At 43.2% G+C, this 56,195-nt stretch overlaps 1 protein-coding gene across 2 annotated transcripts; it reads right to left on the bottom strand.

The window, feature by feature from the left end:
• Nucleotides 1–860: 860 nt before the first annotated feature.
• On the bottom strand, nucleotides 861–24,848 carry LOC138080087 (carboxypeptidase A4-like). 2 transcript variants are annotated; one of them, XM_068973013.1, is made up of 11 exons: nucleotides 24,781–24,848; nucleotides 19,534–19,615; nucleotides 18,992–19,126; nucleotides 17,639–17,737; nucleotides 13,798–13,899; nucleotides 11,872–11,976; nucleotides 10,985–11,095; nucleotides 9,741–9,831; nucleotides 5,709–5,908; nucleotides 4,536–4,620; nucleotides 861–1,045 (listed from the first exon to the last, which is right to left on the bottom strand). In XM_068973013.1, the coding sequence occupies exons 1-11, from the start codon at nucleotides 24,846–24,848 to the stop codon at nucleotides 861–863; spliced, it is 1,263 nt and encodes a 420-aa protein (XP_068829114.1). The 2 variants fall into 2 exon arrangements, with proteins under 2 accessions (XP_068829114.1, XP_068829115.1); XM_068973014.1 differs by lacking the exon at nucleotides 17,639–17,737.
• Between the last annotated feature and the right edge of the window lie 31,347 nt (nucleotides 24,849–56,195).

The raw sequence follows: 56,195 nt of genomic DNA, 5'->3' as shown, positions 1-56,195 counted from the left end.
AGCCAGAAGCGTGATTTAGGACCAACAGGGTGAGAGAAAGATCTCTGAAGTTCAAAAGGCAAAGTTGAGGTGAGCCCATCAGGACAGATGGGGATAATTTAGCTATCCTGCTATTATATTAGATCAGCACTTAATCCAGGCTTTCTGAGTGAGCAGTACCTATGAGGACACAGATCACCTTCTGGATCCCAGTTACACTGAATAATAAAGGGGAGAATGTGATCAGAATTGTAATATCTGGGAATTTTTGACCCAGTGATGAGATGTGAGTCTATATTTTATATTCAGACTAAGAGTGAACAAAAACAAAACAAAGGGATGACCTGTACTGATGACCCTATGGGATTTATTTTTCAAAGAAAAATGTGTTCAAGAAGGAGTGAGATCAGTTAAAGGAAGTTCTATGACATCTGTGAGACCAGTCTAAAAGACAAGCGTTACCTCCCAAAGCACTTCCCTTGGGGCCCCCACCAGAGCAAGGCCATGGGTGTGGCTAGATCAGATGAAACTAGAGAACCATTTCACACGCCTTTTGATCTAAACATGAGGTAGAGACATGCCACCCAGCAAGGGTTGATCCTAAGTGTGGCTTGCCCACCCAGCTACGTGGAAGGAAAGGCATACAGAGGGCTCAGTGAAACAGCGGAACCAAAACACAGCAGGCTGGCAGAAGTGCTTCTCTCAGCACACGGCCAGAATGCACAGACTACAAGGAAGGGGGCTGGCAGGTGGCTGACCTGTGTTCTCTACAAAGCCAGAAGACTCCGACTCACGTGTGAAGGAATAAGCTCTCTTTAATAATGGCCTCTGTGTCTGTGTGGACAAGAGACTATAAAATGCAGACAGAACAAGGCTCTCTTCTAGATGCTGTTCTCCACATGCTCCATGATGGTCTTCAGCCCCAGCCAGGTCTCCTGTGCAGTGGGGATAATCTGGTCGGCTGGCAGAACGAAGGCGTGGAAACCAGTATCTCTCAGCTCAAAAGTGAACGCATACTTGATGCCATTATCATATGCCCAGTCAATACTGTTCCCACTGGATGCATCTGTTAAGTCAAAAACAGAAAATACTTTGAAGCCTAGTTCCTTTCAGGGCTAGATGGGATGGGGCTAGGAGCTCTGCCAACCTGTGGTTCCTTAGTGATCTATAGTTCTTTCTGGAAGTCATCAGGCCTACAACACACAAATGTTGACCTGATCCCTATGTCTCAGACTGTCCTGCACCATGAAGGTCTTCACTAGTCTCAATCCAAGAGATTTTAAATCCTCATTTTCATTTGTCACCAATTCACTGTTTGGACTCCTTCAGGTCACTAGAAGCCAATCTCTGCAGAGTGTGGGAGGCAGCCTCCAACACAGCCACAATGATCCTTATCTCCTATACATATATATATATCTCCTAGTTATATATATAACATATGGTGGTGGTGGTTTAGTTGCTCAGTTGTGTGCAATTCTTGTGGCCCCATGGACTGTAGTCCACCAGGCTCCTCTGTCCATGGGATTTCTCAGGCAAGAATACTGGAGTGGGCTGCCATTTCCTTCTCCAAGCGACCTTCCTGACCCAGGGATTGAACCTGTGTCTCTTGTGTTGTGGCAGTCTCCTGCATTTCAGGCAAATTCTTTACCAACTAAGCTACCAGGGAAGCCCATAATATACACATGTCTGTTAAATGAAAATATGGGTCCCTTCATTCTTCCATTGTTTCTGAACGTTGTTTCTTATGATACCATTTGTGATTTTCTAGAGATGCTACTTCACGGAGAAGGCAATGGCATCCCACTCCAGTACTCCTGCCTGGAAAATCCCATGGATGGAGGAGCCTGGTAGGCTGCAGTCTGTGGGGTCGCTGAGTCGGACACAACTGAGCGACTTCACTTTCACTTTTCACTTTCATGCATTGGAGAAGGAAATGGCAACCCACTCCAGTGTTCTTGCCTGGAGAATCCCAGGGACAGGGGAGCCTGGTGGGCTGCCGTCTATGACGTCGCACAGAGTCGGACACGACTGACGCGACTTAGCAGCAGCAGCAGCAGAGATGCTGCTTCAGCTGAAATTACATGTTCCCTAAGGTTATGGAATAGGCTCTCCCAATCTCTCTGAAATTCCTGTATAATTCCTACAGATTTTCTCTACCTTGAGAAAAATGCTGAATAAGAAACAGACTATGGTACCAGCAAGTTACATAACAAGCTCAAGTATTTTAGAACAGGTTTTAAATTCAGGAAGAGGGCAAGAGGACCTCTGCTGAACAAAGTGATCAGATTCAAGAACGTCACTTTACTTGGGTCCTTGCTAAGTCTACCTACCTACTCTTTTTTAAATATAACTGGGAACATACTAATAACACTGGTGTGCACACGCTATTTTTCAATTAACAATTGAAGATTATTTCCCATTAGCACATACAGATCCACCTCATTCACTCAAGGGCTGCATAATGTTTCACTGTAAATGAGATGAAGTCGCTTAATCATATCCGACTCTTTCTGACCCCATAGACTGTAGCCTGCCAGGCTCCTCTGTCCATGGGATTTTCCAAGCAAAAATACTGGAGTGGATTGCCATTTCCTTTTCCATTTCGCTGCAGCAATGCACCAAATACATTTTTATTCAGTACTCTACTGATAAACATTTAGGTGCTTCCCAGTCTTCTATAACTAAACAATGCTGTCATGAACATCCTTAAAACTCACAATCTACCCATGAGCCAAACAAGCTCAAAGAATTTGTTTCTAAGCCCTTAGTAGATCAGAATCTCTGAAGAGGAGGGGAAAGGGTTGCTAGAGGAAGGTGGCCTAAGGAAGGAGACATGAAAATTCTAGAAAGCAGACACAAGAATTAAAGAAGCAAAATAAGTTCGGCTGTTTAGCAAAAGGATTGAACAGGCCAATATAGCACAGAAGGCTTTCAAGATACAACTGACATCCAGAAGGCCACTCAGTCATGAAGAAAGGAACTTAAATCTCTTCTACATGCTCAAAGAAGGCAGGAGAGTGTGAAAATCCATTTTAGAATTATTTATATTTATACAAATAATTTGTATAATTGAGTAATATACACAAATTTTATAATTCATCTAAAATGTATATTATAATTCATCTAAAAGGATTAATCTAAGGAAAGGGTCAGCACTTGAAGGAGCAAATGTCAAGTATTTATATCCTACACACCCTAACCCAGAGAGTTAGTGTTTTTATACAAAAATTGATTTCATTTAGGGGAAGAAAGGAGGGCAGGCAAAGCCTATTAAAAATACAGAAGATGGACTCTTGAAAGAGGTAGAAAATGTTATGTCTCTTGATAACACTCACTCAGGAGAGCCTTTCTCCTATTCTGTTGGAGCAATCTGATGAGTATCTCTTACTTTGGGCACAGCTGGGAAGAAGAATGTTTTTTGATATGGGAGGAAAAGGCTATTCTTTAAACTGGCATTTAGACCCAAAGACCAGGACTCTGGTGACCTGCAGAGATCTTTGGAGAGGACCTCCTCAAAAGGCTCCTGCCAAGTTCCTTTAGCTCTCTTTGGCGTAGGGCTCAGTTCTGACTAATTAAATAGAGGGTGGTGAACCTCTCCTGATATGTTTGTTCTCAGAGGTGTTCCCATTCAACAACTAGTAATGATAAACCATGAGTAATTACTAGCTTGTTGATGCAATTAGCAACACAAACATCAACATCCTGCTAAGTGCTTTATGCAGCTTGGTGGCATGTGAAATACAGACAAGAGCGCTGAGCTCAGAGTACAGATGAGGACCTAGGAGGTGGGATGGAGAATCTTCGCAGAAGAGGAAGACTGAGAACAGCAGTTGAGGGCAAAGTAAGTAGGACGGGAGAGCAAGGTACAGTATGGAAAAGGAAAGCAATATCGGCAAGTTTTCAGGGGCTTTGAGGGCAGACCAACTGTTGGAAAACTGTTTACAGGGGAGGCACCAGATGGGGAGAAGGGCACTTGTTTGAAAGGAGCTTAGCTCCCCATGTTCTGTGTTTCTATTTCCCATTTATAGCTAGGGCCTTGGAAAACAATCATATCCTTCAATCTGATCTAAAAATTTAAAGATCAGATCACAGAATAACGGAACTAGAAGGATCTCAGCAGGAACAGAGTGAAATGCTCAGATGAAACACTTCAGCGAGAAACCAAAACAAGGGTATTTCCTGACCCTGAGGTTGAGTTGTAGGTGATAGGTCTCAAGACCCTTGTCAGGTCTGGAATCTTCACAGTTTTTTTGTTTTTTCAGCTCAATGCTAATGACTGTTGGGAGGACCTCCTAAACCAAGCCTGCTATGCATGTGTTCATTACAGACAGGAAGATGAGGGGGTCCCCTCCATGCCCTGGTACCACCACCCCAGTTTGATGAAGATGGTTGCCTGCAACAACTACCACCACATGGACTTGACATAAATTCAGCCTATCACTAGCAACAAAAACAGGTTACAACATTTAAAAAAAGGCTGTCTTGCGGCTCTTCTCCAGCTTCAAGTATCCTCTCCAAGTGTTCCCTAGTAACCAGTAAACTCAGGGAGTACTTACAGATAGTGGAGCCGACAGAACCCACTCGGTACTGAGTGCCCGACAAGGAAGCCATAGCTCTGGCTGCATTCTGCGCCACCATATCCTAGGAGCAGGGAGATCATTAGAGTGAGAAAGAATGGACTCTGAAGCCAGACATTCCTCAGCTGTTCTGTACTGCAGTGGACTGGAAGATTCCCAAACCCCCACCCCCAACCCCTCCCCACCACCCAAAGTTCCCTTCTGGCCTCCTTCTTTCCCATCTGACCAGAGCCAAGGCCTAACTATAAAGTGAGAAAAACGTAATGGTTCCTCCAACTCCTTCTATCACATCCTCAGTTCTTTACTTCCAGTTTGGGACCAGGGTAAGGAGAGAGGTGGAAGAAGGCCAGATAAGTGCTCTGAAAACAGGTGTATTATAAACTCAAGTTGGGGTGCTGTACTGCAGCTCTTTACAGGTCTGGAGGGCTGCTCACCAGCCCATTAGAAATCTAGGAAAGGCATCACCATGTTCACCTAACCTGAGGGAAGGGACTGTCATGTTCATGAAGACAAGGGAAGGGCAAGTGTGTTCAAGAGAAAACCTTTTAAGAGTTTGGGTGTTCTCAGAGTGGAGGTGGAGACAGGGCCACCATATATGGATGTGCCCTACACAGAGGACCTGCTTGAGACCAGAATCTAGCCCACACCTAGTCATAAGCCCTGTAGCTGTGACCCCTGGCAGAGGGGCACACTCCAGCACACCAGCAGAGAGAGAGAGGCCTGCAGTCACTCTGCAGGTGTCAGGCCCACTCCAGGGAGTCCACCCCAAGCGTCTGCTCACATCCTGGGGTGAAGCACTGCATGCAGCACAGAGCACCCCCGGGACCACACCCCGAGTGAGGAGCACCTCCCCCCTGCCCACCACAATGCCGCCCACAGTTCCTGACGAGCAGTGGGTCTGCAATACATTTTGGTCAGAAAGACAAGTGAGAAGGAAAAACAGCATCCAGTGTGGATCCTGGAACTCACAGCAAACACAGAAATAAGGAGGATCATCTTCTTCCTGTTCCCAGTAGGCCTGATGGCACATTGCAGAGAACAGAGAGAGAACACTGGGCCCTTCTGGAAACAAGCCCAGCTTCTGGACTTTCTCTACAAAGCCTGAGAACCACCACTGTAGCAGCACCCAGAGGAAACACATATACCACTTACCAGTTCATCAGCATCCCCGACTCTCATAGTCGTGTAGCCATATGGATACATCACCAGCTGCGAGTAGCTGTGCAGGTCGATGAAGCATTTGAAGTTCCCATGATCTGCAATGAAATCTGCCACCAATTTCACCTCCACTTCTGAATGGGGATGGGGTCCATGATATATGTCAGAGCAAGGGTCCCTACTGGTTCCCGTTCCTGTGGAGAGTGACCCAAGCAGAAACGTTAACCCATGGGCTAAGGAAATAGAAATGCAGGATTCTCCACCCAGAGGAGAGGCAGAAAGCGTGCACAGGCCACTGCTGGCTACCCTGATAATCTAGTCTGCAATGTGTATATATTGTGGGGAGGGTGTGGAAGTGGGGTGCTGAATCTGCCAGTGTTGAGCAGGAAAATTGATAAGACTCATTTAAATAGATAGAGTTGACCTTGTACTGTATCACCAACAATTAATGTCATATTTTACAATGAGTAATTAATATGTATTCTTGATAATTAATATGAATACTAATTAATAATGAAAATGACTCCATTTATTCTCCAACTAATTCTCTTGGTTCAGATCCTAATGGCCAAGTGCTGCCAAAAATAATCTATTGTTGTGGCTAAAATCTCTTGATTATTTGACAGATATTTAAAATTATTGCCTTCTGTATTACTTCACAATATAGCCCCCAAAGGTATCTGACATGTATGTGAAAGCATCCCTGTTGTGACTTAGCTTTGATGCCCTCAGTTGCCACATTTTTATCAGCTCCTTTCCCACAATCACATTATTTTTCCCCCAGTGGTTTGTGTGGTATGTCTATGCAAGTAAGAAAATTAAAACCATTACATTAAAACATCACATCAAAAGCAAAACATCAGTACAGCTGTAGAACAGTGAAAGAGAACCACCAGAATTTGGAATGGAAAAGTGAGTTTAGTTCCTAAATCTCATCAACCGTATGCTCTTGAGATTGTCACTGAGCTTCCATTGTCCCATTTCCAATAAGAAAACTCACTCTCTAGGTCAGAAGAATAAATAAGATAATATATGGGAAGCTATATAGCATATAGTTGGCACTACTGTGGGGGTGATTTTTACATAGCTAGAACTCAGAACCCACATCTCCTAATTCTCATTCTCTTTCCATAACATCAAAGGGCAGAGGTTCATATTTATACATCTAACAGTAAACTAACACCTAAAAAAGATGTCCTTTTCATTATAGGGGACTGGAATGCAAAAGTAGGAAGTCAAGAAATACCTGGAGTAACAGGCAAATTTGGACTTGGAATGCGGAATGAAGCAGGGCAAAGGCTAATAGAGTCTTGCCAAGAAAATGCACTGGTCATAGCAAACACCCTCTTCCAACAACACAAGAGAAGACTCTACACATGGACATCACCAGATGGTCAATACCAAAATCAGATTGATTATATTCTTTGCAGCCAAAGATGGAGAAGCTCTATACAGTCAACAAAAACAAGACCAGGAGCTGACTGTGGCTCAGATCATGAACTTCTTATTGCCAAAGTCAGACTTAAATTGAAGAAAGTAGGGAAAACCGCTAGACCATTCAGGCATGACCTAAATCAAATCCCTTATGATTATACAGTAGAAGTGAGAAATAGATTTAAAGGCCCAGATCTGATAGATAGAGTGCCTGATGAACTATGGAATGAGGTTCATGACATTGTACAGGAGACAGGGATCAAGACCATCCCCATGGAAAAGAAATGCAAAAAAGCAAAATGGCTGTCTGGGGAGGCCTTACAAATAGCTGTGAAAAGAAGAGAAGCAAAAAGCAAAGGAGAAAAGGAAAGATATAAGCATCTGAATGCAGAATTCCGAAGAATAGCAAGAAGAGATAAGAAAGCCTTCTTCAGCGATCAATGCAAAGAAATAAAGAACAGAATGGGAAAGACTAGAGATCTCTTCAAGAAAATTAGAGATACCAAGGGAACATTTCATGCATAGATGGGCTCGATAAAGGACAGAAATGGTATGGACCTAACAGAAGCAGAAGATATTAAGAAGAGGTGGCAAGAATACACAGAAGAACTGTACCAAAAAGATCTTCATGACCCGGATAATCATGATGGTGTGATCACTCATCTAGAGCCAGACATCCTGGAATGTGAAGTCAAATGGGCCTTAGAAAGCATCACTACAAACAAAGCTAGAGGAGGTGATGGCATTCCAGTTGAGCTATTTCAAATCCTGAAAGATGATGCTGTGAAAGTGCTGCACTCAATATGCCAGCAAATTTGGAAAACTCAGCAGTGGCCACAGGACTGGAAAAGGTCAGTTTTCATTCCAATTCCAAAGAAAGGCAATGCAAAAGAATGCTCAAACTACCACACAATTGCACTCATCTCACATGCTAGTAAAGTAATGCTCAAAATTCTCCAAGGCAGGCTTCAGCAATACATGAACTGTGAACTTCCAGATGTTCAAGCTGGTTTTAGAAAAGGCAGAGGAACCAGAGATCAAATTGCCAACAGCCACTGGATCATGGAAAAAAGCAAGAGAGTTCCAGAAAAACATCTATTTCTGCTTTATTGACTATGCCAAAGCCTTTGACTGTGTGGATCACAAGAAACTGTGGAAAATTCTGAAAGAAATGGGAATACCAGACCACCTGACCTGCCTCTTGAGAAATCTGTATGCAGGTCAGGAAGCAACAGTTAGAACTGGACGTGGAACAACAGACTGGTTCCAAATAGGAAAAGCAGTACATCAAGACTGTATATTGTCACCCTGCTTGTTTAACTTATATGAAGAGTACACCATGAGAAACACTGGGCTGGAAGAAACACAAGCTGGAATCAAGATTGCCAGGAGAAATATCAATAACCTCAGATATGCAGATGACACCACCCTTATGGCAGAAAGTGAAGAGGAACTAAAAAGCCTCTTGATGAAAGTGAAAAAGGAGAATGAAAAAGTTGGCTTAAAGCTCAACATTCAGAAAATGAAGATCATGGCATCTGGTCCCATCACTTCATGGGAAATAGATGGGGAAACAATGGAAACAGTGACTTTATTTTTGGGGGCTCCAAAATCACTGCAGATGGTGACTGCAGCCATGAAATTAAAAGATGCTTACACCTTGGAAGAAAAGTTATGACCAACCTAGGTAGCATATTCAAAAGCAGAGACATTACTTTGCCAACTAAGGTCCATCTAGTCAAGGCTGTGGTTTTTCCTGTGGTCATGTATGGATGTGAGAGTTGGACTGTGAAGAAAGCTGAGCACTGAAGAACTAATGCTTTTGAACTGTGGTGTTGGAGAAGACTCTTGAGAGTCTCCTGAACTGCAAGGAGATCCAACCAGTCCATTCTGAAGGAGATCAACCCTGGGATTTCTTTGGAAGGAATGATCCTAAAGCTGAAACTCCAGTACTTTGGCCACCTCATGCAAAGAGTTGACTCTTTGGAAAAGACTCTGATGCTGGGAGGGATTGGGGGCAGGAGGAGAAGGGGACGACAGAAGATGAGATAGCTGAATGGCATCACTGACTCGATGGACGTGAATCTGAGTGAACTCCGGGAGTTGGTGATGGACAGGGAGGCCTGGCGTGCTGTGATTCATGGGGTCGCAAAGAGTCAGACACGACTGAGCGACTGAACTGAACTGAAGGGTAAACTGCTATAGTTTAATCTTCACAACGTCATCCTGCCTGTTGGGGTAATAGTGCTAATTGCTCTCTTCTGTTACTACCAAGAGCCTTTCCACCATTCAGTAACTTGCCCAGGAACCAGGACAGCCAGGTAGAAAGTCAGCCCATGGATTTGTATAAGATAGAATAGTTTTAAAGATAATAGTGTTCTCTCAGGAGGACAGAAACTGCTCAGTCATTCCCTTTCAAAATTACAGTGAACAATAATATAGAGTGATACACAGAGTAAGGGATTTGCCCAGTTTCTCAGTGAACCAGCAATGGAGATAGCCTACAAACCAGTTCCCTCACTGCCAGCTCAGAGACCTGAGGACCAGGCTACCCAGAGGTATCAGGATTTAATAACTCTCTCCCCCACCTACCTCCAAAATGAGAATTCCAATTTCTATTTGGATCAGCACCAATGCAGGTGCTTCCAGGATTTACAGACCGTGTCTTCCTCCATAATCGGTTCTGAAAAATTCACCAAAGAAGAAACAGCATTCAGAGATGGGTCAGGGCACAGAAGAGGTGAAGATTTTCTTTGGGGGGCCTATTATAGAGATGGCACCATGGATGGGGCAAGCTGCCTGAAGTTCTGGAGGCAACTTCAGAGATCTGGAGGATCATCAGGGTTTCAGCCTTCTCTAACTGCACAGTCTCCTCTCCTTCCCCAGAAGGGAGAATTAGCCTCCTGATCGGGAGAAAAGGACTTCCCCAAAATGACCTGATGCCACCTGAATCCATTGAATAATTTAGGGCTTCAGTCAAAGTGGAACAAATGGACATTATCAGCCTCAGTGATAACTGATGTGATAGCAAGTGCACAGCAACTATTTAACCCTTGCCTAAAAAACTGACCTGACTCCAACTGAGCACCTAGATCTGACCACAAGTGAACAGGAAACACAGGGGATGAAGGAATAAATTAAATGGCACAGAACAAAGAAGTCATCAGGCAAATTCAGAATGCGACACATTCTACATGACAATTTACTTGGGTTTCTCCAACAAATGAATGTCGTTCTAAAAGACATGTGGGGGCAGGGCAGGGGTGGGGAAGACCTTGTATAATTAAAAAGCCTGCATAGTTGTAACAACCAAATACAGGTACAGACCTTATTTGGATCCTAATTTCAACAAATTGACTCAAAAGACATTTTAAAGATAATTAGGGATATCAGATGACATTGAAAAACTTCCATCCAATTTTTTTACTGTTGTAGTGGTAGTGTTTTAATTATCATCAACTAGAGATGAAGACTAAAGAAGTTTTGAATGAAGTAACCTGATGTCAGGGATTTGCTTTAAAACACGTTAGGAAAAAAAAAAATATGTGTGAGGGAAAGAAATGAAAAGAAGATTGGTAAAGTGTTGATAATTGTTCAAGATCCATAATAGGGAGTTCATTAGACGATTCTCTATAAGAAAAAACAACATTCCCTGGTAACCATCAGCCCAGAGAATGACTGGAAAATGAGACCCCCCCCCCAAGGAAGCTCCTAAAGTGCACATTTTATGGAATTTTTATCTAAAGTCATAGATAAAGGTCTATGCAGTCACAAAGCAAGGAAATCAACAAACAGGTCTTAACTCCAAGCCCAGCCCACCTGTCAGTATTACTCACGTGAGTATGAGTGTACACATATCCATCAGGATTGGCCACCGGCAACAAGAAAATATCCATTTTCTTCAAGATGGAGGTGATGACCAGATCTCTCCCATAATCACATGCAATCTAAGCAAAGACAAAATGCTTGTCAGCTATGTCTTTGCAGGCTGGGTTGCTAGATCTAAGTCAGAGTATCTTCCCCAGATGCCCAGCTCCTAGAACAGCATCTACCCTCTGGCAGTCTCCCTGCCACCCTTGTAGGTGCAGCTCTCTGCAAAGCCCACAGAGCACTTCAGAATCTGAGGGAACATGGCTACCTGATGACATCAACTTCAATGAGTCCTGGGCTGCCTGGTTTATTCTTCCTTCCAGGGGGTAGGAGCAAGGGAAGGGAGAATCACACATCATAATAGTTATTAGGAATATGAGCCCCTGTGCTAGGGTTGGGGAAGATGGATCCTCCACTCGCACCACCCCTCCTCCCTGGAACTGGCTTAAACTAGACTTTCCAGAGGGACAGAGCATGGCGATAGCATGAGGTCCCTGAGGGCCAGGGGAGCCTGAAAGGGACTGAAGGTAAAAATTATCTGAGCCTTGCTGCTGAGAAGGCCCTGGTCCCTTCCTGCAGGACTGACTATGTGTCAGTGATTCGGGGCCACTGCTACAGCTCATTATTAGTATGCTCACTGCTATGAGCGGACATTGCCATTTAGCTAAACTATGAGGCTGACTGTGGGGTTCTGATCTTTTGTTTCGCCAATTTGAAAAGACTCCCCCAGCCTACTGTTCCTGTGAGAGTACCCTCCTAACCTACCATACCCCCACCCCAGGTACAGCTGCATAGTACAGTACAGGGCACCCCTGGCCCTGCAGAATTTTTTGCTAATACTAGGCGACATGACCTTTCTCGCAGTCCAGATTGCCGTGGCCGGTGCGATCCACTCACGGGCATGGCTGCCTGCATTCAGCCAAATGGCCGGCCGCCGGGTGCCTTTTCCAGTGCTGAACTGGAACGAAAAAGAGGCCAGAAAATTACCATTCTGTCTGGCTGTGTGTCTACTCACCTCTCTTCTCTTCTTCCCAGCTCGCCCCTATTCATTTAAACCATTTAAGATCATTCAGAGGCCAAATGTTCCTCAGGGCACCATCCATTTATCAGGCTTCTCCAGGTCGAGGAGCTTAATTAGCTGACTGGCAGGGCCCAATTGCAGCACCACAGCTCCAGGCAGCTTGAACCACTCCAAGGTTGGAAGCAAATGGGAAGGGGAAACAATTGCTATTGTGAATTATAATGTCAGTGTGATTAGAGATAATATTATGTCTCTTAAATGGACTTCCCTGGTGGCTCAGATGGTAAACTGTCTGCCTACAATGCAGGAGACCTGGGTTCAATCCCTGGGTCAGGAAGATCTCCTGGAGAAGGAAATGGCAACCTACTCCAGTATTCTTGCCTGGAAAATCCCATGGATGGAGGAACTTGGTAGGCTACAGTCCATGGGGTCGCAAAGAGTCGGACACAACTGAGTGACTTCACTTTCGCTTTATGTCTCTTGAATGACCTCAAATGGTGTCTCAGCAGAGAGAGACACAAAAGTGCATGAACCAGCCTGTTCTACCTGATGCCATAAATGAAATCAGTTTTAAAATGAGGAAGGGAGGGTTCACTATTGCTCACTGCATGAAATGAATTCTGACTGCTCCCTTTTAGTGTTGGGTCCCCTTGGGTCAGAGTTTGGTGCTAATGAAGCAAAGTTCTCCATCAGTTGGCAAATAATCTAAATTTATGTAGATTATTTGACAGCAACCAGCTCAAAGGCAGGGCTTCTCCCACTGGTAATTTCACCACTGCTGTAAGCCTGGATCCCTCAGGACCTATATGGATCTAACGGTTTGACAAATTCTAGGCACCATCACTTGTTCCATGGTTTATATCTCCAAATTCCTTTTTATTCATTTTTCTGGATTATTTATGTAATTTATGTCACTGCCATAAATTCTTTGCCTCTTTTGCCAATATAGACCTAAAATCTGTTAGAAATATCTGGAAACTAGTCTTAATGCAGCCAAGGATCATAGACTGGGCTTAAAATTACACCAACCCCAAAATTACCCTCCTAGATTGCTTTTCCAATAAGTACCCCTAAAAAGCAGAATGGAACTTTTAGACCCATCCCAATTTGTCTTCATATTTACAGAAGATGGGAATGGAGGCAAAAGACTGTGGCCAATCTGAAAGCCTTCTGAAACACTAACCACCTCCCACTTCTTTCATTTTTCAAGTTTTGTAGATTTTCTTGGCTGCCCTGGGTCTTCATTGCTCTGCGTGGGCTTTCTCTAGTTGCGGTGACTTCTCTTGTTGCAGAGCAAGGCTCTAGGGCTCACAGGCTTCAGTAGCTGCAGGCTCAGTAGTTGTGGCACACAGGCTCTAGAGCATCGGCTCAGTAGCTGTGGTGCACGGGCTTAGTTGCCCCTCAGGTTGTGGAATCTTCTTAGACCAGGGATTGAACCCAGGTCCCCTGCATTGGCAGATGGATTCTTAACCACTGGACCACCAGGGAAGTCCACTCACCTCTTCTTGATCCTGCCTTTCAGTCAAAACTTGGAAAGGGATGTGCTCCTTCTAACTCCATTCACAACAAGCAGAAGCAGGGGACCCTGTGTCAGAACAACTTCTAACCTGAGCAGAGGTATCCCCACCTCACCCTCCTCCCTGAAGTCAAGGAGGTCCTTACAAGCTGCCTCTTTCAAAAGTGTGAGGGCTGAGTCCTAGACACAAGGAACCAGGAGCCTGAGTCCAGTCGGGCCCTTCAAGATGCATGGAACCTCACCTTCAGTACATACATCAACCGGTTCTCAAATGAATGCCCAAGCTTCACCGCGCTCACCAAGCGAGGATAAGATTTGACAATGAAGTCCATCTCTTTATGAATCTGAAGCGTGAAAAAGTAAACACGGGGCATTTAAAAAATTTGTTCAGCTCTAGATGGGTATCTGTGAACTTTATATATTTTTTTCCTTTATTTTAATTTACAATACTGTATTGGTTTTGCCATACATTGACATGAATCCACCACGGGTGTACATGCGTTCCCAAACATGAAGCCCCCACCCACCTCCCTCCCCATAATGTCTCTCTGGATCATCACCGTGCACCAGCCCCAAGCATGCTGTATTATCTGTGAACTTTATTTTGTTGATATTAATGATTTTTTTATAGTCCCCTAACCTTGGGGTTGACATTATGAAATGCTTATTATTAAGCAGACTGCCTAAGAATCCATCTCTATGATTTTCTAGAGAAAAACACATTTTATTTGTCCACAAAATTACAGTCCATTAAATAAGAGTAGAAACACTTATACAGATACTGCTCCAAAAGTGTGGCCCTTTGCACTATACTAGTCTAGGTCGTATATTATCATCCTGCTTATTTAAGTTATATGCAGAGTACATCATGCAAAATGCTGGGCTGGATGAAGCACAAGCTGGAATCAAGATTGCTGGGAGAAATATCAATAACCTCAAATATGCAGATGACACCACCCTTATGGCAGAAAGCAAAGAGGAACTGAAAAGCCTCTTAATGAAAGTAAAAGAGGAGACTGAAAAAGCTGGCTTAAAACTCAACATTCAAAAAAACTAAAATCAAGGCACCCAGTCCCAACACTTCATGGCAAATAGATAGGGAAACAATGAAAACAGCAACTGACTTTATTTTCTTGGGCTCCAAAATCACTGCAGATAGTGACTGCAGCCATGAAATTAAAAGATGCTTGCTCCTTGGAAGAAAAGCTATAACCGACCTAGAGAGCATATTAAAAACCAGAGACATTACTTTGCCAACAAAGGTCCATCTTGTCAAAGCTATGGTTTTTCCAGTAGTCATGTATGGATTGAGAGTTGGACCACAAAGAAAGCTTAGTGCCAAAGAATTGATGCTTTTGAACTATGGTATTGCAGAAGACTCTTGAGAGTCCCTTGGACTGCAAGAAGATCAAACCAGTCAATCCTAAAGGAAATCAGTCCTGAATATTCATTGGAAGGACTGATGCTAAACCTGAAGCCCTAATACTTTGGCCACATGATGAGAAGAACTGACTCATTTGAAAAGACCCTGATGCTGGGAAAGATTGAAGGCAGGAGGAGAAGGGGAGGACAGAGGACAAGATGGTTGGATGGCATCAAGGACTCAATGGACATGAATTTGAGCAAGCTCTGGAAGTTGGTGAAGGACAGGGAAGCCTGGCATGCTACAGTCCATGGGGTCACAAAGAGTCAGACAGGATTTAGCAACTGAACTGAATTGAGTCTAGATAACCAGCAAGGGCCCCATTTAGTCAAGATTCTTGAAAGAACCCTCCTCCTTTTTTTTTCATCACTTTTCCCATCAGTTAGAATGAAAATTCAGCATGTACTATAAATATATATAATACCACACAAGTATATTATGTACATTATAAAACAAAAAATAGAAACAAAAGTTGTTACATTAATAATAAAAAATATATGTAGAAATATAAATAGAAATTGCAACAGTTTATTCCTCCATTCCAGTGGACTATCTTGCTTACACCCCACTGTACAAGCACTCCACTTTGGAAGTGATTCTTCTAAAGACTTTGATCTCTCAATTGAAGAGCTGTAATAAAGCAAGGTTATGAATGCTTTCATTTGCTTTCAGAAAAAAGAAAAGGTTTGCTTTAAATGGAATTCATCCACCTTAGTTGTTCAAACTTTTTGAGGGCTGAAATAAGGAAATAAATGAATTTATATTTAGACCTTAAATTTGAAAGAAGGAGCTTTACAGAGAAGGAAAGTGTGCAATCAATACACAATAAAATCAAGTTTAAAGGGTTTATCAGACTTGCAGACATTATGGCAGACTGAGCAAGAAACTCGCTCTCAAATATACAGGCAAGCCAGATAAAATACTATGAAAATGAGTCCCAGCCAAATTTAAAAGCAAAAAAAAAAAAAAAAACAAAAAAGGAAAAATTGTGCCAGAAATGAAGAGAGAGCAAGCTAACAGAGTACAGGACAAAAGATGAAGCCCCACGGCTAGATATCTGTCTTAGGTTCTGAGGGTTTACAGCAACCAGGAAGAGGAGTAGAGGGCAAAGGACCCTGCTTGGAGCAAGGAGCAAGTTCCAACTTGGAGCTGGAAAGTGGTAATTATGGCCATGAAAAGAGCCTGGAAACTCTACCCACCAACCCTAGAAAGTGGAGCAAAAGCCAGATGCCTGCCTGGAGTCATGAGAGGAGAATTACTCAGGAAAAGTTAAAACAACAAGCTGTGTCCAGACATGGGGTTGCAAATTCACAGTGCCAACACAAGGGGAAAGCTTACCCACAACAATAACAAAAGTAACTGCCACCACAACAATATGCACAAAGGGTCTTAAATTAGAAACCCTGGCAGAGACAAACATGGAATTCCCTTTAGAGACCTAAGAAGGTTCAAGTGATTGTGGGATATGTGCTTCTAAAAGCTGTTTTTAGAAAGAACTGAATACGAGCAGCCTTCTGCTGCAAGCCAGATGACAATGATACCTCAAGTCAGAGAACAAAATTGAGTGGATAGGAATGTGAGGATCCTGCAACAGTCAGGTGAGGGGATGGTGTTTCCAGAATCTTGGGTGACATTTGCAACCTGTTAGCTCAGCTCAGGAGTGTCCCATGTTAATGAGGCTATCATCATGGGTTGGATCCCTGTGTGGGCCTCAGCTCCATTTTCATCCATGGCCCTGGACTGAACTCCTGACTTTATCCAGCTGTGTTGCAGATGTATGTCACTGGTCACAAGAGGGATCAAGAGGCAGTATGGCCAAGTGTACACAATAAACAAAGCTACTGACAATCCTGGGAAAGAAGTGGAAAAAAAGCTTGGGAAAAAAACCTCATCTGAAAGAAAAATAATTCAAAGTATATGCCTCATGAAAAGCATGCCAGGAACTCTATCTTTGGATATATATTCAGCTATAGGAAACAGAATACCAGTTTAGATTTGGGGTTTGTTCCTGAGTTAGCAGAGAATTTCCAGACTAAGGAAAAAACATTGAGCGGCCTAAGAAAACCATAGGCTACGTGATTCAGTTCCATTCCAGTCCTTCTTGGTTCTTCAAATTCCAATATTACATTAAATTATTCTGTTCCAAATTTCTTATTTGAAGGGTTGGCTTACCTTGAAAGCCATTTATATAAGTGATTTCAAATTAAACACAGCACCAACATGTATTATGGAACAAATATACATTATAAGTATTCATGATAAATGAGTGGAAATATTTGGTTAACCTTGGAAATAATCACTTGTCTATTTGCCTGGGATAAGTAACACTTTAATCTGGGTGAATAAAGTACAGGGATTCTGGTGGAATATAACAAGGTTGAATTACGAGGACTGAAAATGGTTGCAATTACTTCATGGTTTTCTTTGAGGGGTTGCTTAAGAAAAGAAGGATGCATGTGGGAGTAAATGTTCAGTTTGCATTTCACTCTGCTCTTAGGAGATAAACAACCCAAGAGTTAGAAAGAAATTGAAGTGTACACATTTTAACCCCTCATTGTAGGCATACTGTACTAGGGACTAACACCTCCTGGAAGTAAGGAGAGGGGTTACAAAACCCAGAAGGCCAATGATCTGATCTTCACCTGCTCTGAAATACTTACAGCTTCCAGGGTGTGATAGGCCCCATAGTTAAAGCAATTACTGCTCAATTCTTGGCGTACATTGCGTTGCAGTTTTCGGTCTTCACTATCTAAAACGGTCTGAAACAGACATGGCAACATTACAAAGTGATTCTCTGGGGACAGAGGTTCATGTTGTTTCCACTCTACCTTGGGATATGGGCTGGCCAAGATGGCAGCACCCTCAGCACACATATCAAGAAGCACAAATGTCAAGGTGTAAAAGGGGGTCAGATTTCTTCCCCGTATCTATAAAATCTTACTTCTTGGAGCCCAATGTACATCACCTCATTCAAAACTCACTTTCTCCCTGGAAGCAACATATGTGCCATTTGGTTATTCTATACTACGAATTCTCTAGACGTCAGCCTGCATCTGGTATCCAGTGCCTCTGAAATACCCAGCTTGGGAAACCATTCAGAAACAAAGAAATTCTTACAACCACTCCTACTTTGAAGGTTCCTGGCAGATGTCTGTGACATGTGAGGATGATTAATAAGCTCACAGCTGCTCACACCATCAGGAAACTCCCAGGCCAAATCACCAATTAGCCCACAACCCACCTCGGTGAAGGAGAGAACGTGAGCCAGACACTGTCCTGCTGTTCAAATACAGCTCGTGAGGCTGGTGTCTGATTTGGGCAGTGACGCTGACTCTGCTAGGGGCTGCTGGTAACATTCTCCCTTTCACCAACCATGCTTATTTATTATTTATTTATTTTTGCCCATGCCACATGGCATGTGGGATCTTAGTTCTCTGACCAGGGATTGAACTTCTCCCCCTTGCAATGAAAGTGTGAAGCCATTGGACCAAACATCCTTTGAAAGAATTCTCAAAGGATATTTTTTATGACTGGCCTTCAGCACCTTCCCACCAGCACACATTCTATTCTTCCCTCTTGATTTCAAAAAAGAAAAAACAGACTTAATACTTGTGAGAAAGCCATGACATACCATGCACTGTTAGACATTTTATGTACATTTAAGCACTTAATCTCAATTAATTGTATGAAGTAGGTATAACTGTTACCATTTTACTGATGAAGGAACAGAGTCTCAAGAGGGTAACAGTTTGTCCAAAATCACACAGCTAGTAGTTAGCAAAATCAGGATTTGGATCCAGATCTGACTGGTTTGCCATGTAAGCCCTTTTGCCATGTAAGCCCTTTCTAGCACAACATATTCCTCTAACAAGTCACTGCACTTTACTTCCATATACCTCAATGTCTTCATCTGTTCACTGGAGAAGAATGAGGCCAGAACTTGAAAATGTTCCAAGTCCACTCTGGCTGCTTGGTCCTATGCAAGACCAGTGGAGGGACCTTGGCCTACCCACCTGCAGGTCTTCAACAGTCACTGAGTACTCTAAGCCATGGTCCTCCAGGAAGGATTTGACTTCCCGCAGACTGAAAGAAGGGACGAGGACATCTGCAGGATGACCGAGGGTAGAGGGAGATTTCCACAAGTCGAGCTGAAGAGAAAAGAAGTGAAACCAGGTTAAAGGATAGTTCAGGTAAAAACCACAATGAACTCATTCTTCTAGAACAACTGCCAAAAGGCTGGGTGGTCCCTGAGAAGCTGAGTTCTGCACAAGGGCAAACTTCTGCTGTTCCACAGTTTTATCTGGTCAGGCCTGCCCAGCAGGCAACACACGGCAAAGCTCAAGGAGTAACAAGTCAATGGCAAAAAGATGAAGCCCTCTGCTGAGGACCCCATCTCCCTGGAGAGCACTTCCCCACCAACTCTCTCCATTGTATAAAGACATGTTGATTAATATAGGATTATACACAGAAACTCTTCAGGAATAACAATGCCAGTGCTACAAGAGTCTTCTCCCACCATGGTTAACTAATACTCAAGAGAAAGAGAACTAGGTACCTTAAGGTGGTCTGAATTCATTAGCTGATTGAGTTTGCTGATCTCATCTTCATTTCTGACGTTAATTCTGAAAACTTGGTGCCTGGAGAAAGTGGGGGAAAAAAGCAAAAGATAATGGTAAAGCTTTCAGTTGGCAAATAAACCCCAGGTCTACTATCCCAGACATAATGAAAGGAAATGGTCTAGTCTTTGGTTATAATATATAGCCACTAAAAACAAGGCTACGTGGCAAATATGAAAAAGTGCTTATGGTATATAACTTTCAGGGAAATATTAAGTGAAAGAGCAGGACACAAAATTGTATGTATGCCATGACTGTAAGTATGGAAAAAGCAGATGCATTGGAAGAAAAACAGACAACGGAAATATAGCAAATGCTGACAGTGCTTATGTTCGGGTCATGGGATTATGGATGACTTACTTTTTTCCCCTCGTATCTGTTTTCTGTAATGTGGTCATATTACTTTATAATGAAAAACATATATATTTTGCAGAAAGGAATGTTCCTGAGCTACACGCAAAGCTAACTCAAGACATAAAGAGGCACTTCTTCACTGTCAAGGTCTAGGACTGAAACTGGCTGAATGTCCACGCTGGAAAGAGCAAGGAAAGCGAACAGACCTTCCATCCTGGGAGGGTTAGTTATTTTTCCTCTTAGCAAAGAGGGGAGAGGCTGGGTGCTCTCCAGGCTCTTCCAGCTCCGGAGCCCTACACAAATGCATGGTGCTGGGGCTGAATTTGGGATTCATCCTCCCAATGGGGCTCTGACAGGGCCCAGAAGGAAGCTGGCCAGTCCCAAGTCCCCCTTTGTTGTTCGTCCTGCACTTGTTTCCTATACATCATTTAGCTCCCGCGGCAGCAGCAGGGGTAGAGGCCCCCGAAGTCCTGTGTGTGGGTGGGAGAAGGCCAAGCCTGAAAAGCTGCCTTTGTGCTCTCAGCCGGCTCAGAGAGCCAGGGGAGCCATTAGGCCGTTGCTAGGTGACGGCCCGAATGAATCGGCACTCAACACTGTCACATGCGTCATCCCTTTGACACAAATGAATGCGGGAAGAGCTGTTGGAGACGGCTGTGGGCTGAAGGACCTGTTGACAGAGAAAATGGTTCTGTCACAGGGAGCTAAACGTGCAGCCTCACGTGGCAGATCAGCATCTCCTCATCAGAAAACCGGTCTAATCCGGATGAACTCTCAGAGCTTAACTTTGTTCTGAGAACTTCTGGGGGGTCTCCAGGGGGTCTGGTCTAGCCTCTAAGGAGGTAAGGTCCGCTGCAGAGTTGCTTCTGTTGCAGGCAGCAAATTTGAAGGGAACGCCATTGCTGAAGCCTCACTTTCCCCCTGCTCATCTGGTCTCCACAGGGTCCTGAGAGGTGGGCAGCCAAGTGCATCCCATGGGAGTCTCTGAGGCCACAGTGGAGAAGCCACTGGCTGGCAGGTATCAGTCCGAACCTGACAGACTTGCTAGATGTTGGACTGCAGCCCTGGGAAGATGGGGAATCAAACCACCATTTCCCTGATACAGGCAAGCAGCCTTGCAAAAGTAACAGGTTTAAAACAAAAGGGAAACCCTTCCTCCTAGCTGCGTACCAGGACCTATCTGTAGAACTCATGCTCTGTCACAACCTGTCCTCAATACTCCAGAAAAAGAGGCATCTTAAAAATGGGTGTTCTGCCTATTTGCAGGGCAGCAGTGGAGATATAGACATAGAACAGACTTGTGGACACAGTGGGAGAAGGAGAGGGAAGAAAGAATGGAGAGCAGCATGGAAACATACATTACCAAATGTAAAACAGACAGCCAGTGGGAATTTGTTGTTTGACGCAGGGAGTTCAACAGGGACTGTGTGATAACCTAGAGGGGTGGGATGGGGAGGAGGAGGGGTGGAATGGGAGGGAGGTACAGAGGGAGGGGACATATTATATCTATGGCTGATTCATGTTGATGTATGGCAGAAACCAATACAATATTGTAAAGCAGTTATCCTCCGATCAAAAATAAATAAAAATTTTTAAATGGGTGTTCTGAAAAGTGCCTGTGCACTGGCATCTTTGTTAGCAAAATGAGGCATCGGTAAAATACAGCATTGACTAGAGTATCACAAAGAGAACAAGGAGGGAGAAGGAATAGGAAGAGAAAAAAAGAGGAACATAAGAATAATGGGCTCTTAAGAATATTAAAATCATGTTACACATTCATCCACACCATGTGCTTTAATTCTCCCGAAGTGATAACTTCACACCAGAACTTTCATACTCCTGGGCACAGTCCACAAGGGAGTACAGGGAATCTAATTGGCCCTGATGATGATTAAACTCACAGCTCATTTCATTACGTCCTAATTAGCCCAGCTCCAAAGGATAAAGACACATCTGTAACATGCAGACAGGCAGGGCGGAAGAGCTGATACAGAATAGAGTCTTTCCCCACATGTCTCTCCTCCGTCTCTCCCTCCTACACATTCTTGGCTCCAGCCTCACTCAAATCCCAAATTCACCATACATTTTGCCCTCCTATGCCTTTGCACATGCTGTTTCCTCTGCCTGGATATCCAGCCCTTTTCTTTATCTGCCTAGCCAATCTCTCACCCAGGCTTTAGGACCAACCTTCATCACCCATAAGGTTTTCCTCAACCAGAAAAGACAATGTTAAGGACAATCTTCAGATGGCACTAAAAACTGGCAGGAGGCAAGGAGGATCTAACATTATTCTCGTGGACATAAGTTCATCCATACCTAGAAGCACAAAAAACGTAAGTGGGTGCCAGGTGAAGGGCAGCCTTTCTCTTGCCCTCACTGTCTTTGTCTCTATTTGGAAAATGCACCCTGAGAGTGTGGGTGGTGGAACATAACCTATCTCCACCATCTGGAAATCTTTTTAAAGATGTAAGCTCTTTCTGAAGATGGAAAATTGGCCTGGGGAGGGGGACATGCTGGGGTTTGCAGGTTGCCATTTTTACCCTTCCTACTCCCCATAGGTAGGTGTTCCTACAGCTCTTCTTAACTCTGGTGCTCTCCAATACCTGGACTGGCAGCTGCTGCCAACACAATGGTTAGTGATCCACTCTGTCACTCTCACACTCATCCCATGTTCTGGACAGTCAGTAGTCATCTTGGTTCTGAGCTTCTATCCCTCCCCACTTTCACCATGTGGGTGGCCAAGCAGCATATTCTCTGTGCCTTTCTTACTTGCATCCCCAGCCAGTCTTAGAAGCCACCACATCTGAGATGATTTCATGGAACTCTTAAATGCTTACCAGTTACTGCCAATGCTACAAGTTCTGCAACTCTTTCCTGTTCTCTGCTTGCTGTACACCTTTAGGCATCCTGGCCACCATCCTATCCTTAAGATGAGCGGAGCCCAGGACAGAAGACACCAGCAGAGTGAGAGAGACTGGGGAGGTAGGTGAGATTGGCGGAAGGAGCAGAGAGTGAGGGTGTAGGGGGGATGAAACCATCACCTCCATCTCCATTAGCACTGTTCCCCCTATAACCCAACCTGCTTCCTGGCTATCCAACCACTCGAATGCTCAGAGAACAACTTCCCCTTGCTCTAAATGTTCACCAAGTTGGGTGTCTAGGCTATGTCTATGGACCTCAGGAAGAATTCCTCCACCTTTGCTGGGTTCCCTACTATAAGGCGAGAAAGATTTGGGGGTAAGGATAACACTATTAATTAAAACTGTCTGCAATTTGCTCAGGCACACAGAGCTTTCTGTGTAAGCTCCTATGGTGAGCACTCCAGACCCCAGGCAAGCAGTATCAACCCAGGTGTCCACTGCATTATATGAGAAGTCTGTATCTTGAGAAATAAAGATTTTTTTTCAGCCATGTGAATAGGTGCAGTGGGAGCCTGAGAGCTCTATGCGTCAGCCCACATAGCAGCAAATGTAGGTATTACACACTTACTGCTGAGCTGCCTGTGGAAAAACCTCCTTCCCTTACCACCTGTTATGCCTAAGTGCTCTGAGCTATTTGGCAGTAGAGACCAGGTGTGAACGGAAGTCATCAACATAAAAATTACTCAATCACACATAAGTAATTACTTCAATAAACAATCTCAAAGTCCCTTTAGCCAGATAGTATAATACAGAGTAAACTAACAGATATAGACAAATCAGTTAGATATAGGATTCTTTCTGGAGATTGTTGTTCAGTTGCTCAGTCATGTCTGACTTTTTGTGACCCCATGGACTGCACTTGGGTTTTGCATTCAGAGTTCCAACTCCCCTGCTTACCAGCTAAGTAGCCTTGGGCAGGTTCCTTAATCTTTCTAAGGCTGAATTTCTTTCCTGTTTAAATTGAGGAAAATAACACCCCTGCCTGGCAGAATTGTGTGATCCAAAAGATAATGTACGTGACAGCTCTTTGCAAACGGCAAAGCATTATGCAGTAATGAGTTATTAGAATTCAATCTTCCAGTAGGGTACCATGGCATCCTTTCATCTCTCCTACCTCCCAAATGTCCTCTCCTTTGTAAACCAAAAGGCATTCCACGTGGAGCACATGTGCATGTGCACGTGCACACACAGAATGAACAGGTGTACGGTTGCCTTTCATAGCTAAGGCTAAGCAAGACCCATCAAATCTCCATATGCCAGATGCTACCAAGAAGGGTCTGCCAAACCTTAACCGTTAACAGGAAGGTGAAGCCAAGAAGCCTGTGACCCAGGCTTTCCTCTAAGTATGGCAGAAACTGGGCTTCCCTGGTGGTTCAGCGGTAAAGAATCCACCTGGCAATGTAGGAGCTACGTGTTCAATCCCTAGGTCAGAAAGATCCCTGGAGAAGGAAAGAGCAACCGACTCCAGTATTCTTGCCTGGGAAATCCCACAGACAGAGGAGCCTGGCAAGCTACAATCCATAGGGTCATAAACGTTAGACACAACTCAGTGAATAATCAAGAACAAAACACAGCAGAAATTAGAAACAATTGGTAAATCTTAGTAGTTCATAGCACAGGAGTAACAAAGTAGGAGATGCCTGAAACTGACCTTAGGAATAAACCAGGAAGAAAGAACTGGCAGGAATTACTGGGCTGGGGAGGGACCAAAGACCATCTAGTTTTGACAAGACAGCTAAAACTGAGCCTGAGAAAGAAGTAATCGGTCCAAGATGATACAGGGGCACAGCTGGGACAGGAATCCAGGTCTTCCCTCCCAGCACCATACCACCTGAGGTACAATCAGCCATTCATGTCCAAATCTAGTAGGTTCCTGTATCTCTGAACTAAGTAATAAGTCCAAAAGGAACTTACCCAGAAAATGTTTCTTGGTCACAGATGCCAGACCCAATAAGGGCCCCAAAGATCAGTATCCACTTCATGTTCCAAGGATGCCAGTCATAGAGTGGTTGAGTCAAGCTGTGTTTATAAGGAGTCTGAGGCAGACTCATGTCCTCAAAAATGCTAATATGATTCCCAAGCACCCTTGCAACTCTGACAGTACATTAAGTGGGTCTTTGATGCCTCTTCCATTTCTTTTGAGTGATAAAGGCCAAGCCTCTTGACCTACAAAGTCAGGAATCTGCTCCTCAGGCTGGAAAAGTCTGTGACAAGGGTTCTGTATTGCTCAACACTTGGTTTTATAGTATCGTTTTTTAAGTGGAGAAGGCAATGGCACCCCACTCCAGTACTCTTGCCTGAAAAATCCCATGGATGGAGGAGCCTGGTAGGCTGCAGTCCATGGGGTCGCTGAGTCGGACACGACTGAGCGACTTCACTTTCACGTTTCACTTTCATGCATTGTAGAAGGAAATGGCAACCCACTCCAGTGTTTCTTGCCTGGAGAATCCCAGGGATGGGGGAGCCTGGTGGGCTGCTGTCTATGGGGTCACACAGAGTCGGACATGACTGAAGTGACTTAGCAGCAGCAGGGAAGTCCCACAGGGCTGGATAGAGCTTACACAGACAGAAGAGGCCAGATTATAAACCTGAGATGGTGTTAGCTCTAGAATAAAAATAAAGACTATCAAAGAAACCCCAAGTCAACCCCAAGATCACACACTTCACACACTTGACAAGCCCTTCTCTGGTGAGAGTAGATCATGATGGAAAGTTTGTGGCTTCTGTTTTGAATCTGACACCTAATTTTTCTGACTCCACTAAAAAGGCAAAAATATATGAGGTACATGGTATAGGAGAAATGTGTTAGTCTTAATAAATTATCAGTTTTCCTTGGAATCTAAAAAGATAAGGCTTAATGGTATTATTAATAATAAGACTTCTTACATTTACTAGAATCCGAGCCTGGCGTCCTTTCTACCAAGTCACAGAAAAGTGGAAGACACTCATGATCTCCACTTCTTAAGGACTCTGGAGACTTTCAGTCTGTCCAAGGTGCCCCAGATCGCACAAGCCTCCCACATTCTACCGTCCCCCATCCACATTCTTTCTGTAATTTCTCAAGGGAAGTGGACTCAACCAAGGGTCACGGTTGGGAGTGTTAAAGAAATGTTATTCTGACATTTGTTACAACAGTAAGGGAGACTTTATTCAAGATTATTGCAACAAGACTTCCCTGGTGGTCCAGTGTTAAGACTCCATGCTTCCAATGCAAGGCGCACAGGTTAGAGGCCTGGTTGGGGAACTAAGATCCCATGTGTTGTGCACTGTGGCCAAAAAGAAAGAAAAAAAAAGGTTATTGCAAGAGAGGTCATGCAACAGGAGAGATTGATTGTGTTCAACTTCAAATCTATTAAATACAGCAGAGCAAGGAGGTCAGTAGATGGAAAATTGCTGAGAGGAGACACAAAGTATAGGGAGAATTTTTGCTTAACTGACCTAACAGGATTTGTGCAACAGGCAGGCTACAGATTTAGACATCAATGGTGGAGAAAAATGAACCTAATCAGATACCAAGGACTGAGGGATGACTTATCAGTATTCTTTGCTAAGACTGACTTAGAGTCCAAGGATAAAGCTAAGTAGAAAAGAGGGCTCAGGGAAGCCTGTCTAAGGTTTGGTCAAGAAGAGTTCGTCAGGAGTTGTGGAGCTGGGGGGCCTCTATCGGGGCTCTTTTGTCCTTCCAACACTGAAAATGAATGCCTAGGCCCACCTTGATCTGTCAAAAAAGCTGGGCTCTACTTCACCAAGATAGAGTTCAGCTTGAGAAGCTGAGATCTAAATCTGCAAGAAATCTGAACTAAGTAATCAAGCACTCAGAATTCCAGGCAAGCTGAAATTCACTTCCCACCTATATCTCCCAAGGAAAGCCATTAACATGAAGAAAATCCAGATCTCTAATGGAAGTCAATGTCTAAAGAGAAATGATATGGAATCTGAGACTCAGATTGATGGAGCAGCCTGGAGGGAGGAATGTCATTGGTTTGCCATCACTAGCTTTTATCATGCAGCGTATCAGAAACAGAAACCCAAAAGTCAACAATGGATCCAGAGTATGCAGCACCTAGCATGATACTCAGCACAATCTAGTTGCTTAACTAGTATTTATTGAATTAATAAACTCAGAAGTCCCTTTCTAGCTCGAAAATGTTACTCTCTTAAGATGAAGGAGCTGACATATACCACAACATGGGTGAATCTCAAAAACATTATGCTAAGTGAAATAAGCCAGTCATGAGAGGACAAGTACCATATGATTCCATTTGTATGTGGTGCCTAGAATAGGTAAATTCATAGAGACAGAAATAGAATAGAATTACCACAGGCTGGAGGGAGAAAAAACAGGAAGTTGTTGCTTAATGGGTACAGAGTTTCAGTTTGGGATGATGGAAAATTTCTGGAGATCGATGATGGTGATGATTGTACAACACTGTGAATGCACCTAATGCCACTGAACTGCACACTCAAAATGGTTAAAATCATTTTATGATATGTATATTTCACCACAATTTCTTTTAATTTTTAAAGGATGTTGGTAGCAATTGCTTTAAGTGGGATTTTAAAAGATAAAGGTTTTTTTAAAATAGCAATTCGCTGTGTTTCAGGGCAACATAAATCAAAGATATAATGTTCCTATATCAGGATTAGAAAAAGAAATAATCATAACCCAATTTTGCTTCCAATCAAAGAGCTTTTAATGGTATTTAGTCCCCAGAGTCCTAATGGGGGGTCTCACACACGCTCCATGACTGTCTTCAAGCCAAGCCAAGTCTCTCTTGCTTGTGGCTAAGATCTGATCGGGCTTCCCAGGTGGAACTAGTGGTAAAGAACCTGCCTGCCATTGCAGGAGATAAGAGAAGATTCCCTGGAGAACAGCATGGCAATCCACTCCAGTATTCTTGCCTAGAGAATCCCATGGACAGAGGAAACCATACTTTGACCACTTGATGTGAAGAACTGACTCACTGGAAAAGACCCTGATGCTGGGAAAGATTGATGGCAGGAGGAGAAGGGGATGACAGAAAATGAGATGGTTGGATGGCATCACTGACTCGATGGACATGAGTTTGAGCAAGCTCCAGGAGTTTGTGATGGACAGGGAAGCCTGGGATGCTGCAGTCCATGGGTCGCAAAGATTTGGACACGACTGAGTGACTGAATTGACTAACTGAACTAAAGATCTGATTGGCTGGCAAGAGGAAGCCATGTCAACCTACCTGTCTTTCAGTTCAAAGGCAAATGAGTATTTGATGCCAGAGTCATAGGACCAATCAGTACTTTCTCCACTGGCTTGGTCTGAAGAGTAAATGAGAATAAATTCTGGTTATACTATTCCCACTAGCCTCTCACAGCTATGCAACCTCCATATGCAATTCCTTCATTATCAAAAATAAGTCCAGCCCCTATGTGCATGAACCTTGAGAACAGGGATAACTTAGTAGAGGGCCATGATTATGAAAAAAAAACAAGATTAATTTGAAAAGAAAAAAAGGTGTTATCAAATAGAGACTATACTTAGCCTTCCTTTGGTATTCTTAGGAGCTTCTGGCTTCACCCACCCATTTGAAATCCTGCCTGCTCTCCTCACTGGCATCTTCTACATCTTAGGGAGGCTACGCCACTTCCTTCTTTAGTTGGGTGCTAGGTACAAATATTTTTTCCTCTGGTGGGAGAGGAGGAATCACAAACAAAGGAAGAGAGGGAATTCCCTGGCAGTTCAGTGGTCAGGACTATGTTTTCACTGCCTAGAGTGCAGGTTCAATCCCTGGTCAGGAAACTAAAATCCCATAAGCTGCATGGTATTACCAAAAATAAAATAAAACATTAAAAAAATAGAGGAAGACATTTGGCCCCTACCCTTAGAGGACTTTCAGCATAAGGACTGAACAGGCTTTGTTCTGATATCAAATAACGTGCCCAGCACCTATATGCGTGTGAAATCAAGAATGTGCACCTATGTAATATGTGGACACTGATATGTAACATATGATAAAGGAAGGAAGCATTAGCCTACAAAGACTTCTGGCAATCATGACCCAGAAGGGCTGAGCAATGGGCCAACTCTGAGGCCCCTTCCATGGAGAGCTGGTAGAGGTCAAACAGGAGATGGCTGGGGAAGAGATGGAGGAAGTCACCTAGTCCCTAAGAATGAGGCTGGGCAAAGGTGAAGACCAGGCAGGTTATACCAGGGGAAAGTAGGACTAGTGGCTAATACTGGGAATTAACACTATGAACTCTTGTTTCTTGAGTCTTTGCCTTCACCCACAGAAGGTGTAGTAGCACCTGGTTATTAACAATTACCAAATATGTTGCTTACTTGAACTATCTTCCTGGGTACCAAAATTACTTACTTACCCCTTTCATGTGGCCACATGACACAGATAATCCCACTAAGAGCTCCACAGTGCACCAAACCCTGGCTTCAGATTCAATCCTTATTCTGCGTCATCAGCTGGTCATCATAAGTGATCTAAGGCAATCACTTAATCTGAGTTCCAAATGCTTCTTCTGTCAAAAAAGTATAGTAATACAATTTATTTTGCAGGGCAGTGAGAATTAAATAGGATAATATAATGGTTATGAGTCTATCACTTGTTGAGTGCTTATTAAATGTGTTAAACATTATGCTAAATTGGTTTGTTTAATCCTTACAATGTCACAAGGTAGATATTAGTATTATCCCCATTTTACAGATGAGGAAAACTGATTTCCTCTCTCTGAGGAAATCTCAGAAAGATTAAGTGAAGGAGCTGAGATCATGTACATAGAATAGGCATTCAATAAATGCCAGTTGTGATTATAATCATCAACAAATGACTAAGATTCCACCAGGGACCATATTACAGATCAGAGGTATCTGGATTAGCTCCAACGAAGCTAATTCACTTTAATTCACTCAGTCATGTCTCACTCTTTGGAACCCCACGGAATGTAGCACACCAGGCCTCCCTGTCCATCACCAACTTCCAGAGCTTGCTCAAACTCATGTCCATCAAGTTGGTGATGCCATCCAACCATCTCATCCTCTGCTGTCCCCTTCTCCTCCTGCCCTCAACCTTTCCCAGCCCCAGGGTCTTTTCCAATGAGTCAGTTCTTCACATCAGGTGGCCAAAGTTATGGAGTTTCAGCTTCAGCATCAGTCCTTCCAATGAATATTCAGGATTGATTTCCTTTAGGATTGACTGGTTTGATTTCCTTGCAGTCCAACGGACTCTCAAGAGTCTTCTCCAACATCACAGTTCAAAAGCATCAATTCTTCGGCGCTCAGCTTTCTTTATGGTCCAACTCTCACATCCATACATGACTACGGGAAAAACCATAGCTTAGACTAGATGAACCTTTGTTGGCAAAGTAGTGTCTCTGCTTTTTAATATGCTTTCTAGGTTGGTCATAGCTTCTCTTCTAAGGAAAGTGAAAGTGAAGTCGCTCAGTCATGTCCAACTCTTTGCGACCCCGTGGACTGTAGCCTACCAGGCTCCTCTGTCCATGGGATTTTCCAGGCAATAGTACTGGAGTAGATTGCCATTTCCTTCTCCAGGGGATCTTCCCAACCCAGGGATTCAACCCGGGTCTCACGCCTTGTAGGCAGACACTCTACCATCTAAGCCACCAGGGAACTCCTTTCTTCTAAGAAGCAAACAACTTTTAATTTCATGGCTGCAGTCACCATCTGCAGTGGTTTTGGGGCCCAAGAAAATAAAGTCTGTCATTGTTTCCATTGTTTCCCTATCTATTTGCCATGAAGTGATGGGACCAGATGGTGACTGAAGCCATGAAATTAAAAGACTTTTCCTGTGGTCATGTATGGGTGTGAGAGTTGGGCTGTGAAGAAAGCTGAGCACCGAAAAATTGATGCTTTTTGAACTGTGGTGTTGGAGAAGACTCTTGAGAGATACTTGGACTGCAAGGAAATCCAACTAGTCCATTCTGAAGGAGATCAGCCCTGGGTGTTCTTTGGAGGGAATGATGCTAAAGCTGAAACTCCAATACTTTGGCCACCTCATGCGAAGAATTGACTCATTGGAAAAGACTCTGATGCTGGGAGGGATTGGGGGCAGGAGGAAAAGGGGATGACAGAGGATGAGATGATTGGATGGCACCACCGACTTGATGGACGTGAGTTTGAGTGAACTCTGGGAGTTGGTGATGGACAGGGAGACCTGGCATGCTGCGATTCATGGGGTCGCAGAGTCGGACATGACTGAGCGACTGAACTGAACTGATGGGACCAGATGCCCTGATCTTAGTTTTTTGAATGCCGAGTTTTAAGTGAGCTTTTTCAGTTCTGGACTGGGTTGCCATTTCCTTCTCCAGGGGATCTTCCCAACCCAGGGATCGAACCCAAGTCTCCTGCATCGCAGGCAGATTCTTAACCTACCGAGCTATCAGGGAAGCCCCCTGTTGCCCTCCCTCATTGCAAAGCCCTTCCGCTGCCTAAAATCTCCCTCCCATCCACCGCCCAGGGCTTTTCCTACTTCAAATGGTCTCCTTATTTTCCTGTTCCAACTACCCTATCTATGTCAACTACCTCTAAGTCTCTCTGCAGAATCACAGAGCCACATAGCCCAACACTTATAGGACATCACCACCTGAAAGACACCACCATTATCTCAATCTCAATAATCCAAAGTCGAACTCATTATCTTTCCAACCTCACCCCTCCTTCACCTTCCTGGATATCCCCCTCAGTTAATGGCACCATTCAGTGACCATCAGTGAGAAAAACTCCACTTCTAACAAATGACAAAAGCCTTTTGATTTTACCCTCTAAATGTTTCCCTTCCATCCGCACTGGGCTCAGAAAGTCTAACAGCAAGCTCCCAAGCTCTATTCCTGCCACTGTTATTATTCCTGACTTGTCCTCCTCTGTTTCCCCTAACTCTTCATGGACAAATGGCTGCAACAGAATCTTTCCACTGAAATCTCTGTGTGCTCTTAAAGAGCCACAGGCATTCTGTCCCTACACAGTCCATGGGTTTATTTAGGGTGTGAGCCTCTTTTAGCCAAGCCATGTGTAACTAATAAAAAGTGATCATTTAGGACCAAGTCTTGATAAATGCCCATTCTCAGGCAAGGAGATACCACATAATGAGAGTGAGCCATAAGAATCACGACAAACAGCAGGAAACACAGAACTTTGCTCTAAATACAGGGTAACTAGCAGGAAACCTAGAACTTTGTTCTAAATTCAGGGTAACTAGCAGGAAACCCAGAACTTTGCTCTAAATACAGGGTAACTAACAGGAAACCTATAACTTTGCTCTAAATTCAGGGCAACTAGCAGGAAACCCAGAACTTTGCTCTAAATACAGGGTCAGTTCAGTTCAATTCAGTCACTCAGTCACGTCGGACTCTTTGCGACCCCATGAACCGCAGCACGCCAGGCCTCCCCGTCCATCCCAGACAACTCCCAGAGTCCACCCAATCCCACGTCCATTGAGTCGGTGATGCCATCCAACTATGTTATCCTCTCATCTCTTCTCCTCCTGCCCTCAACCTTTCCCAGCATCAGGGTCTTTTCAAATGAGTCAGCTCTTCGCATGAGGTAGCCAAAGTATTGGAGTTTCAGCTTCAACATTAGTCCTTCCAATGACAACCCAGAACTGAGTTCCTTTAGGATGGACTGGTTGGATCTCCTTGCAGTCCAAGGGACTCTCAAGAGTCTTCTCCAACACCACAATTCAAACGCATCAATTCTTTGGCACTCAGCTTTCTTTATAGTCCAAATCTCACATCCACACATGACCATTGGAAAAAACCATAGTCTTAACTAGACGGACTTCTGTTGGCAAATTAATGTCTCTGCTTTTTAATATGCTGTCTAGGTTGGTCATAACTTTCCTTCCAAGGAGTAAGCATCTTTTAATTTCATGGCTTCAATCACCATCTACATTGATTTTGGAGCCCAGAAAAATAGTCAGCCACTGTTTCAACTGTTTCCCCATCTATTTGCCATGAAGTGATGGGACCAGATGCCACAATCTTAGTTTTCTGAATGTTGAGCTTTAAACCAACTTTTTCACTCTTCTCTTTCACTTTCATCAGGAGGCTCTTTAGTTCTTCTTCACTTTCTGCCATAAGGGTGGTGTCATCTGCATATCTGAGGTGATTGATATTTTCCTGGCAATATTGATTCCAGCTTGTGCTTCTTCCAGCCCAGCGTGTCTCATGATGTACTCTGCGTATCAGTTAAATAAGTGGAGTGACAATATACAGCCTTAACGTACTCCTTTTCCTATTTGGAACTAGTCTGTTGTTCCATGTCCAGTTCTAACTGTTGCTTCCTGACCTGCATACAGATTTCTCAAGAGCAGGTCAGGTGGTCTGGTATTCCCATCTCTTTCAGAATTTTCCACAGTTTCTTGTGATCCACACAGTCAAAGGCTTTGGCATAGTCAATAAAGCAGAAATAGATGTTTTTCTGGAACTCTCTTGCTTTTTCCATGATCCAGTGGCTGTTGGCAATTTGATCTCTGGTTCCTCTGCCTTTTCTAAAACCAGCTTGAACATCTGGAAGTTCACAGTTCATGTATTGCTGAAGCCTGCCTTGGAGAATTTTGAGCCTTACTTTACTAGCGTGTAAACCCTTCTACTCCTTGGAAGAAAAGTTATGACCAACCTAGATAGCATATTCAAAAGCAGAGACATTACTTTGCCGACTAAGGTCCGTCTAGTCAAGGCTATGGTTTTTCCAGTGGTCATGTATGGATGGGAGAGTTGGACTGTGAAGAAAGCTGAGCACTGAAAAATTGATGCTTTTTGAACTGTGGTGTTGGAGAAGACTCTTGAGAGTCCTTGGACTGCAAGGAGATCCAACCAGTCCATTCTGAAGGACATCAGCCCTGGGTGTTCTTTGGAAGGAATGATGCTAAAGCTGAAACTCCAGTACTTTGGCCACCTCACATGAAGATTTGACTCATTGGAAAAGACTCTGATGCTGGGAGGAATTGGGGGCAGCAGGAGAAGGGGATGACAGAGGATGAGATGGCTGGATGGCATCACTGACTCGATGGACGTGAGTCTGAGTGAACTCCGGGAGTTGGTGATGGACAGGGAGACCTGGCATGCTGCAATTCATGGGGTCACAAAGAGTCAGACACGACTGAGTGACTGAACTGAACTGAAACCCTTCTCTGGTGGCTCAGAGGATAAAGCGTCTGCCTGCAATGCGGGAGACCCAGGTTCAATCCCTGGGTTGGGAAGATCCCCTGGAGAAGGAAATGGCAACACACTCCAGCATTCTTGCTTGGAGAACCCCATGGACCGAGGAGCCTTGTGGGCTACAGTCCATGGGGTCACAAAGAGTCAGACACGACTGAGTGACTTCACTTACTAGCGTGTGAGACGAGTGCAACTGTGCGGTAGTTTGAGCATTCTTTGGCATTGCCTTTCTTTGGGATTGGAATGAAAACTGACCTTTTCCAGTCCTGTGGCCACTGCTGAGTTTTCCAAATTTGCTGGCATATTGAGTGCAGCACTTTCACAGCATCATCTTTCAGGATTTGAAATAGCTCAACTGGAATGCCATCACCTCCACTAGCTTTGTTCGTAGTGATGCTAAGGCCACTTGACTTCACATTCCAGGATGTCTGGCTCTAGGTGAGTGATCACACCATCGTGCTTATCTGGGTCATGAAGATCTTTTTTGTACAGTTCTTCTGTGTGTTCTTGCCACCTCTTCTTAATATCTTCTGCTTCTGTTAGGTCCATACCATTTCTGTCCTTTATTGAGCCCATCTTTGTATAAAATATTCCCTTGGTATCTCTAATTTTCTTGAAGAGATCTCTAGTCTTTCCCATTCTATTGTTTTCCTCTATTTCTTTGCATTGATCAGGGTAACTAGCAGGAAACCCAGAACTTTGCTTTAAATACAGGATAACCAGCAAGAAACATAGAACTTTGCTCTAAATACAGAGTAACTATCTCCTGGAAGAGATCTAGCCTCACAGAAGAATACTGGGGAAGGCGGGGTTTCATGTACTTTTAAGGTATATTCTATTTTATATCAGTGCATTTAAAGGCTTTTATCGTAAATTACATGGTGCCTGCTAGCTTAGTAGGCAAAGACACATTCTGTTCAGTTCAGTTCAGTCACTCAGTTGTGTCCGACTCTTTGCGACCCCATGAATCGCAGCACGCCAGACCTCCCTGTCCATCACCAACACCTGGAGTTCACTCAGACTCACGTCCATCGAGTCAGTGATGCTATCCAGCCATCTCATCCTCGGTCGTCCCCTTCTCCTCCTGCCCCCAATCCCTCCCAGCATCAGAGTCTTTTCCAATGAGTCAAATCTTCACGTGAGGTGGCCAAAGTACTGGAGTTTCAGCTTCAGCATCATTCCCTCCATAGAAATCCCAGGGCTGATCTCTTTCAGAATGGACTGGTTGGATCTCCCTGCAGTCCAAGGGACTCTCAAGAGTCTTCTCCAACACTACAGTTCAAAAGCATCAATTTTTCGGTGCTCAGCTTTCTTCACAGTCCAACTCTCACATCCATACATGGCTACTGGAAAAACCATAGCCTTGACTAGATGGACCTTTGTTGGCAAAGTAATGTCTCTGCTTTTGAATATGCTATCTAGGTTGGTCATAACTTTTCTTCCAAGGAGTAAGCGTCTTTTAATTTCATGGCTACAGTCACCGTCTGCAGTGATTTTGTTTCCACTGTTTCCCCATCTATTTCCCATGAAGTGATGGGACCAGATGCCATGATCTTCGTTTTCTGAATGTTGAGCTTTAAGCCAACTTTTTCACTCTCTCTCCTCTTTCACTTTCATCAAGAGGCTTTTTAGTTCCTCTTCACTTTCTGCCATAAGGGTGGTGTCATCTGCATATCTGAGTTTATTGATATTTCTCCCGGCAACTTTGATTCCAGCTTGTGCTTCTTCCAGCCCAGCGTTTCTCATGATGTACTCTGCATAGAAGTTAAACAAGCAGGGTGACAATATACAGCCTTGACGTACTCCTTTTCCTATTTGAAACCAGTCTGTTGTTCCACGTCCAGTTCTAACTGTTGCTTCCTGACCTGCATATAGATTTCTCAAGATATCTACATTTGACTGAGGACATAGGTCCCACTTTGTATTTGGAGCTGTTCAGGCTTGCCAGAGTTTGTGCTGCCTTTGGGGCACATCACTCTAGAGTGAGGGAACCAGGGAAAAGGTGGGTGAATAGTGCTTGTTTCTTGGAAAAACAGAAGCCCAATAGCAGGATGTAAAAGGGACAGTCTGATGAACTGGACTCTGGTTAATTAAGCATAACATTGTTTTTGTTTCAATCGTTTTCACTGGGAAGTGAGCACAAGTTTACGTCCTTTGGCTCTCAAAGTGCAATAGACCCTCATTTGATCATCCAGGTGTTTGCAATAAACACACCAGAGTCATTATTTTGCCACCAGCTTTCCTCATTCAGGAGTATGGGAGGAAAGACAGTGGGAGTAAGGGGCTAAAGAGAATGTGTACTGACCTAAGGATGCACCCTGGAAGTTGGGGTTTTTTTCTTTTTAACTCAATCCCTGTTGTTGATGTCCAGTTGCCAAGTCTTGTCTGACTCTCTGCAACCCCATGAACCGCAGCACGCCAGGCTTCCCTGTCCCTCACCATCTCAGAGTTTGCCCAAGTTTATGTCCATTAAATTGGTGATCCTTACATTGGCTTATTTCCCTATGATTGTCTCTTTTTCCAAGAAGTAAAGCTCAACAAAGTATTTTCCATTATTTGAGGGTTCCAGTTTTGACTGACGGAGGCTTTACTGTCCTTTCTAGGGATAATTCAAGGTCTTGAACTTGGATTCAGGAAAACAACTGTACAATTACCAGATGGGGGAAACCTGGCTGGGCGGAATCCTCAGAGACCCTGGGAGTTTCAGCTGTCAATGAGCCCAGCATGAGTCAATGGCATGACACCACTGCCAAAAAACGAATATGACCCTCAACTGCATAAGCTGGATGAGGGCAGTTATGGTTATGCTCTGCTCTGTGCTTGTTAACATACACAAGTTCTACATTCACTTCCAGGAGCTGCCCTTGAAGAATACAGACAAACCAAACCACATTCATGAGATGGCAACCAGAAGGGTGAGGGGAGTTAGAACCATATTCTTGAGAGCTTGAAGGGACCAGGGTACTTAGTTAGGATAAGGAAAAACCTAGCAGAAGCAGTCTACTAATCTTTAAGTAATTAATGAATTTGTCTCTCAGAGGGAAATAAGCTTGCTCTCTGGAGCAAGACGGTAAACCAAGGCTGACACATGAAAAACATAAGCAGAGGGTTTGAGCTCACTATGAGACAGAATTCAAACAATCTCATCTTCCCAACATGGAATAGGCTGCCTTAGAGACAGGGAGTGATCCAATTATGGGCTGGAGGATTATTTGGTAGAGATGAAAACACCAGGTTTCGATAATTTAAGGATATCTAGAGTTACTAAAGGGCTTCCCACGTGACTCTAGTTGTAAGGAATCCACCTGCCAAGGCAGGAGACATAAAAAACTCGGGTTCTATCCCTGAGTTGAGTCAGGAAGATCCCTTGAAGGAGGGCATGGCAACCCACTCCAGTATTCTTGCCTGGAGAATCCCATGGACAGAGGTGCCTGGCTGGTTACAGTCTATAGGGTCACATAGAGCTGGACATGACTGAAGCGACTTAGCACATGCACAGAGCTACTAAAAGTACCTTTTACTTTCAACCCTGACATTCTTTTTTCCCCGATTCAATGTTGAGTGGTAACATTCACCATCAAACCCTGAAAATTGCATAACAGAACTGAAATACAACTATGAGATAAAATATACACCTGAATTGGAATAATCTATTCCATTTCTGGTAGCTGCTAACAACAATCTACTTGAAACGGAAAGTCCATAACCAGTGTTTTAAATCTTTGCCTGAGTCACAGTCTTCTCAGAGGTTGGACATATTATGTCTCATTCATCTTTGTAACCTGTCACTAGTCCACCCAGATCTCAATACCTATCTTTATGACTGAAACTTAACCTGTCCACACCATGGATGTTTGTTTCCAGGCTGAAATGAAGTTTCAGAAACTTAACAGCTCGTCAAAGTTATGTGACTTGGCACATGTATACTCAAAAGGGAACATCAGCAGCTGCGAATAGCTGTGGAAGGTAATGAAGCCCTTGAATTTCCCATGACTCTTGATGAAGTCCACTATGGATTTCACTTCAACTTCAGAGTTGGCACTGGGTCCATGGTATGAGTTGGAGCCAAGAGCTGTTGCTGGCTCCAGGTTCAGATAGGATGTGGAAGAAGCCAAGTGAAAACAGTGAGCTTTAAGAGGACAGTGTATGGAGGCAGTTACCATGCATCACTCAGTTCCTCCTCTGGAAATCAGAGCAAGATTGTCATGGTATTAAATTGAGATACTACCTAAAGGCACAGTCAGAAAACCTAACTTAAGAGAGTCTGGACATATCTCTCCTCTTTAAAAACATGGTTCCTCTATATGGCAGAAAGAGCAAGTTAAATCATCTCCCCTCTGTGGGCGTTGTTGGAAGAAAAGCTAGATTTAACATTATAGATGGAATTCCTGCATCGGGTGGGGGTTGAGCAAGCTCATTTTCTGGGATTTCTTCCAATTCTTAGAGCCCAAGAGTAGAAGATTCTATGCATCTGTACTTCTAAGTCACAAACTCACAAATGCAAAGAACCTCTGAAACCCTTTCTGTGGTAAGGAAATCACAGCCACCATCGACAACAAGGCTACCTTTGGCCTCATTTTCTCAGCTACAGGAGTTACTTATGACCACTGAACTGGGCCCACTGTGGCCTGGCCAGGGTTAGAGAAACTCTGAGGGGACAGGTAGAGGCTGGGACTCCCCAGGATCTCTAAACAATATGGACAAAGTATATATGCAACCTATGATCTCATTTTGAGAATATTTAATAAGAACAACATCCCAGGAAAAAAGTCTGACTTTGAATTGCTGGACATTGTTCAACATTTTGGATCTGATGCTTTGATATTTTTATTTCTGACACTAAAAAAAAAAAGGAGAGAAAAGAAAAGAAAAAATTGGTAAAAGTAATGAATGAAGTTGCCACTTATCCATATCCTGTCACAGCTCGGGGTATCCTTTCTTGGTTCAATGATTCTCATTAATTCATGTGTCTTACAAGTATTTATTGATTGCTTTCTATGTGCCAGACACTGTGTCAGGTGTTAGGAACACTATTTCTAACTGCACTATTACATCTAATGAGGAAAAAACAAACTCAGCTTAACTGTGATTAGAGAAACATAAGGGGGTTTAACTTGTGCCTGAAAGCAAAAAGAAGCCCCCCCTCAATCAGCCTTTCGGCATTAGACCCTCGAAAATCAGAGCTACAGGTCAACAAAGGCAGAGCAGGAAGTGAATATTTTCTCTTTGAATCTATTTTGATTTGTACTTCATTTTAGTTTTCCTTCTCGAAGCATCCATGGATGATGTAGTGCTTCTCCTCTTTCAGGTCCCAACCCCCTCTAGTGGTTGGTTCAGGGCTGCCTGAGCCTTCCTGCCAGCATACAAAGTCTTTCTCTGGAAGCTCAGAAGCTGAGCTAGGATACAGCTTATGTGAAAACCAAGATGTGAGACAAAACTATATTAAATGCTCCTCAAACTCAGTGACAGCACTGTGAGCCTGTGAACGGAACTTAGTGAAGTGTTGTTTTTTGTTTTTTTTTTTCAGATAGATTTTTAAATAGCTTCAATCCTGAATGGGCTAAGCAGGCTGACAGCAATGCAGAGCCATGCAAATAGCTAGCTGTTGTCTATCAGACAACATCTGACCATCCCCGGGGGCAAGCCCCTGTGCTCAACTGAGTCTCAGTTCTGGTTTGAATCAGCACCAACACTTGAGGTTTCCAGATACCTTCGACCGGGTCTTCCCCCACATACAATTCTTTAAAATCCAATGGAAAGACAATACAGAAAAAAAAAAAAAAAAAAAGATGGCTGTTCAGTCTGATGAGAAGGTTCCTTTAGAATTCTGTTCATTGCTCTCGCTTCCTGCCTGGAAGGCCCCTTTGGAACTGCACTCATGTCCTCCTTTGCCCATAGAGTGACGAGTAGTCTTCACACAGGGTTCTGCTTGGAGCTTGTCAGCCATGGCTGTCTCCCCGATGCAAGAAGTAAATAATCTCTCCATCTCCTCAAATGAATACCTGCCTCTAACCATGTTCCGTAGAACTATAGTTTGGCCAAATGTTAACAATACAGTAACAAAAAACAAGAGCAACAGAAAACAAAAATTAAAAAAAAAAAAAAAGTGGGGAGAGAACAAGGGTTTTGTGATAGAACATTTTGGGAAAATATAGGGTTAAATTGGCTAATTTACTTCAGAACTCCTAAAGGTGGTTTTTCATTTTTTTAATGCTTTAAAGTTTTTAATGAAGTGCCAAAAGAGGGACACCGTGGACTATATTTCTCAAACTTGACTGCGGAACCCTTTATTCTCATGAGATGAGTACTAGTATTTGTACAAGTTCCTTTTGAACACGCATTGAAAAACACTATGGTAGTCGGCTCTCTCCAAAAATAAACCTGAAGCTCTGATTCATTTTTAATATACGTGGGTCACAGTTGCCATAATGGTGTTCTGTAATGAGATTTTAAAAGGAAAACTACAAAACTCCTTTTTGTGATATTACAGAGGATTTCTACAGATTTTAAGTAAAATGCCAGATGCATTGTACTGCCTACGTAAATCCTTACAGCAATCTAATTGTCAGCAGGTAACATCCGCCTCCTCTTTTCTATCAATCCTACCACAAAAAAGCAGAGACAATGGGAACAAATCTCCTAGGTGACTCACAGTGAACACTGAACTCTAATAGCCCAGCCTAACAGCTGAAATGGGCTCTGATTCAGGCAATACGGAAAGATATCATGTGCTAGGAAAAGAAATGATTATAAATATCACTATATGCCTCATTTCTGGGCCACAACTAAGAGATAAGGCATTCTGTTTAGGGTAAATCAGAAACAGAAAGATCACTTTTATTTTGTTTTGAAGTTCCTACACATCTCTTTAGATTCTTGTTGAAGAGAAAAAGTCAAGCTTACTTTGAGAGAACACATAGCCATTGGGGTTGGTGACCCGAAACAGGAAGATATCCATCATATCCAATCAAAGTGATGAATGGATCATTTCCCTAATCAGAGGCAATCTGAGCAGAGACAACAACATATATGTCAATCTCATACTCCCCTTTCACCAGGGAACAGAGAAGAGACTATTAAGGCAATGTGTTTTTTCCAAACATGAACGATCACTAAAGGTCAATGAGAGTCTTCCAGGACTACAGCCCATCTCCAGTTAACATACTTAATGTGCCAAAGTCGATACTTCTACTTCCAGTCAGAATAATTTACTTATATTAAATAAAAATCAGATATCACTTATCCATTCTCTCTTAAAAGCAGAATTCTTCCAATTAATTTTGGTGAGGCATTTTGCAATGCTGGGGAATGGTGTATGCAGCTTATAGGGATCTGTGAACCAAAGAAATTTTTTCAGTTTCCTAGTTTCCTTAATCACCACACAGACTATAGCTTCCCCAAAGTACTCACAACCAACATCAGATTACTAAAATATGCAGACTTTTCTAAAGATCCAGAGAACCGGTTAAATTCCATTTGGGGAATTACATTTCTACTTGTGATCAATTGCAGTAGAGTTGAAGTTTCTGCTGGATTAAAATTTATTCATTTCCTGTGCTCAGCCATCCTAAAGCATTATTATTCAACTGTTAAATATCCATTTCATAATACCCTAAAGGTAACCGAATTTTAATTGAAGGGGAAAATGTATCAGCCGGTATGCACGTGGTTGCACATGCTTGAATGATCTGATGTGGATTGATTTCCTTTGCTCATGAATTAACATTCTGATTTATAGCATGTCATTTTTGAATTACTTAAGAAATACCAGAGTAGGTCACACCCAGCACGGTGTCCTGACTCCAATGTCAATGAACATGTGGAAGAGAGGTATCACTACACCCTAACTTTAAATCAGATTTGGAAAATTTTCAGAACCACCCGAAAACCCTTAACAAGTTCCACTTCGGATTTGCAGGTCACAGTAAACTCTTCTAGCTCCTATTTACATTTTCTATCTGAGCTCCTTTTGTGATTATATACATTTCTAGTACACTGTGCCATAGCCCTCCGAACTCCAAGCAGCAAAGCAATTTTCTCTAGTCTGTTCTTAGGCTGAAATCTGACCCACCCTCTTAATCTCTTCTAGCTCGATCTTTTAACAGAGCACATGGTGGCCAGCAGGCCAGAGGAAGACTGGGGTGCATGCTAGGGTGCTGGGTGGGGCAATATCAAATTAGGTTTGAATAGGTCTATTTCCTGCCTTGTGACAAGAGAAGAGGTTGGGATGACAGTGTTAGCTGTTAGGACCACAGATATTGCTTTGAGTTTAGGCGGGGCCTGATCCCAGAAAGACATAATAATCGGGGGACTGGGGGCAAAATTACCTTATTTGCAGTCCACAGCACAGTAGCTTGTGTAACTCACTGGCGGGCTTGGATCCCGCGTATGTCCTCCCTCCCGTGCTGAGCTGAAAAAGGAGCATGGAAATGGGAATGGCTTCACTGCTGCAGAACCCTTGTCTGTTCCTCTTCCTGTACTTGATGTGGTTGAGAAGGAGGTGTAGACAGTGGTGCTGTCGATTAACTTTTCATTTAAAGTGGATTTTGGGTTTTTTTTTGGTCCCCTTCCTTTAATGTAAACTTAAATTCTAGCTAACAAGAGGAACATCCTTTGATGTTCGTAAAAATCATTGTGGGAAACGTGATGACATGAAAATATGTTCATCGTATGTTTTAAATTTTTAAAAATAGATTATCAAATAGTTAAGTGCCATTTGTAAAAGGCTAGCTCATGTGTATGTATATATATACGTACAACATACAAATACAGGAGGAAAAGGGGGTCTGGAAAAGAGAAGAAGAAATAGATACACAACAAAATGTTAATGGTTAACAATCCCATAATTGTAGAATTCGTAAAATAGGGATGTTTTTCATTTTTTCTCTATTCTACATTTTTTGCAATGATTGTATTATTTCGTAATAAAAATGCTTTCGAGTCCTTCATAAAACCAGGATGGTAAGCTCCGGAGGTGCTTTCCAGAGTTTAAATTGTATGATCTAAGTGGCTCAGTTTTATTTGGAACAGTGGCTTTGCCAATTGGATCAGTAAATGGGGAGGAGAAGATTATTTTTGCACCATCAACTTCTGTCTTCGTGCAGTGTTCTAAACATCACAGATAAGGTAAATGAGAAATGCAAATCCTTGCTAAAAATAACTTTTCACGGGCTTTGGGAGTTTTAGTTTAAAATGTTTTGCGCTTTTTCCTCTGAAGGGCTCAAACGCAAAAAAAAATGGGAAACTTCGGGAAACAATATTTTCAAGGATGAACCAAGGAACCATCCGGGAGAAGGAAAGGCCAGGAAAGTTCAAGCGGGGAAGAGAATCTGGGGTTTCTTGATCCCGTTGTAGGAGAAACCAGGAAAAGGAAACAGAAAGAAAAGAAGGTAGTAAATATGAGCAAATGTGTCACGGTGTCATAGAGTAGGCAAAGCACTCCTCCGAGGCCTGCTTTCTGAGAACTGCTCTGGAGATATCCATCTGTCCCAGTGAGTCCGTTGGTTCTCAGCCATAACGTTCCCAAATTTAGCAGGGAGTTGTGACATTATCTTTTTTTTTTTTTTCCTTAACGAACTCTTTCTAGGAAATAATTTTCACTCTTTTTAAAGGCAAGGTGAAAAAGCTTAAAATTATCAGCACTGAGACTTGCCAGCGCTTACAGGTTGGAGTAAAACCATAACCTTTCCCGGCTCGCACCTAAAAAATGCCTCCGTTTTTGGGCAGTTGCCTTTGCCATTTAGTTGCCCGTCATCCCGCATCACGGGAAGAACTCTTTTGGTTTTAAATGCGGCTCGGGCAAGTACTTGGAGCTTTTCTTTCTTCTTTCTTCAACTCCTGGTTGAAAGAAAAAAAGGGAACAAAAAAAAAAAACAAAAACCACCCCAAGGTACAGAACTGCTACCTTGATTAATTACAGAATTCCTCCCCCCATCCTCCCTAACCCTGGGGCTCCGCACTACCTCATGCATCCCCCGCTCACGCGGGGGCCCACACCACCTTCCCAGCTCTCCTCACCCTGGGGCCCACGCCACCTCCTCCTTCCTCTGTTCCTATTGGCGCATACGCCCCTATTTCCCTGAGAGCAAATCTATCAAGAGGAGAGTATTAATTCACTCCCGCAGACCTGCGTCAGCTTGCGCAGTTAAGAGAAAAGAAAAGCGAGGAGGGCGGGGGTAGTAAGGAGGTGAATACTCAAAACCAGCAAGGACCGGTTGGGGAGGGGGAGCGGCGGGGGGAAAAACAGCTCTGCAGGCGAAGCTGGGACTGACAGCTCGCCTGGGAGGAGCAGGATTCTAGAAGCATCGGGAGGAAAAAAATCAGCCCTGCACCTGTGTACCTTGAAGCATGTTCATGGGCCGGTTTTTTAAAAGAATAGCCAGTGTTCAGTTTGCTCCCTAGACTAGGGTGCTCAGCAACCGAGGTTACCCACTTCTTGGGAAATCTGAAATGTTTTAAGATGCAGAAACAGATATTTGCAAATGAATAATCATTAAATGACTTCTCTCTCCTCCATTTCCAGTCCCTGCTTGCGGGAATGGAGAGGGCTGCACGGCAGATGCTGTGGGGCTGGGGAAGCTGGAATCGAAGCTAAGCGACGATGAGTCACCGGGCATCCGCAGTGGCTGGGAAAGGGGAAGCCATTTTGCCGCAGCAGAGCCGGCTATTTCCAGTTTCGTGCTTCAAGCAAGATGGTACTGCTCGGCCTATGGTTTGCCTCAGCCCAGCTCGAGGTGAACTTAGCCAGCCAGAAAGCCTTTTGCCCTCACTAGCAGAGGAGCACATAATGGGAATGGTACACACACATCCCTCCCCCCGCCCCCCTCGCCCGCTCCACACACACCACCACCAAAAAAAAAAAAAAAAAAAGTGGATTTAGAGGTATGCAGTGGCAACCCACCGCAGTATTCTTGCCTGGAGAATTCCATGGACAGAGGAGCCTGGCGGGCTACAGTCCATGGGGTCTCAAGAGTCCCACACGACTTAGCGACTAAACCAAACCACCGCTACAAAACGCACCAAGGCTGGGTCAAGGCAGGGCGGCGGGGTGCCTGCTTCAGAGGCACGTCTGCCACCAGCTACTTCAACTCCTGTTTGCAGGGCTGATTGCAAGTCTGTGCAGCTGGGGCACCCAAGCTGTGTCCATTGCTGGGACTGAGACATGTCTGGGCCTGTCTGAATAGGAATCAGCATGAAGCGGCCGCTGCAGCTGTTGCCAACATTTGCTCTCCGCAGGACACACACACCAGTTTGTCAGGCCGGGCCGAGAAGAGAGCACATCGTGTTTCCATCACTCCGTTCTTTTTCTCTCTCAGTCTCTGTACTGGTCCATAGTTCCTACTCTGAAAACCCTTAGGTTTCAAATTAAGAATTTGGGGACTGGGTGCAATTTTAGAAAAGTAGGAGGGTGTATTTTACACATGTGGCAGTACTTCATCCTCAAACATGTTAATATTTCTGGCAGTGAAACAAATAGTGGCAAGTCAGTTCTGGTCAGGTTTTTGCCCCTAAATGAGTTAGGTCAGGTCAGGGTTTGCCACCAAATAAATCTGGGGGAAAAAAAGTGTTTTCAGAATTCTTTGTATTTTAGAATTGAAGATTTGGGGAATCATTTCCTCCCACATACCTCCTCCCTAGCTCTTTCCTGCTCCCCCAGCACTCCCCTTAACGCGCCAACCCCCCATCTCCTCGTCCCCTCCCCCAGCCTACCTGGCAAATCAGTGGCGATCCTGCGCCGCCCCCTCCAGCCAAGAAAAGTTCTGTGTCACAGAGGCAAGTGCAGCACTGTCCAGGTGATCCAGATGAAGGGGGCCTTTCTTCACACCAACAAAACAGGAGAGATGGCACACGACTTGGCTGCTATCAAGTCTAGGAGCGTTTGGCATGTTGGGAGACTCCACCGTGGCTGTCAGAGTATCAAGGTGTCCTTGGATTTTATCATCAATGGCAGCCAGGAAGCACAGCTCTCTGATGGGTTGTGGGTAGCAAGGTCAGAGTTCAGCAAGGGAAACTTGAGGGGAGAGGATAAGCATGAGAGGCTGTTTTGTGCTAACTTAAGCTGCTCCTGGATGCTTCTAAATAAGGCAGTGGCTGCTGGGATAGGCAGGTGGGCTTCAGGGCCTGACTTAAGGCAGTGACACTGATACTGGCTGTAAAATCTTAGGGAAGCTTGGAGAAGTCAGAAAATAATATGAGTGTAATTTCCAGTAAATCATGAAGTGGAACCACAGGCCTTATTAGAGCAGAGCATGGCCCATTTCTCTGATGTTCATGTTGAAACACCTGCCTTTTCCAATGTATGATAAGTTTCAGAGTTGAAGTTACCATTCCATTCTTTTCTCTAAGTAACATTTCTTCATTCTGCTTGTTAAATAGAACCTAAGATAAAATCACAGTCACACGTATGAGTGGTTTATAGCATTTGAATCTACAATTGTGAAGGAAATGGTGATACCCAGTCCCAAGCATTCTTTCTGTCCTATAGGTGTTGGGATCACATCTTTCCCATATTCTGGCAGCACCCTAAAATGGGCTGGGACATTAATGGGTCTTATGGCCAGACAGATGCTGTGAATATAGGATGACAGTCAGTCCTGTGATTGTCTTATGGCTTATTCTCCCTTTCCAGGAACCCAGAGTCTGAGATAATCTCAAAAACTAAATGAGGGGGCTTCCATGGTGGCTCAGCGGTAAAGAACCCATCTGCCAATGCAAGAGACACAGGTTCCATCCCTGAGCTGGAAAGATTTCATATCCTGTGGAGCAGCTAAGCCCAGTGTGTCACAACTGTGGAGCCTGTGCTCTAGAGCCCGGGAGATACAATTGCTGAGCCCCCCTGCCACAGCTGAAGCCCAAACGCGCTAGAGCTCCTGCTCTACAACAAGAGAAGCCACAGCAATGAGAAGCCCGAGTGCTACAGCTAGACAATAACCCCTCTCCCCAGCTCACAACTAGAGAAAGCCTGTGTGCACCAACGAAGACCCAGCACAGCCACAAATACACTAATTCAGTTATTTTTTAAAAAAACTAAATGAGGACCTCCCTGATGGTCCACTGGTTAAGAACCTGCTTGCCAGTGCAGGGGACACTGGTTTGATCCCTGTGTGCCACAGTTACTGAAACCCACTCGCCATAGAGCTAGTGCTCTGCAACTAAAGAAGCCACTGCAGTGAGAAGCTTGCGCATCACAACTAGAGAGTAGCCCCCACTTGCTGCAATAGAAAAAGCCCGTGTGCAGCAAAAAAGACCCAGCACAGCCACAAATAAATAAAACTAAATGAATAACATCTTACTTTTACCTACTTTGAGTCACACTCTTCTGATTGCACTTTGTTTTTCATGTCAGAGGCTCTTTTTCGCCCTTTTCATTACACGTTTTATTATCATATCCCACTTGCACTGTGAGCTTAGTTGCTCAGTCGTGTCTGACTCTGCGACCTCGTGCACTGTAGCCCACCAGGCTCCTCTGTCCATGAGGATTCTCCAGGCAGGAATACTGGAGTGGATTGCCATGTCCCCCTCCAGGGGATCTTCCCAACCAAGAGATCAAACCCAGGTCTCTGACACTGCAGGTGGATTCTTCACCACTTGTATCAAATGAGAGAGGGACAGAAACTTCCTACCACTTTGCAGGGGTGGCTCAGAGCTCAGAAGGCCCTAGTGGCATCCACACATCCCTTCCATGGAAGAAGATACCCAGAGGTTAAAGAGGATGGACCTTCAGTTCATACGGATCAGCAAGCCTCTGGAAGAGTGGGCTGTGGGATAATTACTTGAACATCTTCAGTCATGATGGAATAAGCACTTCCCTGGGACTCTAAAATAACTTTGACTGCCTGGATGTTGACAAAGGGAATTTGGACGTAAGTTGTCTTTCCTAAGATGGTGGGTGATTTCCAGAAAACAAGCTGAAATGGCTAAAAGGTCAAGGCAATGACTGGGTCATTCCAGGGAAATGGACAGTTCAGCATGGATAAATTTCAGGAAATTAATTCATATCTATCTTAACTCAAGCCTCCAAGACCAGAATCATTGTGAAATCACTGTGAGGTTGCAAGAAGGGTTTTTAAATATCCAAGCAACAGCATATGTATTATATTCCCCCCCCATATGGTTAGATATTAAAACTGGCAGAAGGTAGAGATTATTTTAAACTATGGCAGTTTTTTTTCACAGTTGACATTCAAGTGATCCAATTAATTTCATAACAGAATATTAACACTATAAATTATTTAGGGAAGAAATAATGCATTGAAGGTGCCAATAATTTTTCAAAATAACTTTCAGATTTGATTTCTCCTTTCATTCTTATAAAACACCTGTGAGATACAAGAATGGTGTTTTTATCCTCATTATATCAAATGGGATCTGTAACACAGGGTCTGTAGGTCAGTTGGTAAAGAATCTGCCTGCAGTGCAGGAGACCCAGGTTCAATCCCAAGGTCAGGAAGATCCCCAGGAGAAGGAAATGACAATCCAGTCCAGTATTCTTGCCTGGAAAATCCTAGGGACAGAGAAGCCTGGGGGGCTACAGTCCATGGGGTCACAAGAGTTGGACATGACTTGGCAACTAAACCACCACTACACACTGAATGGGAAAATGCAGAGAAGGTAGACAGATGACAATGTCATATAGTTGGGACAAAAGCCCAGCTGTTCTGGGTCCCAGCTCCATGGGTTAGCACTCCACAGTTCTCATTAGAGAAAACAAGATACAAATCCAAAATAAGAGATCTCTATCATCACATCTAATTGTGAACTATTCACTCTGGGAAGCAGAAGTCCCCTCAGGACAGAGACCTGAAAATGTTCTTCATTCTCCAGTTCCACCAGACTTTTTATTTTTTCTTCATTCTTTTTATGATCTCAAGAACTTGGTCTCTAAAAAATATTAACCACAGACATGACCTTAAAAACAAAACCTGGCCACTGTTTTCTGTTGCTTTCTGCACTTATAAGTCTCTACATATAAAAGGTTAATGCAGTAGTCAATAATCTCTTTGACAATCAAGAAACTAATAAATAGTATACCGACCCACAGCCTCAGAATGAGGAGTTGATAGAATGGCTTTTACTTCCCCTAAGGAAATATTATTTAAATGATAATTAAGAACTATACCCAGGCCTAGCAGGAAGTTTGCCAATAAAATTATCCTTCCTTTAGCTAATGATTATTTACCAAATAACATCTGCTGCTCATAAAGCATTGGTTTGTACATCTTGTCTGTTCCTGTTTTTCAGAAATTAGCTTCAAAAAGGTAGAATGATTAATTTGGTGTTTATAAGTGCTCAAAAAAGGAATCAAATTTACATTTGAGTAGACCTAAGGTGTTTTTGTTGTTAACTGAAATGTATCAGTATTCCATCTCCAAACCCCATTGATGCAGCCCAAACTTGGGGTATTGCTAGGGACAACTGAGACCTGGATAAAACATGGTATGTGTGTCTCTTCCTCTCTCTACACACACACACAATGAGGAATGAAGGATATCAAGGACATCCTGCCAGGAAAGAGAAGTTGCAAAACAAGTAAATATATACCCTCTAAAAAAAAGTGCAGTAGTAGAGCTAGATTCTTATAGCCCTTCCTTGGTGCCAGAGGTGTTTCCTTTCTCCCATTCTCTGAGTAGGCTGACTTCCCTACTCTTTCTGTAGTTACTGCCCTGCCCATTTGTGCAGAGGGGAAGGGATAGGTACAAAGAGCCATATAAGGTACCAGAACCTAGACTCTCTAAAACCAAACACCACCCAATTTCCAATGAACTCCAGAGGAATACTTAGGTGATAGAATGTCAGCTCTTCAAAGCTCTCCTGCCTCCTGGCCACAGATGGTCTGAAAGTTCTTCCATTTGAGTCTCATTCCTTCTAGCTAATCTGTAGACTCCCGGGTGTCCTTTAAAATGAAAAGGCACTGGGAAAATAATATGCTGGGCCAGTATTTCCTGGTGCATGTCCTAAGGAATAACAGCCCTTTGAGTTGTTCAACATAAAAAAATAACAATAAAGGTGGGGAAGAGTTTGATGATCAAGGAGAAATGGATAGCTGCAGCAACCTAGATCCCCTCTTATAGATTTACAAGGCACACTAATTTAGTTAAAGTTCCTAGAAATTCTATGATTTGTTAAGCCTCTGATTCCCAAATTTACTTGACCACCTTTGTTTTGGGGCCAAATTTATTTGGCTATTTCATTAATTCTCTGAAACATTCTTCAAGAAATGCTGCCTAAAGCTCTTCATAGAATCTTGAAAGTGATATAATTTGAAGCAAAAATGGATACAAAGCCATGACAGTTGGATTTGGACTGAAGTCTGAAGCCCTGGTCCTCCCACTTCATGAGCTCCCACTGCCTAGAAACTAAATCTGAAGATGAGGCGGACTTGAGCTGACTTGAAAGGTAAAATTCAGAGAGGTAGAAAGGAGGACAAGAGTAACCCAATCACTTACTGAGATGACACTGAGATAAATGACCAAACAGCTTTATTTTCGCTGATGTCTGTCATCACTCCATTACAATCATCAGAGGGGAAAATGATTAAGAACAAAGAGAAATCGGGTACCTATGTTCTGTTTTCGCTTTTTTTTCCCCTTTAAATTCATTTATCTCTTTCTTTTTAATCATTCATTCTTATCATTTCCATTACTCCCTCTCCAAATCTAAAAGAACTCTAAAAATGCCAAACACTTACATTCATTATTCTACAACAGTTTAACATGATACTCTGTGAATCAGGTAAACAAAATTCAAATAGGCACCAGAAAGCATAGCTTACCCTACAGATGTTTCTCGACAGTAGATATGCCCTAAAAGGGCACCAGAAAACAGGATCGATCTCATAGTCAAATATCTTCCAAGAGTCCAGAATTAAGTGTCACTCCAGAACTTTATTTATAGAGACCACAGCTAAGGCTGATCGGTTGACAGTCTAAGAACTCAAGTTCCCAAACGGTAAAATTCCTACCTGCAGATCAGATTCTCAAGGTTGCAGTCACCCACCTGTGTGATATCACCAATCCATACATTTTACGTTCCTACAATGAGATAACAAACTTTGAGGGAAAGAAAACAAAATTGCTAGAGCATATCAAGGACAAATTATGCGTTCATGATTTAGAACGTAAAGTGCCACTAACTATGACCAGTAATAGAAGCCAGATTAATAGACCTAGAGGCTAAAGTCCTTTCTGGGTCTCTGACAAAAAAAGGACACAGCATTTATAGTAATTATTCAGGCATCCCTTCTATCACATTCCATTAATTGGCTCATTTGTTTATTTTTATAATGTTTACCCTGAAACACTACAATCACTTAGTCCACATCTGCTGAATCTCCCTGTAGATATGGCCCATTCCAGTCCTCACTCTATATTAAAACAAAACAGAAGGCCATTTAATATTCACTTCTGAACTGTTTCTAAAGTAATCCATCTGCATTTGTACCAAATTGATGTCCCTGTTTCTGTGCTTTTTCCTAAAATGAAAATGTCTTTCTAATTATGACAATGAAATTGCTTGTTACAGAAAGTTTGGATTAAAAGAAAGTGTTTTATTTAATCACCAATAATTCCTCCACCCTTGACTTCCTACTTTGCTAAAGCTGAAGCTCCAATACTTTGGCCACCTGACTCAGCCGACTCGTTGGAAAAGACCCTGATGCTGGGAAAGACTGTGGGCAAGAGAAGAAGGGAACAACAGAGGATAACATGATTGGATGGCATCACTGACTCAATGGACATGAGTTTGAGCAAACTCAAGGAGATAGCAAAGGACAGGGAAGCCTGGCCTGCTGCAGTTCATGGGGTCACAAAGACTTAAGGGTCACAGACTTAGCGACTGAACAACACCAAAAATTCCTCCACCAAAAGAAAACCATTTGGTGTGTATCTCTCCAAACTTCTTTCTGTGTTTTAGAGCTTTTTCTAGAAAATATTAGACCATCACATGTATTCTGATTTTTTTTTCTTTTTGACTGTGTTGAATCTCGTTCCAGTTGCATTGTAGCATGCAGGATCTTCCTTGCATCGTGCAGGATCTTTCGTTGCAGGACAAGGACTTGCTAGTTGTGGTGGGAGTGTGCTTAGTTGTTCCAGGGCATGTAAGATCTTAGTTCCCCAACCAGGGATTGAACCCACGTCCCCTGCATTGCAAGGCAGATTCTTAATCACTGGACCACCAGGAAGTCCCATATATTCTGATTTTTAAACAAAGGCTTTTTTAAACAAAGGTTTTCTTTCCCTGTGTATAAACATACATCTACATTAATCTGACTTTGTTATTCATTGCAAACAGAGAAAATACACTTTTCTATTTTTAGGAATCATATTTTATTATATTTTAGTCATTCATATACATTATATTAGCCTAGCAAGTGTCAACCAACAGACACAGGAAATTTTCATCTGTCCTCCATGTAACGAATTCTTTATCTGCACACATTCTAACTCCCTGGGTTTGTCAAGGCTATGGTTTTTCCAGTGGTCATGTATGGATGTGAGAGTTGGACTATAAAGAAAGCTGAGCACCGAAGAGTTGATGCTTTTAAACTGTGGTGTTGGAGAAGCCTCTTGAGAGTCCCTTGGACTGCAAGGAGATTCAACCAATCCATCCTAAAGGAGATCAGTCCTGGGTGTTCATTGGAAGGACTGATGTTGAAGCTGAAACTCCAACACTCTGGCCACCTGGTGCGAAGAACTGACTCAGTGGAAAGGACCCTGATGCTGGGAAAGACTGAGGGCAGGAGGATAAGGGGACGGACAGAGGATGAGATGGCTGGATGGCATCACCGACCCGATGGACATGAGTTTGAGTGAACTCCGGGAGTTGGTGATAGACAGCAAGGCCTGGTGTGCTGTGGTTCGTGGGATCACAAAGAGTCAGACACGACTGAGCAACTAAACTGAACTGAACTTGAATTTTCAAGTACCAACTTTAAGGGGAAAGATATATGTCGGGATGTTCAACTTTAAGGAATCCAATATGTTGCACTTTTCTTCCTTTGTGTGCCATTTCTCAAGGATTCTCTGTTCCTTATCAGTTCCTATTCCTGGAACGAGTACAGCTGCATGCAGTTCTCAGGACTGAGACCATGGGAAAGGGTACCTGCTTAGATTCCTTTCAGTAACTCCCTTCAGTGACTCTTTTCAGCAGCAGCAACCTTGTATGTATTAGACTATCCATTTTGTTGCAACTGATGGAATTTCATTCTTTGTAATAGCAGAGTAGTCATTTTACTAAAGATATATGAGCCTGCATTTCTGCTAATAAAATACCCTTGGTCCACTAGAGACCTGGGTCCCCTGCATCCTGCTTTGTCTTCATTCTCATCGGAACGTGGAAACCTACAGAGCTCACTCTCGCTCCCAGGCTTTCAAGACCTCCTTGAGAGGACGCCCTGTGCCTTTGTGAGTGGTACAACTCCTGTAAAACCTATGGGCTTTATTGGTTTTCCACGTAACCCAAGAGATACTGCTTTCTCTCTCTCTTTTTCTCTCTTTTCGTCAACTCCGGTCTACCAGGTCCCGGTCTGTAAAGAAGACCAACAGGTATATATACAGCGTTTCTGTTTTTTTCATTCTGTTGGGTATTGGGGAGAAAAAAGAAACCAAAAGGTAGAAGCCATAATTCATCCTCATGTGCCCAGAACCTATCAAGTAAACAGTAGTCATATGAATTGAAATTCATGTATTGCAGAATCAGTAAAAAGCTTTTTGGAAAAGATGGAGCCTTAGCTGGATCTTAGGGCAGGTAGATTTCTGGTGGTTGGGAAACATGTAAAAGGTAGAGAACTGGGAGAAAATAGTATACAACAGAATTGGGAGGAAATTTGAGCCTGGGCATGGTGGTGAAGATAGAATATGAGAAGGCAAGGACTAGGTGGTAGAGGGTCTCACAGTGCAAGCAGAAGAGTTTATACTTGATGAAAGGGGCAGATGGAGAGCCTTGGAAGGTTTTTGAGCTGACTGCAGTCTTGAGAATGATGCATCTTGCAGCATGGTTGCAGGGCAGAGAAGTTTTAAGCAGGGAGTCAAGCAAGGAGCTTTCTGGAGAAATCTAGATTTTTAAATGATGCATACGGATTGGGTGGTGCCAGAGGGAATGCAGAAGATGGGCTCAAAGAGGTATTTTGGTGGAAGGATCATGAGTCCCTGGTGAGTGACTGGTGCCTGACTGAGCATAGAAGAAGTCAAGAAAAGAATATTTAGCAGTGGGTGGGAAAGGAGGGGCAGAGCCCATCTCCACCACAGCCTCTGAGCATTTCCTTACCCAGCTGTCACAGTATGAAGTTCCACTGTAAGAATATATTTTGTCTCCCTTACAGTGTACTTTCAAAGAGGAATTTTTGATGAGAGGTACTACCCAATGAGTTGAGTTCACTATAAGAGTTAGGGACATGATAGCTCTCTTCTTTTCCTGAAAAAGATGGTGGGGATGAGCCTAGAGACACAGTAAAGTCCAAATGAAGCTTGGACCCCCTCGCTCCTAAACCTCAGGCATTCCAAAAAAGAGCAGGGACTGAAAGATGATGCCTGAGATGAAGAAAATGAACATTTCCTGGAATAGATGAAAATAGTAATTTAAAAAAATAGAAGCTGGGGGAGGAGAAAGCACAAGCCATAGTAGGAAGCTATAGGGAAAACACCAGAAATCACTGTTGTTTCTCTCTCTCACTAACATTATAAACAGATGCTTATCAGAATAGAGTATTATTCCCTTCTATTGCCTCATCATTCTAAAAGTTGGATAAAATTATTTTAGATAGCTGTATTGACATATATGTGACATACATTAAACTGCATGTATTTAAAAATATGCCATTTGAAAAGCTTTGACATATGAAACCTTCACCACAACCCACATCATGAACCTATCCATCAGTTGCAATAAGTCTGTTTTTGAGAATCACTGAGAAAATCTCCAGATGGAAAAAGATCACTGAAGTCCCCTTGCTTTGCAGATGAGGAAATTAGGCCCCAAGTGGGGAAATGACTTACACAAAGACCCAGGAGTGACCAGGGTGGAGCAGGCATCCTTGGACCCTGAGTCACTGCTCAAACACTCCGGGCTGTCCAGTCATTCAAGGTATTTCCACTCAGTTCTAGGAAAACACCACTTTAGACCAAACACCTCTTTATCAACCCATCCCTGGGGAAGCTGTAATTGAGAAAGAGTAAGATGATAGCTGTCTTTAGAAAAGTGCCCTCATGGCACGTTACTTCTTATTAAGAATGATGTTAGGCACACTTTTCACTTTTGCCCTTTAACCCTAGAAAGTAAGTAGCCTGATAGTAGGGAGAGTAAGACACTAAATGAAACCATAGGACACAGGACTGCAAATTAAATCCTTCAGTAGAGTTACCAGACTCCAAAGCACTTCAAAATCAAAACTCTGAGTGCCTTTGCACATAGAAACATTATGATTCATAGTAAAAAAAAAAAAAGTTCTACAGCTCTATTAGTAAACTATTAATGATATGTTTCAGTACATTATAGATTAACAGACTTGTATGGAAAATGCACAAATGTCTGAAAAAAAGTATGCTCCAATTTTTAATCAACCAAACTTTAAACTTTGTTTTGACCAATATTCTATGCTTATATACAGTAGCTCACCCTTATCTGCAGTTTTGCTTTCCAAGGTTTCAGTTACCCAAGGTCAACTGAGGCCCAAAAATATTAAATGGAAATTTACAGAAATAAACAATTCATAATTTTAAATTGTGTGCTGTTCTAAGCAGTCAGATGAGTCTTCCTTTGGGTGAAAAAGTAAGTGATATTTTGAGAAAGACTACATTCACGTAACTTTCATTACAGTATGTTGTTATAATTGTTCCATTTCACTGATTACTGTTGTTAATCTCTTACTGTGCCTAATTTATAAATTAAACTTTATCATAGGTATGTATGTGTAAGAAAACACATACTATATAAATGGGTTGGTACTATTTATGGTTTTAGCCATCTGTCCACTAGGTAAGGGGGGACTACTGTAAGCTGTTAACATTAGGGCAAGTGGAGTGAGAGGTATGCAAGAACTCTCTGTACTATCTTGGCAACTTTTCCGTAAAGTTAAATTATTCTAAAAATTACTCAAAAAGTAAAGGTTTATTAAAAAAAAAAAACCTGTTGAAGCCACATATGAAAACAATGAAAAGGCAAATACTGTACAAGTG

The sequence above is a fragment of the Capricornis sumatraensis genome, chromosome 5 (genome assembly GCF_032405125.1).
Source record: "Capricornis sumatraensis isolate serow.1 chromosome 5, serow.2, whole genome shotgun sequence".
Classification (NCBI taxonomy): Eukaryota; Metazoa; Chordata; class Mammalia; order Artiodactyla; family Bovidae; genus Capricornis; species Capricornis sumatraensis.
This window is presented reverse-complemented; position numbering and strand designations above follow the sequence as displayed.

Bases quoted from the DNA above. Each gene is read 5' to 3' on its own strand.
- LOC138080087 (XM_068973013.1), bottom strand. From the start codon at position 24,848: ATGAAGTGGATACTGATCTTTGGGGCCCTTATTGGGTCTGGCATCTGT. The intron at 13,900-17,638 runs GTAAGTATTTCA...TTCACGCTTCAG, and splicing joins CCTATCACACCCTGGAAGCT to ATTCATAAAGAGATGGACTT. The intron at 11,977-13,797 runs GTGAGGTTCCAT...TTTTCGTTCCAG, and splicing joins GGTTGATGTATGTACTGAAG to TTCAGCACTGGAAAAGGCAC.